This window comes from Vipera berus (genome assembly GCF_964194415.1).
Source record: "Vipera berus genome assembly, chromosome: 1".
NCBI classification, from domain to species: domain Eukaryota; kingdom Metazoa; phylum Chordata; class Lepidosauria; order Squamata; family Viperidae; genus Vipera; species Vipera berus.
Window position 1 is genome coordinate 85,171,328 of NC_138202.1, and position 69,490 is coordinate 85,240,817.

The following is a 69,490-nucleotide window of genomic DNA, read 5'->3' on the forward strand; positions in this document are numbered from 1 at the left end:
TGCAGGAGAAACTTGCACAACTTGTGGTATGGACCAATGCCACATATTAGCTGTGAAGCAAGGTTTGACGTAGCTAAAGAACACCAAGTACAATGCTACATTTTATCTAAACCAAGCAGCATAACAATGCACACAGGACCCTTGCAAATATATCAGTTTCTTCAGATTTTGAGCTGATAAGGCCAATGCAAATCAGAAAGTGAGGGTATAATGTGTCTTTCTCCAATAAATAGACCTAACATACTTATCTTTTCTATTAATTCTTAGTTAATCAGTCTCAAACCCTGATCACATATATGCAGGAAAAGTTCATTTGCACTATCATTTCAAATTCTAGACATTTCCCCTATTAAGCTTATCATTGAATGGATACCCCTTACTTTGGGAGGACAAACTGTATTGTCATTAAGTGAAGGGACCATGGGTCTTGTTTTGTAAGATACCATTAAATGGAGAACAAAGACTGATTAGGATGTGAGGATTATCTCACATAAATATGCATGGATTCCAAGAATTGGTATCACTTATACCTCTTTCTTTTCATTCATCACATCAGAATTTTGAATCAGTCATATGATATGGCCTGATCCAACAATTGTTAGTCTTACCTCTTCTTTAAATGAGCTGCATTGCAGTATGAAGGTAAAAGTTATGTCATTTGACTGCTGATTTTTCAACATGGAAGAGTACCTGCAAATAAAAATTGCACTATGGCAGAGGAAGCCTTTGGCAAAAAGTTAAAAAGAGATTTGAAAGCCTTAGTTCTATCCACCATATTTTGAGAAATTGTTTTTTGCGGCACAGTGATGCCTATCGATATGGTATCTGTAGCTTTAGCTCCTGGGAGAGCAGGGCAACAGTGCAGTAGAAAACGAGTTACAGGTAATAATAAAGTTCCAATGGTTCTTTGACATTGTATCACCAATCCATTTATGTTGTTACTTCTTTTGTAGCAGGTGTTGGGGTCATAGACTAGAAATTTAAATGGCATTAACATTGCACAAATTTTCAGACAGGACCAAATAAGGTGAACACACTTGTGCTTTTGGTGAACAATACTACAGTTAGCTGAGGTAACTAAATGTAGACATTGTTGATGGCCACCCTTGAAACTGCAAAGTTAAGGTTTGTGGCATGTCCCTATGTTTCCAGTTTTGCTTCTTTTATTCCTGGTTTCCCTAATGCAATATATGTATATCCAGATTTCATTGCCGGGCTGTTTTGAATGCCTTGAGAATGTCAAGTTTACAAATTAGACTGTTCCTCTCTATGATAATGAATGAGCAGTGATATCTGATCCAAAATAGCAAACTATAGGAGCTTTCTGTCATATCCAAAACATTAATGCCATGTGTACTTTTCAGAGAAAGTACCAGAATGGAAGTTTGCCATTAGCAATCAATGTGTAGGGGCATGCATTTAATTCCTATTTCCTATGATTTCTCAAATGGGCACTGAAAAACTAAAATGCATCTCAAAAATAAATATCACTATCTTATATCCAGGAAATTCCCACATTTAAATCTAAATATACACAGACATGGTAAAGTTTTAGGAACATACATTATCGGGTTTCTAATTAAGCCCTAAATTAAATTTATCAAATTTTAAGTTAAATGTTCTTGAACAGAATGCTTTTGTGTGAATTCCACAACTGATTTTGGTATGTACCACCCATATTTATTTTCTTTTGTATTCTATCTTGGTACTGCTATAAAATTAGCTTAGGGGGGAAAATCAAATTACGGTAACTGTGAAAGGGTAAAATAATGGCTAGAGGGGTTTTTCCCCCTCTTTTCTTGTTTGCCTCTTAATCCTATTTGGCTTTCCACTGTTTTCCCTCCACACACACACACACACACACTTTCTGTAGAATGGCTTGCTCCCGCCTTCACTGTTTGCTGGAAATGTCTCTTTTTGACAGCCTTATATTAATAGAGCCTTTCTCTGTGGATTTCATCATAATAGTTATATGAAATGAAAACAAGAACTTAGGGAGGGAACAGAGAAGGGGGTACTGTAGTCCCAGTTATTCTTCCCAGAGTTGTGCCCCAAGATCAGTTGAAGATTTTGGCAGAGAATAATCTAATCCTATTAGTGCATAAACTGCAACCTCAGCTTTTTTTTCCAAGGAGGGTGTTTCTTGTTCTTGTTTTCCCATCTCTCATTCTTTGTCTTTCTACAAAGAACTTTAGAGAGGCTTAGACAAATCAGTCTTCATATCAATGTAATTATGCTTCAGCTGTAAAGGGAAAAGTCTTAGTATTGAAACAAAAAATGTGCAGCTCTCATTTATTCATTATTCTTCCTGTTGTTAGAACTGGATATTCAAATTGCATGCAGTGATTTTCAATGTGAATTGCAAACTTTAAACATATTGGAAACTAAAGAGAAGTAGCAGAGGGGTGGAACAACCTGGAGAATGAAGGTTAAAGATTTAAATTTGACCCTCACAAATAATGAATGAAACTCACCAAATAACAGACAATGACATGCCAATATCTAAATCAAAATCAAATCTTATCTAAATCAGAATCTGTTACCCCCAAATATTATTTTTTTTAATTAAAATGAAAACTATTTCTGCACTGTCTGTGCATTTTATATTTTTCTAAACTGAAAATCAAAGTCCTTAAGAATCTAAAAATGTGACGAAAACAAAACTATCTGAAGCATAACCTTAAAACTCCTAAAATTTTAAGAACAGGAATATACAGAAACAAATCCTATGGGTTCTTGTTCTATTTTTTTTTCTTGTCCCTAAAGGCTTTCATAAATTTGACCCCTTTTTCTTTTATACATGAGTTGGGGGTTTGGGTTTCCCACATTAAAAGATGGGAAAATCATAATTAATAGCAAAAGCACTTAGACTTGTATACCACTTCACAGTGCTTTACAGCCCTCTCTAAGCAGTTTACACAGTCAGTATATTTCCCCCAACAAACTGGTTCCTCATTTTACCAACCTCGGAAGGATGGAAGGCTGAGTCAACTTTGAGCTGGTAAGAATTGAACTGCCAAGCTGCTGGCAATCAGCAATCAGCAGAATTAGCCTGCAATACTGCATTCTAACCACTGCAGCACCATGGCTCTTATGCACCACCATGGCTTAAATGAACATTAAGGCTTTTTATAAGTTGCAGCATAACAATAATTTTCATTATCAACTTTTTCCATGCTAAAACCAAATGACTCTTAAATGATGGTTTAATAGATCATTAAGCTTAAATAATCTAATATTTTGTTTATGTTTATACTTTCAAAAAAGCTAAGCTTCATCATTAGCTGAGCAAAAAAATCAAATGTAAATAATATTATTTGATAAACAAAGGAGGCAGTAATTACTAACATAAAGCAAGTCAAAAGCAGAATAAATTATATACATTAATACATTATATTGGAGGCAGGCCATGCGATGCTTATGATCACCACTAGGCCCACAAATATTTTTTATTTATTTATTTTATTGATGCCCAATAATCTCCATATCCCACCTGACTTGGCCTTTTTAACTTTTAATTTAAAACATAGGAAAAGGTATAGTGTAAAGCATTATTTTAATATTTTTATACAGGATTACCCCGGCTCCATAGTGATACTTAGAAAATGAATATCAGGGTTTCCTGAAGCCTAAAGTTTTGTTCATCCTTGCCAAAGAAACACAAATGTAATTTGAAATTGCCTGGAAAATCTTCGGAGTCTAGAAGGTGGAAGGGGCCTTCTATGGAATGGGATTTTGTGAGTACATAGTAATTCCATGTATGTCTGGAAAAGCTCCTTTAAGAAGTGCATACAATGCTCAACCATATGGATTAACAATCTCTGTTGGTAGAACATAGCATAGTACCAAATCTGTGGTACCATAGAGATGTGCCATCTGTGATTCCAGATAGTAACAGTGCAGTGCTAACGGTGGCCTTCAGCTTTAAAAATTTAATCTCAGATTATATAATTAACCAAGTACTTCATCAGATAGTTATGAACTCAAAGGAGATGCTTTGTCTAAGTTTCTGCATGAATTTACCCAATGAAAAGGAGACCATCAGCTTTCTGATTCCATCATAGAGTCCTTTCTCACTGAATCAGTAGTCCATGCCATTGACTCTGTCCAGATGAGAGCATTATATGCCCCCTCCCTACCTTTGACCCTACGTATAAAATTAAACAACAAAAGAGTTCTTGTTTGCACTTTGGTGATAATAAGTGTTCTGAAATACTTTAATGATCCATTTTTATAACATGTTCCACTATAAGTAATAGAAGCTCCTTTCAAAAATTCAACATAGTATTAACATTACTTGAAGTCAGTTGTTTCTATTTCTGTTATAAGAAAATCTTTCCAGCTTTACCAAAGCAATTTTGAGTTCTTCTAAAAATCAAATGTTTTCCATCTTCTTTAGCTGACATTTACTGTAGAGAATAAATGACAAAACAGTCATTGTTTTGACCTACCCTAGCCAAGATGTTGCAAGTCTTATAATTTTCTCCTTTCTTTGTGGTTCCTTTTCATTGTTAACTAAGCCCTTTGAGTGACTGGTGAGGAATTGGGCTACTCAGTGTGAAGACAGTTCCTGTGCAATTTTAAAAACCAGAGGATCAAATCAGTAGATGAACAAACATTTGCTCTTGCCCCTTTTTCTCATCTGTCAAGGAAAACTGCAAAGACTCTTTCAGCCTGGAAACAGTGGCTAGCATTATTCTGTAGTAAAGATTTTTCCAACATGCACACCACAAATACAAGCTGCCTGAGATTTGTACAAGTTGTAGCTCCCATATATCTGAAGGGTGCTATATCAGGGAAGGCTGCCATAATGCAAGACGAAAACAGCCCATTAAAAATAATTGATTTTAGAAGTTTATTTGAATTATCATTTTACAAGTGGCACCAAACTCTACTATGTAGTTGCTCGTGGATGAAAATTTGCTCCTTAACACTCATCAATATGGCCTTGACCTCACTGCTCTCCCATTGAACAGCAGATTTTGTAGATAGAAAAAGCACGCTAAAAACTCCATCTTCCTCAGCAGGACACACGCATAATAATAAATCAATCTCTATCTCAAGGATGGCATAACAAACATGGCCTTAAAATGTATATTAACATTTCACCTAAATTAAAAACATAGTAAAATATGAATGCTAAAAAAAGATCTACATTCAAATATCAATGTCTAAGCCATCTAACCACTGAAGCAAAGAGTTATCCCAAGGAAAATCTATCTTGGATTGAAATTATTATATTTCATGTATATTAGAATCACAATTACATGTTTATGTGCAACTAATGGCAAATACCTATCCCTTCACATTGCTAAAAAGTCCTTATGTAGAAATGACCAATGCTTTTTGCATTCTATTTCAGAAAGAAAAAAATAGTCCTAAAAACTAGTCATGCTTCTGAGATTTATTTATTCTAACGTATAACAAACCCCAAGACCCAGCAATATTGTGTATGATTTTTTTAAAAAAGAGAATTTTGGCATTATATTCAACTGTTTTCTGCACCAAGACTATTTATGTATGCCTGCTTTTAAGTTGAGTTTTTTTATAAAAGAATCACAAATAAGGAACATTTAAAATAATGTTTTATTACTAAATTCTGCTTATTATTTATGGTGGCTAGAATTATGCAGCCGAGAAATAAAACATCAAGGCCAATGATATTCCATACAAAATCAACACATTACATTGAAATAATCAACTATGAATTTGCTTTTATATATAAGAAGCATAATGTACTTTCTTCATCAATATTGGATATTGTTTCTTGACATTATGTGCATAACCTATATCATAAAACAAATTTCTTGGAATTAAGGTAATTGGGAGGTATAACCATTTTTAGAAGATATGGAAGTTTAGGCAAAATTTGGTTACTGTTTGTATCTGACTTGCCAAGTACCTCTACCACATTTTGATTTCTTGCTGATGGGAAATGAATATCTGCATTCACCTTACTGTAGTTGTCAGGCAGATAAAACAAAAGAAAAGCCCATTCTATTTGCTTATCATTTTCATTTTCTTAATAGGACACTATTTAGCCAATTGAAAATTCTGCAGATATCAGGGGAAATAAATTTGAAGCTATCCAAATCTCATTTTTACAAATAATACAGTTCTAAAAATGTGGAAATAATTTTTGGGTTAGATTGCTAGGACGTGTAACTAAATTTTGCACTGTGGAATACCAGTCCTTTCATTCCAGATTACTTAACAGTGAGCCAGCCTTCTTTTGACTATTAAGGATGATCCACATTGGAGACTCCTAGATTCCTTCCTTCCTTCCTTCCTTCCTTCCTTCCTTCCTTCCTTCCTTCCTTCCTTCCTCCCTCCCTCCCTCCCTTCCTTTGCAATCTATAGTTATCCTAGCTGCCTTCTGTCCTGAAAGAGACTCAGCATGGAAGCCCATAATAATAATTCACAAGATGGAAATCTGGTTGTATTTTAAATATTCATTGTAAAGCTATTAACTGATAGGTATTACAGATGAATTGGTCAGATCTGATTGTTTACCCTGATTTTATTGTCTTTCTTGGTGCTAGGGAATAGTACTGTTAAAGAAGTATGGTGATGAAAAAAATCACAGTGATGAAAGAATTACTATATACCGGGAATTTGCAGAAAATTGTAAATTAAAAAATGACTTTTCTTTCTGGTAAAGTTTTGTTTTTTTATGGACACTTAAAGATTGCAGTCTTCTCTTAGATTATGTAGAGATATTAACCTGAAATGCAATTTGTGGATTTCATTTAATTTTCACATCACAAGGAGAAAAAAAAGACCTCTGTGTATAATGACAATAGCCCATCAGGCAAAAGGTTTGACTGGAACTCTAGGCCTAACAACAACTAGTCTTTATTTTAACATAATATATGCTCATTTGGAGAAATGTTCAAAGGCAGAACTCCTCTTTATGTTATGGTGTTAAGCAGAACTTTTAATGTACTGTTATCAGCTGTAGAGTGTGCATAGCTAATTATTACATACCATGTGTAACACTATGATATAAAGTAGGACCCTTCTCAAATCATGTACTCAGGATCAGTTTGAAGGACTGCCCATGTGTAACAGAACATTCTACTTAGGACAGAAATCACAAATTTCTCCAGTGTTTGTTTGGCTAATTAGCAGTTCCATGAAGAACAGTGCTGACATTGTTCTGGTAAAGTTTGTCCCCCCCCCCCATTCCCCTTAAGCTGCTCTTAGTTTAGATGCAGAAAAGAGATAAATTGCTGTTGCACCACCATCATTGCTGCTGAAGAGAAATAGCAGGTTTGGAATGGATGGGGATGGAATTTCATAGGGAGAGAGCAGGAGATGAAAGGGCTAAAAGTAAGCTTTTAATATAACCCCTTTGTAGCTTTCTCAGATGGGATCTATGAACATTTTGATTTATACAAGGAGAGGATATCCACTCATGATAAGGCTTAATGTTGAACCTTCGTACTTTAGATCCTTCAAAGAAGGTCTTGTCTTTTGTCCAATGGAGGCTGAAATTAAGGGGACTAATGTACATATTTATCTTTGACTCTTTCCCATGCTCACCATAATAACTTTGCATTTTGACAACTGAGACCTCTGTCAACTAAATAAAGCTGTCAGAGCTCCTAGTCACTCAACCTTTTGAACAGAGGTTTCAAGTTCTTCCAGTGTTTTCAGATTGTTTTTTTGGCAAGCGAACTCTCATACTGAAGATTGAGCTAGAAATACTCATGGGAAAAATAAAATATTGACAGACTTGGAGTTTCTGAGGGTGGCATATTCTTTTTATTTATTTGCTTTTATAAAATACTTTCATTCCTCTTAATACCTGCATAGTCTTGTGACAATTTGTGTGTGCCATGAATATATATTTTATGTAATAAGTCACATTATGGTAGTCCTTGACTTACAACCACAATTCAGCCCAAAACTTCTGTTGCCAAGCAAGACAGTTATTACGTTTTGCCCCATTTCATGATCTTTCTTGCTAGAGTGGTTAAGTGAATGACTGCAATTGTTAACTTAGTATCACGGATGTTAGCAGAATCTGGCTTCCCCATTGACTTTGCTTGTCAGAAGGCCGCAAAAGTGATCACATGACCCTAGAATTCTGGGAGTTGAAGTCCATCAGTCATAAAAGAGCCAAGGTTGCCTACCCCTGGCATAGAAAGTTTAAAAATAAATAAAATTAAACAATATAAAGGAGACAGTAAGATGTGAGATCTGTAAGCAGATTTCACTTCAAGTTTCCCCATTCTTCTGTTCAATAGAATCCCATGATGGGGCAAGAAAACAACATATTTCACATTCAGTTTTTTTCTTCCTTGTGGGTTTCTCCATTATTCTTTCCCCGTCCTTTTAATTTCCAGTCCTAGAAAATGGACTAGTGCTATTTATTATAATAAATGGCTGCTGTTGCAGAAACAATTTAGAATGGGAATATAATGGAAGGAAAAATGATTACTGGATGTATCCCTCGCCCAATTTAATTCAAGTACCATTATTGCCTCCTTTTACATCTGATCAGAGCTGCCCCATTGCTTGGTTTATTTTATGCCTTAGATCCACATATTATTATAAATTACAAGCTTCATTTAAGTTGCAAGTCCATAAATTAACAGTAAACATTATATCACAAGCATACACACAAACACAAACACAAAACACACACACACACACACACACACACAGAGAGACTATTGACAGATACAAACAATTGTAAAAAATGATCTAGTGAAAGGCTGTCCCTTGCACTATGATGCCATTAAATTTCCCACTTTTCATTAAATCTAATCATGTTGATTATTGCATGCAATTTCATTTTAAAGCCAATTTCTGTGAAGGGAAGTTTGAATGATTACTAAACATTTAAAGAAACAAACACATTGTTTTAATTAGCAATTTGTGGATAGAAACAGTCTTAGCAGCAGTATGCTGTTTCTGTGATAGTCATTAAATCTGACGTACAAAAATTCAGTTCTAGAAAACTTATAAATGGGAAGCTAGCAAGAGATTCTAGTCATTTTACAGTAACAAGAAAGCTGTAATGATAAGCATATACGTGTTTCTGCATAGACTTTCTCAAGTACACAGTGGCTGCATTTTCAGGTATACCTACCTTGTAGTAGCTAAACATTCAAACTATTAGTTATGAATAGCAAGCCACAGAACGAGGTAATACGATGCACAAACTACTTCTTCAGCAAAGCAGCACACTACATCAGCAAATTCTTTGTCCAGGTGGTTGGGGTTCATCTATATAAATACTGCAATGCATTTATAAATCTTTATACATCTGAGTTAAAATGTATACAGATTTATACATTTTTTAAAAATTATGCCACCCTAAAAATATGTACAAATCTTATTCATGTGAAATATACTTCTAAAAAGGCTGTTCTTTGCAAACATTAAAAAAGCAATCTCATCAATGCCTTCATGTGTAAATAACAATTTGCTACACTCATATCTTCATTGTATCCTTTAATTAGAATTTGTAAAAACTTCATCATTGGCTGAGGTTGCATGTGCTTGTCAAGCTAGTATCATTTTTATATGTTTATGGTCTTTTTTCTAGCTAAGTCAATGTCTCTTTTTAAAGTGAATTAAGTTTCAGAACCAAATGACAAACTGCATTTTTAAAGTGCCAACAGTCGGGAAATCTAACTCAGTTAACACCAAGAGGTTAATAAATACACTTGTGAATGTTGAAAACTTGTACCCTAAATGTAATTAATACTATAAACTTATTTGGTTTAGTCACACATTTATGGTTCAAATTTATTTTATTAATACCCTGACTATGCTGAAAGCTCCCTTTTAATTTATATTATGATTCACAGAACCAAAATTAAAAAGAGCAGGTTTGATAGTGGGAAACCTTTTCAGAAAAGTATTTTTTCCAAAATGTTTTCAATTCCGAAAAGCTCTAATTGTAGATTTTAAAATCTATTCACATATTCTAATTCCCAAGGTTGTCTATGAAGAAAGAAAGGCCAGCAGTTTACCAATGTAATATAAATATGAGCTATATATTATATTACAAAGATAATTTAGTACGATATACTACTCCAAAATGAGGATTTAGAAATGTATTGTTATTGTAGTACTCATGCATTCTATGAAGAAAATGCCTTTTGGATGATAAATGCTTATAAGCAGGTACTCCATGGTCTGAGAGATAGTAAAATAGCAGCATCCATCGATATGGATTGTTTCCAAAATCTCAAAAGCAAGATCAAGTTGGCCAAATACATAAAAGTTAAAATGGCAACCAGAAGTTAATATGGACTGAGGTTTCTACTAGGTTCCATGATTAGAGTACTAACATATCTAACCCAACTTGATTGAATTGCAAGTCTCAAAGATCTTTCAATAACACAGAAGAATGCAACATGCATGAAGGACACAAGGATGTTAGTAAAAGAAGAGTCAAAAAAATCAAGAAAGTAGCTCTGATTTCTAATTTTTATGTATATCACAATGCAAATAAAAAGGGGGTAGGATTTTGAGCAGGTGGTCAACCTTTCTTTATTTCCCTGTGGTTGCACTGAAGGCCACCAACTTGGAGAAATCTGTACTAACACTGCTGTCTGTATTCTTCACTTTGTGGGCAGCTTAGATACAGTTTTAATTCTGATGTTGTTGAGATTTTTTTTTAAATTCCCCTGCTATAATTTTGCACCTAGATTCTTAGACATAAGACAACAGAACTTATTTACGAGAATATAGATTGCCCTGTGAAAGAAGTAGCTGTATCATTTTACTCTACGATAACACTGTTTTGACTGAATAGCAAAAGGCAGTATCAAAACCAACACATCAGATGTGATATTTCTGCACAAAAAGGTTATGGAGACTCATTGATTTAAAAATAAAGAACAGAGAGAAACTGAGAAAAAAATCCCATTCAATGAGTCAGTAAATATTCAGTAAACAGAAAAGGTTTACTTTGAAACCTGCTGTCCTGGTTACCAGCTTCTCCTATAAATAAGATTAACTGCCTCCACTCGCCTTAAGCACAGTTCAAATATAACATAGCTATAATGGATGTGTGCTAGCTAAAAGCTTTGGCAGGAATTATGGCTGCGAAGGAGTTTTTTATCTGCCTTGTTTAGGCGTATTCTTCATCAAACCGTGGGACAGCTACCAACGTTTATTAGCAAAAAGCACAAGCTGTATTCCACAAGTGATTTTGATATATTTATGAAAAACAGTCAACGTGTTGAACACAGAAACCTGTAAGTTTCAGACAGTTTGGATTCAGTCTCACAACTGAAATTTAATGCGCTTAAAGAAGTCATTTTTAATTGTAGTTCTTGGGCTGGTAGTGCTTATACTGACTCGTTTTAACTTACACAAAGGAACTTATATGATGGAATATTCTTCTGTGCCATCCCATCCCAGCAAATAAAAACTAGGCATCTGGGAGAAAGGAAAGGAAGGCTGAAACAGAATCTTAGGTTATTAGCTTTCTGAATGGAGGGACTTGGTTTATGTAAGAAAAAAAACTTAATCTCAAAGTACAGCTTCATCATCACACAGACTTCTATGTTCATATCCAAACATATATTACATCGGTGACAAAGCAAATGCTTTGGATGCATAAAATCTCAAGTTCAGTTTGATCAGATAGAACCAAAAATCACTCCTGTCAGAAATGTGGATATTTGCTGCCAGTCTTTATAGACGTACAGTTGATTTTTTTTAAAGGAAGTTTTGTCACTTTTATTATCCTTGATACACTAGAGATAGCATTCTTCAACATGGCAGATGAACTAGAATTACATTGTCAGAGTGTCCAGTTTGCATAATTGTTTGTTGTTCCAAAACTTGGGTGATTCCAGGTTAGGAAAGGCAGTTTTATGCTGCTGACACATAAAATTTTGTGATTCGAGTCACAAGTATTCAAGGTTGGTTACGAAGCTCAACTAAAGTTATTGAGGTCTACAAAGAAAGCATCCACTGTTTTTATTCATAATTCTTCATGTTCTAGGATTTATTTCAAAAGAGAATTATTTGGGCATGGAATGAGCTGATAAATCCAACTTTAAATGGAGGACTGCAAAAAAGATCTAAAAAGGTCCAGGCTACTGTAAATGGCCACATTAATATCATCTAGAAGAAGGGCAAAAAAAAACAAGGAAAAAATGAATCCATAACTCAACAGCCTTTGGTTTAATTAACCATTGGTATCTCACTACTCAACAGCCTTTGAAAAAAGATGTATATTTTGAATGGAAAGACCTACCGGTACCTCATAAAATTCTGAGACAGATACTCTAAATCCCTGGTTACCTAAAATGCAGTGATATACCTAAGTACAAAGTAATGCCCTGTGATTTGCTCCCACTACAGCAAATGCCTCTCATAGCATTATGCTAAATCACATTTCTTTTGGAATTCATTTTCTTTAAAATCTTTACAAGAAAGGCAACTCATCCTTATACATTTACATACAGTATTATCATAGGTCACAGAAAACTGTGTACATACTCTCCATAAAAGGACATATTTCAAATAAAATAGTTATGACATCACCAAACAATATTGTTCCTTCTTCCCATTAGATGTAATTTCTGCAGACCCCAATTTTTGTACATAAATAGAAGAAAACAGTCTTTAAATATTTACATCCTATAGGATTTCCTGTGAGTGAATATTTCTACAGCTGTTTTTAAAGTTGTGTTTAGTTTTCATTTTCTCTCCAGCCACGGGCATTCTTCCCAAATTTATATACCAGTCTCCGTCCATCTACACGCTCAAGAATTTCTCTTTTATAATAATATCTGTTAAAAGGAAATGATGAAATCAGATACATAAAAACTCATTTGCTGACCATTTCCCTTTTAATTTTACTTGTAATTGGACTTATCATTTAAACTATTTTCTCATGAAATCAGAAAATAATCCGGTATCTCATTAGGTGTTGAGTTACTATCACATCATAGCCTTTACATAGGCCCATTGCATACAAGGTAGAATCAATGCAAAGTTTATGGATATGTTCTAAGGGGATTGCCACCTTTAGTCTTGGATTGGGGTGGCACTGCATCAAACAGATCCTGGACTCACGAATTTTGCTCGAAAAGCCAGTGACAGTTGTGGCCAGGAGGGCCTTTGTACAACTGCAGGTTGTGCACCAGTTATGCCCTTTTCTGGACCAACAATTCCTACTCATGGTCACTGATGCCTTAGTCACTTCCCATCGTGACTATTGCAATGTGCTCTACATGGGACGCCCTTGAAAAGCATCTGGAAGTTCCAGTTGATTCAAAATGCAGGGGCCAGCATGGTTTTGTGCAGACCTCAATGTGTCTGTCTTATGAGAGCTCCATTGGTTGCTGATTTGCTTCTGGGTACAATTCAAGGTGTTGGTTGTCAACTTTAAAGCTCTTCATGGCTTAAGACCAGGTTAGCTAAGGAATGGTCTCTTGCTGTCACATCCACCTGACCCACTAGAGTGGGAAGGCAAGGAATGTTGCAGGTCCCATCCCTAATGAGGAGAAGGGCCTTCTCCATGGTGGTTCCCTGCCTTTGGAAGATCATCCCTTCAGAAATTAGAGTGACCCCCACTCTATCGTAAGACCCTGAAGACTTGGTTTTTCCAGTGGGCCTGGGGAACCCTGAGTGGAATGGAGCCCATCAAATGGCTTATCTGACCATGTGTTGTAGCCTTATTGTTTTTTATTTTTATTGGGGGTTTTTCTATACTGTGTTTTTTTATTGTTTGTAAGCTACCTGGACTTGCTGTGAGCAAATAGGCGGCTATATAAATTTTCTAAATAAATAAACAAAATGGGTTTTTTTAAAAAAAATCCCATTTATTGAAAGAAAACTAGAAAGCATATATATCTAAAACCTACAGTTACAAATTACACCCACTGAATGCAACATCCCTTGAACGTGATATGCAAGTTTGACTTTATTTAAGGAACTTTGGGCAGGAACTGAAACTGACCCACGAGCTGATGCTGTTCCTATATTAAGGGGAAATCATATGATTAATATCTGAAGTACGATACACAGATCATTATATTGAGAAGCAATCGCAACTGTAAATGTTTCTGATGATTCAGGAAGACTTGCAAAGTCCGTACATGCCACTTTTGTGGGACTTAAAGACAAATGGTGAGTCATTGCTGAGTGAAGGAGTCGACACTTTTTCATAACTGACAAAATCTCTCTGTTCATGTAAAGACAATTTGGCAGTCTTTCTAGCTATATAATGTGGTTTTCCAGGTTGGCAGGGGAAAGGAGCCCTCAGAGCTAGGGTCATAGAGTTCCTATCTTGCCACATCAAACCAACCAGTGTCTTTCACTTGGATCAGAAAAAAAAATCAGGAGGAAAATAACTTGTGCTTCATACTACTTTACATTTTAAAAACTCCCCTGTGATTTCAGCATACTATGGCTCTTTGCTTTGTCATGCAACCAGAGACTAAAGACTGCTGGGGTTTTTTTTAAAAGCAAAATGTTCCCCTTTGTTACCTCATGGCACGGCTGAGTTTCTCATAAGTCATGCTACTGTTGTTCTTCTTCTTTCCCCATAGCTGAGCCACTGCCTCAGATTTTAAGAATCGGAAGATGCCTTCTGACCGATCCTCCCATTTTATCAACCCAGGATTCTTCTCTGGATGAAGGAGAATGTCTCTGATAAATTCCCACAAGTGAGTTCCTCGAGGAGCTGTAATGAAATAATGTTCAGAGGAAACATTATTTGTGTTGAAAAACAAAGGGTATGAATTTTAAGAAATTCCTAATATTTCTTTTAAAAAGTTCTCCCTGTACTTTCTTAGTGTGATTCTGAACCCTAGAGTTAATCATTGGAATTTGGGGGAGGGGGGTGTCAAAGCAGGAAATTGACATCAAAATTGCAGCCCCACCCCATTGTACATGCACATATTGGCAACACACATAACAAAGGCAGAGTCTGGATCTCAGCATTAAAATCCCCACCTTGCCTGTTTTAACCCTCCTGCACACCTAGCTGAACTTAAACCTTAGTTAATGTAATAAGCTCATATTCTTAACTCAAAATTGTTCATTTATCACAAAAGCTATGTCAGCAATGTTCCTATTCTGTGTATTTAATTTAAACATTAATGTCTCTGATATTAAAATTTAGGTTTTAGGTTTAAAAAAAATGCCACACAATTCGATATTGAAAATATACTTCTAAATTTTAACTTGTTGACATAAAAAACAAATTAAGGAATGACTGTTTTTTATGCTACACACCGGTGTTTCCCTAAAAATAAGATTGGGTCTTATATTAATTTTTGCTCCAAAAGACACATTAGAACTTATTTTCTGGTTATGTCTTATTTGGTGGGGAATATGGTACTAAATGCATCTGTCTGGCTAACAATCTTAACTGGGGCTTATTTTGGGGATGGGGCTTATATTACAAGCATCCTGAAAAATCATGCTAGGGCTTGTTTTCCTGTTGGGTCTTATTTTCAGGGAAATACGTTAGTTTAAAAGGTCAAATATAGTACATTATGGAAGATGCAACCATACAGTGAACTGGGATCAGTTAGTATTAACCTTGATTAATTTTTCTCAGGTTTTATCTTCTTAAATCTGTTCAGGCTGCTTGATTAGTTTGAATGTATTATGTAAATTTAGAAAATTCTATAATTCACAAATCGAATTAAATACGTTGCCCGAGTATAGCCTGCATTTGAAGTTCCATTTTGTTTTGTTCCAGAACAAGTGCATGAAACTTGATTTCACAGACTCACCACATTTTATAAATAAGAGAAGCTCATTTCAGGGTTGTTTTTTTTAGAAAAAACTTGGCTAGCACCAATGGAGTTGAAAAGAAATGTGGGAGAATTTTAGCCCACAGGATGCATATACTCAGAAACAGAGAGCCACCCAAGAAACAAAGTTCAATCCTAGTTTGCTCTAAACTTAATGAGAACTTCAACAATACTAACATATATAATCCTGCAATCTTTAGGAAATCATTCTTTTTCTCATCTGATCTGAGCCAAAGGAAAAAAAAATGAAATTTATCTTCATTCATGTATATTCTGAGAAGTATTTAAAAGAAACATATAAATAAAGTTTATTTGAACAATCCGATCTGACATATAATGATGAAGATGCAAACTGAGAATCAGAGAGCTATAGCATTTAAAGAAATAGTAGAATAAAATAAAAGTATTATTTTAATTATTTTTCACTCCGTAATAAGGAAGAAGGGTGTTTTTAGTTCTCCCAAGAACACAATTTCTGAAAAGGCCTAATAATAATAACATCATCAACAACAATAATAATAATAATTTTATTTTTTAGATATTTCAATATTTACAGTGACCTTTTCATGCTTGTTCACAGCCTGCCCAAAATACTTTATTTGCCTGAAATAGATCACTAGATGGCAAATGACAGGCTTAGCTCCTATAGTACCAAGACTAACCATGTTATCAGAATTTTACAAGTGTCCTCCATGAAAGAAACATAATCATTGTTTTCATAATCATCACTTACTGTCCTTTTCCATTTCACTACATTCATTCAAGCAGTGCACACTGATTCTACCTCATCATTAAATTTCCTGGGAAAGTCACATCTTAATATTAGTGCATTGGGGCCACATTTGCCAAAGAGAAACCTGAAGAATCAATGGCAGAAACATATATAGTCCTTTCCCCTCTCTATTTGATATTAATTCCAAAGGGGAAAATATTTGAGGAAGGCATCTTGCCTAATTACAGATTAGACACGCTTCTGTTGTTTTTATTCAGTATACATTCCATAAGTGTTTAACGTCCCCCTCACAGGGTAGAAATCCAAGAATAGCTGTCTTACTGTGTTTCTTGTTGTGTGATTTTGGAGGGTGATCTTGTGAAATTTTCTTCCCTTCTGAAGACTCCTCTGCAACAGAAAAGGAAATCAGTTCTTGCCTCTATAGATCTGAATCTCTTCTAGAGATGATGATACATTGAATGTACCTAAAAATATGTCCCATTCATCAGCCATACGATCCTCAAGACCTCAATTGGGAGCAACATAAAACAAAACAGTCTTCAGTAATTTCAGCAACAATTTTTTCAAGCAATTAGGGGTAAGTCAATTGCCCCTACCTCAAAAAAAATTGCAACTTACACAAAGCATCCAACATTTAAAATATCTGCAAGTCATGGAAAAGGTGAAACCCTCTCTTCACAATGACAACCCATCCAAACTTCATAGAATCATAGACACCTTGAGTTCAATTTCCTGCTTAGTGCAGGAATTCAAATTAAATCTAAATCCACCTGAATATATTGAGTACATAATGAATGGGAGACCACCGTCACTCTAGGTAATTGAATGGTTCTTTCATTCAATCAGATTCTGCAACTTAAATCTATTATTTCATATTCTATATTCGTAATTTTCTTTTGTGTGTCATCTTTTCAGGTTTTTGAAGTGTTATCACTCTTAGTGTTCTCTTCTCAGAGGTAAAAATATCCTTTTCATAACTTATCCCAGTTCATATGAATCCTTCTTAAAGTTGGTACCTAGGAGTCAAAATAATACTTTAGGAAGGATCTATGAGTACAGAATAAATTTGAACTATTATTTCCTATGATTTAGAAAACTATACTTCTGTTGATATAAACTTACATTTCCTTTCTTTGCAGCCATATCTAGTGTTGACTCACATATAATGTGTAAACTATTACTATTCCGCAAATATTATTCTCAAACTAGGTAGCTGGGTAGACTACCATTTGATTCTTATTTCCTAAATGAAAGCTTTTTCATTTGCCTCGGTTTAATTTAATTTTGTTCTTTTCAGCACATTTTTTAACCTATCATGATTCAATGTGTCATTGGCATATTTGACAAGCAGTCCCCCTATCTCTTCATCTAAATAATTAAAAAGTACAGGGCTTAGCATCAAACATTGTGTTTAAGTTTTATGAAAAATAGTTGACGAATATTCTTTGAGTAAAACATTTGAGCTAGCTATTTATCTGTGTAATTGTCATGCGATTTAGACTACACTTAACTAAATTGCTAAACAGACTATTGTGGGTTACTTTGACATATATTTCATTGAAATTGAGATACCTTGCCTCAACAACATTTCCACAATCTACTAAATAATTCAAAATTTTCTAACAATCTGCTGAATAGATTCAACATTTTCACTGCATATTCTTTACATCTGTCATCTTATGTCCTATTATTGCTAGCAGCCATAAGCCATCTATTTATATATTCCTTATAAATAATTAACAATTTCCTATTGAATAATATGTACTATATAATCGAGCTGTGAGCTCACTCATGAAGTTAGGCTGCAGTCCTATTCCCATCTAAATCAGTGGGGCTTATTTCTAAATAGGCACACTTAACATAGTACTGTTTTATCAATCACTGTGTGAAACAATACTTTATTTTCTCAGCTTTGAATGCAATTAGCTTCACCTAGGCTCTCATATTATGAAAAATGGAGACAAAATATTTCCTCAGACAAGATTAAAATGAAATTCAGTAAAAGTTCTAAACATTTGTATTATTGTTTGCTATTTAAGTATATACAGGTAGCCTTCAGTTAGTGACCATTTACAGTTATAATAGTGATCAGAAATAACATGACAACCAATTCTCACATTTATGATCTTTGCAAGTCTTTAAAGCAAAAGGAAGTTGAAGTAAAACATGGGTTTCTATTAGTGAAGCTTAATGACCAAGTTGCCAGCCCTAGTTCTGATTGCTAAACAGGGACTGCCTGTTTCTTTAAATTCTTTCATATGAAGGAAACATATAATATCAACAGGTATAATGACCTGGCAAAGAGCTGTTTCTGAGGTAATGAAAATCCAGAGGAACAAAAGCCGGTGTTATTGGAAATTCTTCAAACCAACAAATCTATAGAGACCTCATTTCTCTCACTATTGATACGTATTTTGTCATGTGATAGAAGGAATAGCTCTTGAACCCTGACACTTTACGTACTAACCTAAAGCTGGTAGTTGGCTTTGATTTGCCATATTTGCCAAAATGTTAATCAGTTTACTATATTGATAATTTGTGTTATAAACATATAATAGAACATCCATAGAGAGAAGTAGATAATTTCTATTTATCATATTTGCCAAAATGAACATCTGTTTAAGGTGATCACCCAACCCCCTCTAAAAGAAAATATTACCCAGAGAAATTTGCCAGGAAGTCAAGTTATGCCTGCATTGGAGCACAGCTATTATAGTGCCAGAAAGCATAGAGCCCACATGCATTCTTCCACCTACATTCATGCATAAACTGTTACCGCAGCTTTCAGTGGAAATTAACTATTTGCATGTGCAAATGACTTACAGTAAATACCAGTCCCAGCTTCTGTCCCAACTTGTCTGAATTATTTTGTTGCGATGCTGATAAGCATACTAGGAAAATGGATATAAACTACCATTACAGAAGAAAATGGCAAGACCTTTTGCTCAAAGCTTAAAAAAAACAAAAAAACAAAAAAACTCAGCTAATTGCATTCATGTCTTTTCTACACTGGTAAGGTGACAGCACCATCCTCTTATACAAACTGCTGACTTTGTGAGAAAGCACCAAAGCCCAATTAAGGATTGTTGTTTCCACCCTCTTTTATATATATATGTGTGTGTGTGTGTGTGTGTGTGTGTGTGTATGTATGTTAAATGTTTGTTAAGCATTCAGAATACACTTGCTTAGTCCCAGACACGGGACAAATCTTATTTCCTGTTTCAGCCTAGACCAAGGCCATCAACAGGCAGTAGCCACAGCAGTGGCAGCTCATATTTGTGTAAATTTTTTTGGCTTGCTATCAAAGAATAAAGGGAGACCGATATGATCATTTCAAACTTATTTGTTCTCATCAGTCAGCCATACCCTTCTGAGATTAAAACAACTGCTTAAGACGCAGTCGGCCCAGGTTCGAATCACAGAAGGGTATGGCTGACTGATGAGAACAAATAAGTTTGAAATGATCATATCGGTCTCCCTTTATTCTTTGTTAGCAAGCCAAAAAAATTTACACACACACACACACACACAGACATTATATATATATATATATATATATATATATATATATATATATATATATATATATATATATATATATATATATATATATATATATATATATATATATATATATCATTAAAAGACTATAAAAATTAACATAAACTAATACAAAGTAGGAAAAAGAAAAGAAAAAGAAATAAATAAAAGAGAAGTACAGAAAAGGGGAAAAAAAGAAAAAGGAAAGGAAAGAAAAAAGAAACAAAGAAGTATTTTCCAATTTCTTTACAATGCATACTTGTTTGTTTATTTGTTTGTTTATTGATTTCCTGCTTTTATTATTTTTAGAAATAACTCACGGCAAACCTATTCAACATACCTTCTTCCTATTTTCCCCACAATATCAACCCTATAAGGTGAGTTGGACTGAGAGAAAATGACTGGCCCAAAGTCACCCACCTAGCTTTCCTGGCTAAGGAAAGGACTAGAATTCACAGTCTCCCACATTCAACCTGGTGTCTTAACCACTAGGCCAAACTAGCTCTCCTCTTTGTATTATCTATTTTGTTTAATCATCATAAATCATAAGTTACTTTTTTCTGTTTCACACACAAAATCTATAAGAGTTTTTAGTCTGCAATATTGTCATTCTTTGGTCAAAAAGGTTAATTTGGCCATCTCAAAAAGTTTCATCATTTTCACCAACCATTTTGTCATTGTGGGTAGTGCAAAATCTTTCCATCTTTGTGCACACAATAATCTCACTACAGTTTTATAGTTATTCCATGATTCTTTTCAGTTGTTTGTCCATCAGTTCCAATTGTATATTAGTGTTATGCATTGAAGTAAATTACTTGGAAAACAGTTATAAATGATTAACTGCTGTGCCTGTTTAAACTCCAGACTGCTTGTCTGCAGAATTGTAAGTTTGTGTTTTGGGTGGGAATTACTGCTTTAATTCCATTGGCCACCGCCTATCGGCGGTCTGTATAAATAAAAGTTAAGCGGCAGTTAGTGCTGCTTCTGTGTTAACCTAATAAACATGTTGTTGCTTTCACCATCGCCTTGTCAATGCCTCACCGATCCCAATCTTTAACAATTAATATTAAAGATCCTCTTAAGCAGTTTGTGTACTTGGATCCAGAATTTTCTAGCTTTTTAAATGTCCACTAAACATGATAAAATGTCCCTTCTTTTTGTTCACATTTCCTACATAAATTTGATGTCCCTTTATACATTCTAGACATTTTTTCCTGGTGACATATACCAATGGTATATCATCTTATAAAAAAAATCTTTAAGATTATAACATAGATACATTTCAATCCTTTCAATCCTATATTTTTCTTTGTTAAATTATAACAAAAAAAAATTTGGCCCACTTTTCATGCAACCTTCCATTTATTCTTCTGTTTCAAATTTCATGAAAAGTCTATTCATTTTAGCAATTACACGTTCATGATTTGTATAGAATTCAAACAGTTTTAGGATATTTAAATCCATAATTTTTATTATTTTATATTTTTCTAATAATTGTAAATAAGATAACCATTCATAATTACAGTATTTTATTTATTTATTTTTATTTTAATTCCATTTATATCCTGCCCTTCTCCGAAGACTCAGGGCGGCTTACAAGCTTAGCATAATTACAGTATATCCCTCTGCAATGAGTTTTTTTATTCTACATGCTCCTTGAAAAAATTCTAGTTTTCATAAGAATCTTCTTATGGCTAACTAGGCATTTGTGTTTGCTTATTGTTTCTCACCTATAATATGCTTCTTAAACTGAGAGCCTCAGAGATATTTTTGGGCATAACCTGGGTTTGCATCTATTCCATATGCTCAATAAATCTAACATAATGGTTTTTAAAATCCACATTGACCTTGATTTTGTTGTAGTATTGCTATTTCTATCACAATAGAAGCAAGCCCTACCATTAAACCTTGCAGTCCAAGGGACTCGCAGGAGTCTTCTGGTGCTGGAGAAGACTCCTGCAAGTCCCTTGGACTGCAAGTCGATCAAACCAGTCAGTCCTAGAGGAGATCATCCCTGACTGCTCTTTAGAAGGCCAGATCCTGAAGTTGAAATTCAAATACTTTGGCCACCTAATGAGAAGGAAGGACTCACTGGAGAAGAGCCTAATGCTGGGAAAGGTTGAGGGCAAGAGAAGAAGGGGACAACAGAGAATGAGGTGGCTGGATGGAGTCACTGAAGCAGTAGGCGTGAGCCTAAATGGACTCCAGAAGATGGTAGAGAACAGGAAGGCCTGGAGGAACGTTGTCCATGGGGTCGTGATGGGTCAGACACGACTTTGCAACTAATAACAACAACATCATTAAACCAAAAACCTTTGTGAAATTTGCTCTATGAGAATCTTTTAAAACAAATTACATTATTTTTTAACTGAAGCAACATACAAGGAAGGAAGCAAATAAATAAATCAATATAATCACATAGCCTGATGTAACATCTTATTTTAAAGAATAAGGGGAAGGAATCCTTGTTGGTCTGGTGATTTCTTACAACCTTTATTCTTGCAGATTTGCAATACAGTATTGTTGTGACTGATGTCACAGCAGAACATCTTATCAGCAAAGAAATACCATCAAAATGACTGAAAGAAAGCAAAGTTGAAGGTAAGAAATGTCAGTAGCCAGAAAAAGCTGCTTCGCACCAGCAATCTATGGCCATGCCCTGCTGAGCAGTAGTGGCACAGTGGTTAGAATGCAGTACTGCCAGTAGTTCAGCAGTTCGAGTCTCACCGGCTCAAGGTTGACTCAGCCTTCCATCCTTCAGAGGTTGGTAAAATGAGAATCCAGACTGTTGGGAGCCACCTGCTGCCTCTGTAAACTGCTTAGAGAGGGCTGTAATGCTCTGTGAAGTGCTATTGCTAAGTGCTATTGCTATTGCTAAGTGCTATTGCTATTGCTACACCACTTTTGCCGCTCCAATAAAACTGGCAGGGGAAATTTCTCTTGTGCTGTTTTCAGACAGAAGGTAAAACGAAAGCAAAGTAGCTTTTTGTAACAAGAACAGCATAAGATAGCACGCAGCATGCTGTGGTACGATCAAATACAGCTCAACAGCTCTTTCTAAAAATAATAATAATAATAAAAAAATAAGACATTGCTTGTCATTTTCCTGTCTCTTTAGTAATGCTTGTTTTCCTCTCCTCATTGCACCACAGTGCCAATAGAGGCACACATGGCTTCTCGCATACCGCAGAGTTAATAACTAATTCCTCCACACCTGCAAAACAAAAGCTGATCATTTTACCAGGAAAGAAGTTTTAGGTATGAGGAGTTTTTGAAGGCTGTGCCTTGATGAATGGGAAAAAGAAAAGATGTTTCAACAAAGGTATCTTGCAAAACTCAAAAGAAAAATGCGCAGACTTTGCATATGATTCAGAAGCACCCGGCTTTTTTTCCCCTGCAGAATACACAAATTAGTACACGCTGTGACCCCACGTGCTCCCCATCCAGTAGGATCAGCAGTTGGAAGATAAATAGATCACAACAGGGACAATGATCAAATTTCGCTACAGTTCTACTGGGTTTGAAAAGGTAGCAGCTGCTTCACAAGAATGGGAAGTAAGACAGCAGGAAAAAAGCTGCTTTGAACTGACATTTTCTACCTTCTACACAAATAGTATTTGCATGTCATGATTATTTAAAAAAAACAACACAATTTTCAGAGTTTACCCAATACACTGAGTTTACACAGCAGTAATGGGCAGGCTTGTGGTTCATTGTGTTATGCAAAGACGGGTGTTATTCATGGAGCTCAATTCACCACCTGTCTCAGCTCTATTGTGTCTCAGCTCGGCACCACAGGTCTCAGCCAAACCATGTGGTGTTGATTCATATTTTTACAGACTGAAAACAAGTAGCCTATGCTGCAGAGTAGCCACATGATTGTCTTATGTGCCAGCAGCATGAATTTCTTGCAAATTATTTGTGTCTCTTTGTATCAGAGGGAAAGAAAGAGATGCTTTAGTCCAACATCAACCTAACAAAGAGTATTTATGTCATTTGGTTTGCTCTATATCACATTGTTTACATAAAAACTTTTATTTCTTCTCTCCCAATTCTTCAATGCTTGCTGATTTACAGCTAAGGGTTTAGGTCTACAAAACACTGTAAATAAGGTAAGATGAATTGATCCGGAAGTTCTATTTTTTGTTATTTTGCTGATTCTATTCCTTGGATCAAAGCAAAATATACTGTATATGCATGCACACTTCAATAATGTGCTTCAGGATTGGCACAAATGTAGCATTTCTGAGCAACTCATTAAAGCGACTGCATTATTTTTCAGCCTTGAGTACTTGTGGTAAACCAGTAGCACAGATATGATATGGGCTTAATGAGTGCTCAAGCACTTTCTAAACATGTCCAATCACATGTATCTATACAAACAAAACCTATATGTTTCTGTCCATCTATAGTAATGAGACAAACCAAAGTGTATTGCAACATAGAATATGGTTTGGATATTTGACTTAACCAAATGCTCACATCAGGCCTAGATTATGAAATGTTAGACCTACTTACCTATAGGTTGGTGACCAGTAGTGCTGACAGAAAGCTGTGTTCGACAGTAGGCTTTGCTGTCCACTAATTCTGAGGATTTAGGAAGAAAAGCATTAATGTAAGAAACTATTTTTCCAAAGTAATTTCCCCGAGTTGTTTAAAAATATATGAGGATCTTAAGGTAGTTACCTACTGTGCCACCATATCCACTATCGTAGAAATAATTCTCTTCTTTCCAAGAGGTCATTAAAGATGGATCTTTTGCACAAAAAAGAGCAAAACAAAAATCAATACTGGTAAAATAATACTCCTCATTAGATACAAGAAATGTTCCATATTCAGAACAGAAAATTTAAATTTTCAACAGAGATAACACATACAAAAGTATTTTATTAATGACAAGAAGGCTTATTTCATGGTCCAAACATTAGACATTTTAATCCCCAAGGGTGAACAATTGGACATGCGAAATTGTTTTGCTTTGTTCAGGAGCAGAGGTACAGAAAAGCCATGCTAACGGTGAGGACAGCATGGACTCACTTTAAATCAATCAGAATAGAGCTGGAAGGGGCCTTGGAGGTCTTCTAGTCCAACCCCCTGCTCAAGCAGGAGACCCTATGCCACTTTCAACCTCCTCAGGAATGGTGCCAGTCTTTAAAGCTATTTTTGGAAGATTGACTTTGCTGTAAGTGCTGTACCAAAGGTAGGTGCTGCATTGACAGCTAGTGTATGCTGAGGTTGCCTCTGTTGTGGGTGAGTAAGATGGCAAAAGGCTAATGAGTCATTATTTGGCTCGCTCTTCCTCGGTCTTTCTCCAAACATGGCACTCACCTGACCCCATTTTTTAAGCCTGCACTCTATCCTTTAAGCTCCTGCAGCTTCTCTAGTTTCAACAATTGTTATTTTGTTATTTAAACAATATTGTCATAAAGCCTTTCCTTCTTTCTTTGGATGCCTCATATTTTCTTTTCATGTGTTATTGGTTTTTTTTTATTATTATTATTTTTACTGTGGCTACAAGCCTCAAAAGTTGGAAACAGCTCTCGGATCTCTAAAAAGTAAGGGTAAGGCAGCAAGGAGTCCTGTATGCAGCTAATTGCCCTTTTTGTTATTTCTGTTTAAACACACTTCCTCAGTTCTACATCTAACTTTTGTAGCCATTGGGAAGACAGAGAGGGATACAGACAACTATGACTATATTAAGCATGTTCTCCAGCTGCAATCACATGGTATAAATTTGCTCTTTTCTTTTCTTACCTTGACCTGATAATCTTGGAGGATGGCAAGAAATAAACATATTATTGTAGGGAATAACTGTTCTAAATTTATCTTTTGACCCATAAAACATACAGATGAGCACACTACTCATCTGGGTATTGTTACTAGAGATTAGTCCTTCTGTACAAACATTTGTCCCTTTTTTAGACGACGTTAACCTTGTTTTTGTTTCCATTTCCAAATGCAAGTTTGGGGATCTATTTTTCTTTTAAAGTAATGAATATATGATTACACCTGGAAATGAATCATGATGAATGTTAAACCTTTGTGCTTTGGCAGCTTAAAACTTATGAATTAGGAATTTGGTCAATCTTCCGCTTACTAGCTACGTGTTTAGGCATCCCGAGCCAGTGTCCTTGCAACATAACATCTTGTAGTTTAGATACCTGATCTACTCTTTACTTTTGTGTTTTTTTTCCTTTCTAAAAATAAAAAAGAGTGTCCCAAGTGGGATTGGGGAGTAATATTTTTGCTATTCTGCATAGCACAAAAATATTTCAATAGCATTCAGCTTAGTGTAAGAAATCCCAAAAGACTCAGACTGTTATATGGTATTTTATTTGATAATGCAAAAGAAGAAGGAGGACCCAGATTGTTGGGGGCAATAAGCTGACTTTGTAATAATGCCGCTTGGGGGTGTGTGAAAGCCCTAATAAAGCAGGCATATACATAGAATGAAGGCTATTGCTAAGGGCGGGATATAAATGGGATTAAAATAAAAAAAAGAATTTGAAGGATTCAGTGGGCAAGACACTGGGAATAATTCAAAATCAGGTGTGTTTTCAGCCATGGAAGCTAAATGAGCAATTTGGGGTCAGTCATTATCCCTCAATAGATCCCTAATCTATTTTACAGAATTATTGTTATGTGGGGGGAATAACCACTTTGACCTCTTGGAGAAAAGATGGGATATAAATCTAATGGATGAATGCATAAAATAATCTCAGATTTTTGAACTGAAATCAACAAATGTGGGAAAAAGAAGTAAAGAAGGGGACTCCCTTGTGGTCACTTGTGAAAAATTTGAAATACTATGAAATGGGGAAAAAGACTTTATACTAAACTGTGAAATAAACTGATGTTACACACACTATTGTTAGGAATTTCCGAATAGCTCAATGGCTATGGATCATATAACTTAGTTAAAAAAATACCTTTTCAGTATAATATTGAATATAATATTTCACCCCAATATTAGACTGTCTAGGTTATATTGATCTAAAACATTATCTCTGGAATCAATGAGCCAATAAATGGCTAATGTAATGTTAGTAATGTTATAATGATTAAAAATAATTATTTTAACATTTACATGGGCTCATCTAACCCCTTCTTAGACTTATGAGTTATTTGGTTCTAAATAACCATTCTCCTTGTTTTTTCCTAGTTGGCCATTGTTCAGAACAGAAATAATATAGATATCACTCACCTGTTTGTTCTGTCTTAACAATGACATTGTGTGATGGATACACTTCACTTCCACACTGACCTGACAGAAATGAATGCAATGTGCAATGCAATTATTATAAAAATGCAGAATTTCAACCATACACCCACCCAGAACAGCTGGATTATATTAACCACAGGAAACAATGCCATTGGGAGCTACATAAATAATATATCAGAATAACAAAAAGAAAAATAGATATTCTCATGTTAGCCTTGTTTCTGCTTATATGAGTTACCAAATCACAAGCAAACACCAGTAGATTTTCTTCTTGTTAAATATTATTTAAAGAATCAGGTTTACTAAAGCAAAGAAGTCACACATTTTTAATATAGGGAAGGCAACATTTTCTTCAATAATGTTGAAGATGACATGGTGACAATTATGCACTACAGACAGCCTTCAGTGTGTGCCAAGAATCATGTCCTGACTGGAAAAAAAATTAAAGTATTCTTAAGTTTAACAAAATTTCACATTTATAATATGCTTATAAAATACTTGAGATACCCCTAAAACCAGGGGGGAAAGTTGAGTTGGGATAATATAGGTTAGAGATTCCCTATTTAATTATTATTTAGTGCTTGTGGCTGTAATAATCATTTCAGCCATTTTGTGAGGGCACCTATGTTCTCAGGATTCTAAATTTTTTTGCACTGAACTAAATCTAATTTAAAAAAACACCTTGCTGTCCCATTCTCTCTGGGGTTGAATTAAGGAAAATGTACTGATATAGGTTTGCACTTATGTTCCATCCCAAGATGTTTGTACATTATATGATTTGAATGTTATATATCCGGCATAAAGATCTGAAAAGGATCCTGAAAGCCTGATTGAATGTCCTGTATATTTTTCAAAACTTCCTATTGGGCTATGGGGACATTTTAAATTAATGGAAGTAAATTAATTTTCAGAGACTTTGGCTAAATGGTCTCTGAGACCTGGATCTGCAGAATAGCGATGCATCTTTTTTATTTTTTTGTTAAGCCTTGGAACTAGCTGTTTTGATCTTCAGCCATATTAAGCAGTAGATATCTTTAAGATCACAAAAGGAAAGATAGGCCACCAGAAATATTATTTCTATTTCTACAAACCTAGAAAATAATGTTCAAAGTTTTAGATCAATGTTTTATATTGTAGACTCAGAACAGTTCAGTGACAAATGAGTTGAGCAGGATATTTATTATAAAGTTTCTCTTTCCTTTTACTGACTTCTGAATGCAAGGGATACATTTTGAACAAAATTTTATATATTGTGTCTAAATCTTGCTTTCCCAGCCTTATTCATTGCTAAATCAATTTCCATCATCTTTCATTATTGATCCTATTGGCTAAATTTGATCAGAATTAGTAGTACTATAATAACTGATGATCAGAAGTTGGCAAAGGTAACATATATTTTAGTGAAAGTTTTACCATTCCACTTTAGATGATGGAGGTTGCTGTAAAGAAGTTGTCCAGCAGAGCCAGCTGCCCGGGTGAAATCCTGCAAAGTCATGCTACACAGATGATCCCCACTGATGTCAAATTCCTGGAATGGGATACAGTTGGCATCAAGCTGGTTGGTGTCCAAAAGATGTTGGAGCCATTCCCAGACCTGATACTTTGTCCAGTACTGAGGATGTATTTCATGCCACTGTGTTCCAAAAAAACTGCTTGATGCTGCTGCAGGGAAAGATGTAGTAATCACTAAAGAAAACATTTCACTATCCATAAATAATATTGGTGAAAGTGAAGAATGTTTCATTTTTATTTGTGTATTAAATTATTGGGGGGGAAAATCCTCAACACTTGAAAAGCTGTAGTACAGACAATGATAAATAATGAGAATAATCATTGATGTAAAGGTGATATAATAAATTAAGCAGCAGAAAGCAGTCAGTAAAAACAAACATCTTTAGGAATTAAAACATAAATCTAGAACTTTGGCTCCAGCCCTTCCAAACAGCAGCTAAATTTTATAATAGAATAGAATAGAAAAATAAGTTTTTTTGGGGGGAAAACTTCATTGACATTGATGAAGAGCATTAGACTACTTTTATATACTGGATGGAAAACCCAAAGCAGGACTTTCAAGGGGAAAAAAAATCAGTTATGAATAGTTAAATAGTCTTTATCCAGACTATTTGTGTTCAAATTAGTAATTTGAGTTCCCAGAAATTAAATGGAAACCAATTACATGATATGAAAATCAGAATCTCCTGCAATCTAACACCAACCTAGATAATATTTAAATGATATTGACTATGACTTCAGAAACAATTATAATTTGGAGGCATCCTCAAAAAGCAGTCTCATATAGATCACATTACAATAATCTTATTAAGAGTTCATTAAGAAAATTAACTATGACTGATATGTTTATTCCTATTTTTAAAAGAATGCAGTTAGTGGGCAAAATGAAGTCAGCATCAGCTATACAGAATTCTAATCTTGGGATTTATAATTATCTATTTACCCCAAGGCAAATCATGTTCCTTATAAATCTTGAGGAATTTATAAAATAAAAATTCTAGTTATTTGATAGGCAATCCATGAAATTTTTTACAGCAAATGTTGAATTGATATATATTGAATTGATAACAGTAGTAGCCAAGATTACAATACATATATGATATAAAAAGTTGGAATACATTTTAAAGAAATATCAAATTTTAAAATTGTAGTTGTCTACAAATTAAATCCTAAAAGTTTTTTTAAAATATATGATTTAAGGAAACATACTTTGGTGCTTTAAATTACATCAGCTTTATGGACTCAAAACAGCAATATCATTCTATTTCCCTATTCAGAAATAAGTGCTTATTTTAAATTCAGTAATGAGAAAAACATTTTTAATGAACCAGTTATGTGAATATAATTTATTTGAAATCAAGTTTAATGGGTATTTCAGTCAAGTGCCAAATGAAAAGGTTTCTACCTCACCCAAAATTACTTCTGGCCATTGGTGGCAATGTTAGTTTCATTGCCAGTGAGAAGCAGTTAACATTAGCTCAGCACAGCAAGAATCGGGATCGAGAATTTCAAGTTGAAATGGTGCACTTTCCAGATTTCAAACTTAGATTAGAATGTGTTGTCTGTTTGGGTGGAGTTGCCTGGTAGATGTTACTGATAGTACACACTTTCCAGAAAGCAAATGCTTTCTTCTTCTTCTTCTTCTTCTTCTTCTTCTTCTTCTTCTTCTTCTTCTTCTTCTTCTTCTTCTTCTTCTTCTTCTTCTTCTTCTTCTTCTTCTTCTTCTTCTTCTTCTTCTTCTTCTTCTTCTTCTTCTTCTTCTTCTTCTTCTTTTTTTTGCTTTAATACTTTAAATTAAAAAACCCCATAAGAATAGAAAAATAATTGCATTCACTAAAATTTTAGTTTACAGAAATTGAACAGTATTCCATAAGATAGTAATTTTTAGAATAGCACAACGACAAGAGAAAGATGGATAGTTCTCAAACCTATTCATAGATCACCACTGGTGAATACTTCCTACCATTACATGTGGGATATCCTTCTGTCCAGGTCGACTGTTCGTGAAGAAGACTTGTGACGGAATTAAGACTCATTCTGCCAGTTCCTTCTAAAATCATGATCTGCAAATGCACCAAACAACTCACTTAAACTTGAACTTTTTTCCCCACAATTGCCAAGAATATTCCATCAAAACAAGCAATGCCAAGTATCTATCAAAAGCTACCCTATTAAAAACAGTTATTACAATTCCTTTTTGGATGGAAAAAAACCCCTCCAGTGAATAGCAAAACATGATTACATTTGATTTTCACAGACACAAGGCAAGTTATCACAACACCCATCCATAAAAAATGAAGGAATGAATAAAAAACAAATAGCAGAGGAAATCTGATTCCTTTCTTGTTTGCTTCCCAAAAGTAAAAAAAAAACACCTCATAAAAGTACAAAACATAATGGTGAATGTTAAAACACAAGTAATGTTATTGGACCTTCCCATTAAGGCAAATGATACCAAAATAATTTTAACAAATATATAATTTACATAATGGTAGCTATACTTCAATGGATTTATATGCCGCTTGAGAAATATCATGAATATGTTGCATTTGGCCTGCAACGTGACTGTATTCAGTAGCTGAGGCTAGGAGCTGTTGAATATAAGCTCTTAATATTGTTGTGATATCAAACCAAGAAATAAAAAGTAAGTTTGGATAAAAATTGAATCACCCAATGGAGAAGGAGAGGCAGTAACATTTGCTGTTTTTCCCCATCCCTTTGTAGTTCCATCCTTTGCATTGTTCTAAATGGGTCCATCATTCCATACGTTATGTTCCACTTTCAAAAAGTCTATGTCCAGGATAAAGTCTACTTCTGATCACTGTCAGTTTTGTGAATGTTTAATCCAAAACTCCATTCTGCTTCCTAGTTTGCTCATCCAGGATTAATTTTATTGGAGGCCATGGGAAGATGCAGGGCTAAAAAAAATGCTGAATGTTCCAGTCCTTCTGCCATTTAATTTTCCAGAATATTCTATCTAAACTGATTTCCCTTGCCAACACAAGAGTAATTTTGAAAGTTTGAACTGTTGTAATTTATGACAACTAACTCACTACATCAAATCTTCTGAATATTTTCAAATTGCTCAGAATCTGCAACTTACACATGCTCATTGGATAGGGAACTAAATCACTTTGTTCCTTCTCCATAAATTGATTTTTCATACTGCTGCTATTCTTCTCAAAAGATGCAGGTTCCTTATTTAACAGCTATAATATGTTCTGTAACAATTACCTACCAAAATTAAAAAATAAAAAAGAAATTACATTTTTGGTTGGTCCTGAACGAAAAGCCAGGTTCAATTTAAATCTAATAAGTTTCATTGTCATAAAAGGAGCAACGTTAAGCATTTCATCTAATTCCAACAAGAAATAAAGACGTCATGATCAGCAATCACTGTTTAAAAATGTACATAACAATGTTCTGAACTTAAAAGTGTAAAAGTTATCATACTTCATCCCCTAAAGAACTATCGTTCATTCAATTATATATATAAAAAATGAAGATACTGCTATTTCTTCCCAATTACAATCAAAGAAAGATTATGATTTCTGAGTTAAGACTTGAATTTGCTCTCGTTGCAGATAAACTTCCTGGTTCAAATCCAAGGTTGATTGGAAGTTAAACTGTTTTCCAAGTCAATGAATGGGCTGAAATAGGATTTTGTAGTCACTAGACATGTAATGTGTGTGTGCACATGGATGTATATTCTTGTGGATGCATGAGTATTCAAGATGCTATGGCTCCTTCATATTTTTCCATACCATTTCAATCAGCTTCCTAGAATATGACTATTTCTTTTAGTCACTACTAGTCCTCCCATTAAATAATGTAAAATTGCTGCCTTAGACAACCAGTAAAATGAGCGGCCAACAAATTATTGCCACCAGAGATTGAGAAAGATGCTTTGAGATTTTTCTGTTCCATATGTCACATTTTTAGCACATTCTGCACCATCATTTAAGTTGGCATTTCAAGCAGCAAAATCTCTTGGGCAAGCTCTGGCTTTAATACTCTGCATGAAATTAAACTGTTATTAAAAATAACATTTGACATTAACAAATGTCTAATTATCACTGAAGCTTGAAAATAATTTTCCCAGTAGATAACTATTTCCCCTCTTCCACTACAAAAGTTACAGAATGTTAGAACATATTGCCACACTTATCAAAAGGTCTGTTTATCTGAAACCAGAACTCTTATTTTGATAAAAGATATTCAGCTCAGCTTGCCACATCAGGATTCCTAGGTTTATTATACTGAAACTTTTCATAAAGCAGAAATCATTCCAAGAAGCTTGAAAAGAAAGATGAACTGTCTCAATGTATCCTTTTGCACCACCAAATGAAAATTTTAACTAGGAGCTTGCTAAAAAAGCTAATACAGTGCTAGGCTGCATTAACAGAGGGTTAGAATCAAGATCACATGCAGTGTTAATATCATTTTACAACGCCTTGGTAAGGCCACACTTGGAATACTGAATCCAGTTTTGGTCACCATGATGTAAAAAAGATGCTGAGACTCTAGAAAGAGTACAGAGAAGATGAGCAACAAAGATGATTAGGGGTCTGGAGGCTAAAACATACAAGGAATGGTTGCTGGAATTGGGTTTATCTAGTTTAGTGAAGAGAAGGACGAGGGGTGACATGATATCAGTGTTCCAATATCTCAGGGGCTGCCACAAAGAAGAGGGAGCTATTCTCCAAAGCACCTGAAGGCAGGACAAGAAGCAACGGATGGAAACTAACCAAGGAGGGAAGCAACCCTGAACTAAGGAGAAATTTCCTGACAGTTAGAACAATTAACCAGTGGAACAACCTGCCTCCAGAAGTGGTGAATGCTCCAACACTGGAAGTTTTCAAGAAGAGACTGGACAGCCATTTGTCTGAAATGGTATAGGGTTTCTGGCCTGAGCAGGAGGTTGGACTAGATGACCTCCAAGATCCCTTCCATCATCATCATCATTATCATCATCATCACCATCATCACCACCATCATCATCATCATCATCATTATTATTATTATTATTATTATTATTATTATTATTATTATTATTATTATTATTATTATTATTATTATTATTATTATTATTATTGCTCTAAGTTCCTGGACTGCAATGTTTAAACCAGCTGGAAATGAAGTCAGCTTAAAAGAAAACAGCATGAGAAAGAACCTAAAAATAACCCCTTGATTTTATTTAATATCAGATGGGATTGAGAGACATTTGCCCCAGCTTTCACAATTTTGATATTGCCTTTTACTACAATAAAAAGCTTTTCTAGAATTGGTGGTGTACCTATTTTTTGACCTGGCCTGCCTGTTGACACTTTTCTTGGTTGTGGATTACAATTCTGCTTTAACTATCCAGAAAATGCCCTGGTTTTATTCTTTTTTCTTCACTTGGTCTAGAAGGGGAAAGTGGCAGAATCACTTCTCATGATCAATATGAAGTAACAATCATTTCATGGTCCCATTATTCTATCAATGACAATATTAAAAAGGCAAGACAAGGGAGGTTCATCCTTTCCTGTTATATCGTTGAAAAAATTTGACATGTCCATTGTTTTCTTGTTCTATCACTAAACTTGTTTAAAAAAAAACACAGCAACAAAAACAAACAACCCAAAACAGGATTTCCCCCTTCCAAGGATGGACTTTTTTTAAAAAAACGAAATTACTGTGAAGAATGGAAGGATGAGGCAAATTTGTCTACAATGAAATGAGAGCAGGCAAACCAGATAGCAGGTGAGAAAACATGACCTCTGAGACATAGAAGAACAAAACACATCAAAGCTGTCTTCCTAGTAGGTTGATTGTAGATAAGAGCCAGGATTGTACATATCTGTCTTTTGAGAAATAGCCAGTGATGCTGAATACGAGGATCAGTAATAAATGTCTTTTACTTTATGGATCCTGTTTTAAAAGTGTAGGGCCAGGGCTTTTTTTCTCATAGAACGCTCAGAACGGAGTTCCGGCACCTTTTTTGGATGGAACCTTGTAGGGTAGGCAAGGTGGTTTGTATGACATGTGTGAGTTCCGGCACCTTTTTCTTTTACAAAAAAAGCAACTATCATACCTTATAAAAAAATTATAGCATTTGCTGGTTTAGCACACACTCTAGGGTAGGGTTTTTTTTTAAAAAAAAGCATGCAAATGAGACATTTATATTTCTTTTCCCTTTGAACAAAAGATCACCAAATTAGGAAAACATGTGCAATACTAAGACTTCAACATTGGAAATGAGACAAAAATGCTTGAAATGACTTATCCAGCTCAGGTTTTGTTTTGTTTTCTTTTGTTTTGCAGGAAGAGGAGGAGGTCATTGGGTTCCATAGCGAAAGAAGACATCTTAGAGCAGACATGTCAAACTCACGATGTCACAACAGTGACGTTGCGTGATGTATCAGAGCTTTTTCCCCATTGCCAGCAATGGGGTGGGCACGGTTTCTTTATGACACGTCCGGCCTGTAGGCCGGCAGTTTGACACCCCTGTCTTAGAGGTATAAATGCAGAGTAGAAGTCAGATAAAACCAACAGGGGAATATTTATAGTGTTCAGTGCTGTTGAGGATATAGGGCCCTTGTTCAAGTGACAGATTTAATGTTTTATTAATAAGTGCCCGTACCTGCAGAAAATGTAAACAAATCCTTTCTGGCAAAGGAAAATTTGTATAGCTGGGCAATGGATGAACCCATTTCTAAATTTCTTTTCTGAATCTGTATCCACTGAGTTATGAAAAAAACCAGGCTTGGAAATCCTTGGTCCCCTGTCATATTCCTGGTTAATCTTAATTTCCTTTACTCTGGCACAATTTATCATCATGCTTATTTGAAGGAATATATATCTAATATTCCATCAGCTAAACTTTTTGATCAGTATGCAATGGATAAGGCTGAAACCATGGTTCCCTTGAACTTTCTGTAGAAAATCATCTAGTTTAATAGTGCATAGCTAAATGTCTATGGAGATTCTCATCCATCCAGGTCATGGTTGTCCCAAAGGTGCTTTTTCAAGAGGCAACTGGACCCCCTTGTTTTTCTTTGAAGCTTTGAAGCTTCTTGGATGAGAAGCAAAATGTCTTCAAAGAAAAACAAGAAAGCCCAGTTGCCTCGTGAAAAGCACCTTTGGGACATCTAGTCTAATACTTCCTTTCATTAGATCATAATCCTGTAATTTCTGATAGAATGGCTAGGATCTATTCTCTGCATTGTGTGGCACTTCACCAGTTGTCCCTAGTTGTTGTTAGCATGCCAAGGAACTATATGTTAAGTCAAGATGATAATGCATTGCTATGCCATCTTCCTGTATAATTTACTAAAAAAAAATGAATACATGCACACAATTACACAGTATACACACAAACACATACATAGATATGTGTATTATGCACACCACAAGCAGTTTCCAGGCCATGAATTTCATAACTTTGCACTGAAGGGTTAGCTTCACTTAGTTTGACTTTAGCTTTTATAAAATTTGTTTTTAATAGAAGCAGTTTTATATAAGCAGTAAAATATAACCTTCTGGCTATGATTTAGCCTTTCGTTATATTTTTGTTTTGTCTGAAATAAATGTTCCTAGGGTTGTTTAGACAAAACAGAAGCATGGAACGTAAAAAAATATTTATTTATTTGTTTGTTCATTTAATTATTTAATTATCAAATTTTGACATTGTTCATCTCACCAAACTGACTTTGGGCGGCTTAAAAACAACATCGTAAAATAATATAAAAACACGACTAAAAGCACAGTTAAAAACAGAGGTAAAAAGCAAGGCTAAAATGCACAAGTTAAAAGTAAAAATAAACATCCAAGTTAAGAAGTTAACAAGGCTAAAATGTTAAGGCAGAAGGAGCATGCTCAAGCATCAGCTACCTCTAGGGTTACTTAACACTCTTAGACACCCCCCCCCTGCTAATTGGCAAGCCAGATCTTAAGAGTTTTCAGAAAGCTCAGAAAGATTGGGGGTTCACCTTATCTCTGGTGGTAAAATATTCCAGAGGACACGGGCAGTGGCAGAGAAAGCTCTCTTCTTAGATCCTGCTAGTCAGTTCTTTAACTGACAGGATCCCTTTCTATCTGGTGGGGCGGGACAAGGCAATGCAATTTGAACAAGACAGTTCCTCAGGTAATCTGGTTCCATGCCATGAAGGCCTTTAAAGGTGATAACCAATACCTTGAATTAAACCTGAAAGCAAACTGTCACGTAGTGGAGCTCATGTAGCAATGTGTGTGAGGCAAAATTCATACTTGTACCCAATAAAACAACAAAAACTAGAATTAAAAATGTAGGCAAGGATAAAATAATTATCCTGACAGACTAGCTTTCTTGAATCTGTAGGATCTAGTCTACCAGGAGCTCTCTACTATTTCTGACCTATGCTATTAATTAAGCATCCGTGGCAATCTTTACATATTTGGAATTCTTAGATGATGCTCTAGTTTCTTTCAAAGACAGGGACTTTCTAGTCTCCCAAGGTAGAGAAGACATGCTAAGCATGGCTTCTGGAATTTTTTTCAGCCCATTAGCAGTGGTGACCATGGGGGCCATTGAGGTGCAATGTAAGGCACATACCTACAGGTGTACTTCTGTTCTCTCCTATGTGCGTGCTGAGAAGAATTGAGTTCTTCTCTGGATGATGCATCCCAGAGAAAAGAGGGCAGGTTTTAAAATGGAGCAGTCAGCAACACAGCAGGCTGCTTTCTATCCAGCTTTCCCATAGGGATGTATGGGGAACTGCAGAGAGGGAACTCATCCCGCAATTCCCAGCCTAGTTTCAAACTTCATCTTTCTTTTGCTGGTGTCTTCTCGGATACTAAACTTGTTTCAGTTCCATCCGGCTTTCAGGGGATTATTCTGCTGACAGAGTTGTCTGCTTTTTCCTTTAATTTCTTTCAACATTTCTTTGGGTTGCAAGTAAATGCACAGAAATGGCTGCCACGGGAGTGGGGTTAATTAGTCATAACACTTGTTTACTGGAACACAAACTGGTGACGTTGTTACCCAAATCCCCTCTGGTCCTCCAGAAACTCTTCACTATTGCAATTCATTGTGCACAGGGGCATAATTCCCAGCAAAATATTTGCAGATGTCCAGCATTATTTTTTCTAAGCATGCCTATGAGTAAGTCCTAGAGACATTCTTGTAAATAAAGATCATGCTGAAGTTGGCTTGCCCTTTGACTTCGTTTAAATTAATAAATTATAACTAATGTAATTTTAATTTATAAGTATTTTAATTAAAATATAAATACAGGAGGGTGCGGTAGGAGCTGGGTAGGTGAGAAGGAAGGTGTGCCTGTGGTCACATTACATATCCCAATTCAGCACCCAGCAAGTAATGTAGCATTTTAAATGTATTTTTCTTGGGTTAGCAGATGGGCGACACAAGAAAAGTAATTGCAGCAAATAAATAAAGCTAGCTACATTTTATTCTAAGAGGCTATAAGTTTTAAAATAAGGGCTATTTATAATTTTGGCTTCCTGAAATAACTGCTGCTTATACTAAATGCAACAGTTCTGGAGACTTAAAACTAATCAGACTATTCTATTTAAATGCAAACATTTGAATAGTTCCATGTAAAAATAAATACCGCTAGTACCATGCCAAGAAGAATAAAAGGCAAAATGGGAGGAGCTTGGCACATTCACAAGTGCAATGTGTCTGAATATCCTGATTTTTTTTTCCAAAGTACAGTATAATCAACTCTCCAGGAGACTTATCTTACCTGGCTTCTAGTTTCCCATTACATCACCATGAGACGCTCTCCTTTAGCTTTTCAAACTGAGAGGCACGGTAGCCATGAAAGTTTTAGAATAACAAAAAACATGCACAACAGAAACCATACATAGCTGCAGAGGAATATTCTGAAATCTCCAATAGTAAAATAAGTTTTAAAACACTAAAAGAATTTTGAATGAATTCTTAAAAGCCTAGGGAGAATATTAGAATCTCAATTCCGAAACAAAACAAAGTCTGAAAATTGAAGAAGCTACTCATTCTTAAACAAGTATTGATGATTCATTAATAAAGCAAAAGATTAAGTACATAGGTCACAGAATGTTTAAGAATGATGATAGAATCCCAGACTATTTTGTTCTAGACTATTAAGATCAATGAACAGGATATTCATTTCCTGGTTCTTGTTCCTTTTCATTCAGAAACACAAGCTCTTGCAGTCAGAGCTTATGAGAGGCTTAGCATAAAAGGAAACATTATGGACAGTAAGCAAGAAATAAGGATTGTGAGATGCAATTCATAGGAAAAAAGACAAAGCAGACATAACAAATAGCAGGCAAAAGAATGGAAAGGAATCAGTGTATTCTTTTCAGTTTGGAAGGAGCCATAAGAGGGAGAAATAAGGGCTGAAGAATCTAATTTAAACTTAAATATTAGATAATAAAGATGGTATCATGGGAAGATATCCAGAGCATCAATATTCTAATTAAATTTACCCGCCATTCTGAAAATATTTCTGTCTTCTATAGTTTGCAGTAATTTGCATCTTTTAATGTTTAATTTTGTTTAAATCCTATAATTTTAATTGTAACAATCGATGGGATTAATTTCTATGACCTGTCCCACCCATCCCCATGTCATACCAGAAGGGCAGACAATGTGGCATAGATGGGAAACTGCAGAAGGAAGTAGAAATTAACGAAATCCCCCAAGTATGAATGGAAATGATCTACTCTTTGTTAATAATTGTTAGGAAAACAAAGACAATTACACAGTTTAGTTCACAATGCCCATTTATACATTTAGGGAGTTCCTACCCTCGGTTACTCTCTTAACTACTTTTGACTCAAAAACAAAACAGTTCAGGCATCTGTATGGAGATTTTGAAGTGATGGGGATAACAAAGGGCACATTTTTGCTCTTTCTGTTAAAAGCTATTTGGGATCATCCATTTTATTTAACTGACAGCCAACAGAGACAAAACACCCCAAAATATTTCATCAAGTTAATTACTGTTGATGAGCTTGGCCATTAAACCTGATGACCACTAAAAGATACTTAATCCCACTTGATGGCCACTAAAAGATATTTAGGTTTTCTCTACTTGAGCATTGTAATATGAGGTAACGGGGAAGTCAAAGAAGTCTTGAGCTTGGCCTTTACATGTTGCTACTCTTGCAACTAGCCTTTGCCTTTGACCAAAAGTTTGCTCTATTGGGAGGTTTCCTTCCAATTCAAATAATAATATATTCAAATTTATGATTCTGATAGAATGAACCTCTATTTTGTTTGATTTTGTTTGACTTGCAGTGCTGCCTTGATGTATTCTGAAACTATTTTGAAGAAGCCCCACAGAAATTAATGGTGCTGATCTCTGTGTTATTAAACTGGGCTCTTGTCCTTTCCCACTTAATCTGGTAATTCACCAAACAACATTGAAACCAAACTGTGAATTAGTTATCTGATTTCAGATGGCTGAGGTTAGATAACTTGAAGACAATGGCAAAATTATGTAGAACTCAGGGCAAAATATAATGCTTTTTAAAATAGCATTCCAATATTTTAAAATGGAAAAGTGCAGTTGCAATATGGTCTTTCTTTTGTTGGGTGAGAACCCAGCCCTATCATACAAATTAGTGCAGGCACCAGAGAAACCTATCATCCTATCTTGAGTGCCAGTACATGGCATTCTTCTGAAGAGCAAGATATATTGGAAATATACCAGACAACAAAAAAGCATAAATGAAATAAAATTTCTGAGAAAAATTAATTCAGTGCTTCCCAGCCAGGTGATGATCACAACTGCACAAAGTAATCTTTATTCACCAGGGAAATGCCATCCTAAAGGAAAGGATCCTCAAAGCCACAGGGTTTGATCCAAAGGAAGTTAGAATATCAATAGGACTTAAGTGAATGCCCTTTCTTCTTAACAGCCAAAGGAAAAAATGGATTGCTTCATTAGCTGCTGAAAGCAACATTTCTCAACCTAAACTGCTTTTCTCTTGCTGCTGCTGCAGCAGAAAAAAATAGCTCCCCTACCTGTTGTGTAAAGCTGTTGGCAGACTTACCAAAAGTAAAATGGATTCAGCAATACAATAGAGCATTTATATATCAAAAGACTGGCAACAAGTCATCAAGGTAAAATGTACCATAAACAGAACTGTTAATTTGATTGTTGGCATGGCTTTCTGTTGCCTTGTCAGTATCTTCCAAGTAATTTTGTTTGAGTTGGCAACATGATCTTTATTATTATTATTATCATCATGATCATCATTATTGCACCTGCTGTTTAAATTTGATATATTCGTCTTATCAGAGTTGAGCTTAGACCCACTTTTGTCTTGTAAGAGTATTTGAAAGTCAAAAAGCAAAGAAAAGAATGCATAACTGTACTCATTCCATTGACAGTATTTTTCCATTAAATGCTCATAGGAATGTTTTTACATCAGTAGCAAAATTTCATTGGTTTTGGAAGATGAGGTCCCTGTGAGATAGTAGTATTTGATGTACTTTTCCATACAGCCAAAAATAAAGCAACGGTTTATGACAGCAGAAATACAATACTCAGTGGCTCCAAAGAGGGATTGTATTATAAAACAAGTGTAAGCCAATTTTGTTTACAATTTTTCTTTTGCTTGCTGTATAACATGAATTCCAGAATCATTAGGAAGGACCATTAGGAAAGTGATGGCAAGGTAAGTTAACTGAGGTATTCTAAATAACGTCCCCAATTCCCCAGCTACAAGAAGCATTTGCCTTAAATAGTTGTGTCTACAGATCTTTAACAGTGAGTATTAACTGAAAATAAATGAAACAGAACGTGAGGAAATAAAAGAGTTTCACTTTCAGGTCAAAATTCACAAATGGGTCTATCCCAACGTTTGAATTCAGATCTTAAGAATACAATCAAATATGCATTGAGCCAGGAGTAAGCTAGGTTAAATCTCGAGAGAGTTACTTCTATTTTGCATTTGTTGGTCTCCCTTATGTCTCAGAGTAAGATTAATTATTAAGTTCCCACTAGTAATAGACCATAGGGACGTGGGATCACATTGTTTATTTTTCAATACATCAGCCTGCCACTTGGTTGCTGATATATAACAGTTTAACGGGCTTTCATGAGTTCATATGAAATTAGAATAAATAACAAACACATTTCCACTTAAAACTTATATTCACATATTTTCAAACATCAACCTTCTCGATGTTCTCATCTTACACATCTCAGCATGAAAACACATCAAGAAATGATTAGAGAAGAAATCAGAATCAACTCTTCACCCTTATTTCTTTAAATTATATAATTAAGGAATCAAAATGGCAGTTGTACAACCACAGTTTAAAGAAAAAAACTTCCAGGGCTGTGGTTGTTACTACCAAAAGCACCTGTGAGTTTAAATACCAAAATTCTGGTGTCACTAGTTGTGTAGGTTCAAACCCTAACTATTAACAAAACAAATCCAGGAGCACCAGCAGTAAATCTATGGATCATACCAAAGATTCCTTTGTTATGTGACAGATAACAAACATGTCTGAATACAAGAAAGAAAACAGCAACAATTATAGATTCAAAGCCATTGCCATAGGAAATCCAGCAAATGCCTCACCCCAGTCTGTCTTGGAATACAATTGCGCTACCCAGAATAAATATGCTTGGAAAAGAAGTGCTCTTCCTTTCAATTATCCATTCTTGTTTTAGATACTGCTACAAATTAAGAGAATGTGTCCATAATAGCATGCTTTCCATAAAATTCATTTGACAGGAAGTCAGTGTCTGAAACAGGCTATGACTGCAGCTATAGCATTGCTTTGATTATCACATTCTATACATCTAGAATGATGCTAATTATAACAAAACCCTCCACATTCCTGGTATAATAATTATAATCAGACTAAACAACAGAAGAAAATACACTCCTAGCAGAGAGACAAAAAATAAGTAAAACTTTCAAAGTTTGCACAAGAGGCACACACCAAAGTTAAGGGAGGGTCAGAACCCAATACTGTTCCTCAGATACTTTATATGTTACAATGTAATTCTGCCAAATAACAGTAATTTTTAGCATAGTTAAAAACTTATCATTGCAAAGAAAACTTAAGAGGGAGAGAAAGTAGTAAAATACCAATTATGCAATACTACTTGTCTATCTGTCGGCCTGCTTTTATTAATAAAACTTTGTGCAATTGTACCACAGTGATATGTAATAATAATAATAATATATTTGGTCAAAACCATTAAGACAAATTTGGAGATAATTATGTTGGGTGTACTGACTTTTCTAACCACAACATCTTGGCTGATTTTTCCATAACATGAAAGAGTAATGCTACAATGTTATAAATTAGTTACTCCCACAAAGGCAATGAAATGAAAGCCTAACATAAAAGAATTATTGGATTAAACTGATGAAAATTTGCTAAAAACTTAAGGAAAAATAAAGCAAGTTGATACTTGACCACATAAGTATTTACAACTTGATTTCTATGCTGGGGAACAAATCTCATACGCCATCCTTTACTCAGATTCCTTGATTTCTTTGCTGGCTTACTGAGAAACCAATCAAAATCAATAATGGAATGTTTTTCTAATATCTGAAATAATTTCTCACTAAAATATTAAACAAGGCCAAACCACTAGAGCTGGAGACAGTATTATACTTCATGCTCTACAGCTAGAACAGTGAATTTGGGAATCTTTTCTAGCTTATAGAAGAAGAGTGATTTAAAGGGCTGGCAACTAAGGTCGCTAGCCGAGTTAAAACAAGAAAATATTGTACAGTCTTGGTTTCAGTATACTCAATTGCAAGTCAGGTGGAAGTTAGACCAGAAGGTTGGTTTGACACTGATGGATGAAAATTTGGTAAAACAGATCAAAGATCAAACTCGAGCGCACATAAAGAGAATTTATAATGCTTTAATAGAATTGGACTCGGAAATGGAATTGGTGAAAGATTGCATGGTAAAGTGGGCTCAAAATATTCAAGAACTGATTCCATTGGATGTGTGGGAGGTAATTTGGGTTAGAAATGTAAAATTTACTCAAGCCCAAAACTTAAGAGAAAATTTTTATAAAATGTTTTATAGATGGCATTTGGATCCTAAAAAGCTGTCTTGTATGTATTCTAATTTACAGCCCAAATGTTGGAGATGCGGTAGTCTGGATGCTACTTATTTTCATATTTGGTGGACTTGTAGAAATATAAAAGCTTTTTGGATTAAAATTTGGTAGAACATTCAAAAGATTTTTAAGAGAAAGATAAAGTTTACTCCACAATTATTTTTATTGGGTGTTATTACAGACTGTGACACTAAAGAAATTAATTTGATGTTGAATTTGATAACAGCTGCGAGGTTATTGGTAGGGCAATATTGGAAGAAGGATTGTCTGCCTACTATAGAGGAGTGGACGCTTAAAGTGTCAAATCTAGCAGAAATGGCTAAGATTTCTGCTTACTTGAAAGATCATTCACAAGAGAGATACATTTCGGTTTGGAGAAGATGGATAGATTATATTCAGAAAAAATATGGGACTAAAAAGTTCCATTTAGCTTATGAGTAAATTTTAGATTGTTATTGTTATAATTTAATATTTTTTTTAGTAGTTGGGTATTCTAGAGTGTTGGTAATTATGTTAAAGGCGGGTTAAAGTGTATTATGTATTTGGTTTTTTATATAGTTGATTAATGTTAGTTAGATTATGATTACTATATATTTGTAACCCTGTAATCAGCTTTGGGAAGGGGGGGAGGGGGGGTTGGGGGGGGTTGGGAAGGGGATAATATTGTAACTTTTTATAAAACCTTTCAATAAAAAAAGAAGAGTAATTTAGAACCTGATTATCAGTCTGTCTGTCTGTCTGTCTGTCCATCATCTATTTATCCAATTTAGATACTGCCCATCTCTGGGTGTTTGACAGATAATAACTTTATTTCCACCTTATTATAAATAATACTTTATAAATAATACTGTAGTCTTATAGCAGGGGTGTTAAGCTGCCGGCCCACAGGCTGGTTGCATCATGCGGAGGCTGCGCCGGCAATGTGAAAAAAGTCACAATATGTCGCAATACATCATGTGATGCGGCAAGTTTGACACCCGTGTCTTATAGTATTAATTGTAGATTTTATTTATATATAAACTTTGCTATTATCATTGTCTTACCTCTTACAAATATTTGTCAGGGTTTCTTTCTGGTTAACAAGGTTTGTGCCTATGCATTTTCTCATGTTATCAGTAGCTTTCATGCACTTATTGTCCTAAATAAAAAGATCTAATTGTAAGTATGTTATGATAAGCTTCTCCTATTACTTTTTTTTAAAATCCCATTTATATCCCGCCCTTTTCCGAAGACTCAGGGCGGTTTACAATCTAAGAAGCACAAATCAATGTGCTTAGCAATAGCCTTGAGACACATAGTATCATTGATAAAAGTTCTTGGTTGTAACTTTGTTGTAGCTAGGGACTACACATAGGTTAAGTTACAGTACTCCTATGCTCATATTGAAAACACATTTTTAGGCTATATATATAAAACCAGTGCTGTCATTCCCCTAGTAGAATGGTATTCACCAATTGGAACAGATTTTTCCTTTGTTCTTCAACCCCATGCTCCGTAGAACAGATCTTGAACCAACAAGAAGCCTTGTTGCATATGAGTTAGGACCTTGGTACTTGCATAATTTGGGATGCAACTCTTCAACAGTTCCTAAACACCAGAGGGTTCTTGGTGCTCTCTGAACTTGGTTGTTTTCTTGCAGATGTTTCATTACCCTAACTAGGTAACATCATCAGTGCTAGCCTAGATTTCTTTTGTAGCTAAGAATGGTTACTAAATTTTACTTTATTAGGACTTCCAGTACTTTAACAAAATACTTAATAATATGGTTGTGATTCCTCTTCTTTCTTCAAACTAGAGTATGCATCACTATTATGACAGATTAAGAGCTATAACTGAACTATTGTTTATTTTTTTATGTCAGATCACACAAACATAGGGTAATACAATAGATGTCTCATTTAAATGCCATAATAAAACAATGGCTGAGAATTACCTAGGAAAATCACAAATTTCAGAAAACAAATTTCTATATGTTGAATCAGATCTTCAACACATGTAGTGCACTGTGGTCTACATCGGACAGATATTTTTCCACGGGTGCCAAATATAAGTACAATCAAGAATTAAGTTTAGGAATGAATAAATAGCCAATAATTTATGGATCACAAAATCCCACTGGTTTTTGACGTTCACATAAAATCCTGTGAGATTTCAGTGTCCTCCCAGTGGTGGGATTCAGCCAGATCACATCACTTCGGCAGAACCGGTAGCTAATTTTTTGTTGCCCAGGCCCAGAATGGACCTGCGGAAGCGGCATCCACACCGAGAACCAGTTGTTCACATATTTGAATCCCACCACTGTGTCCTCCCAATAACATCTCCTGAGATTTTTAACAGCTTCTTATAATATTTCAGAGGAAAAATGACCAAAACCCAATGAGAATCAATGATCTGGGAAAATATCTGTCACATTTTAATTTATTTATCAGTTTTATTTTATAGTGCCTACAGTCTGGAAATTATTGTATCAGTAGCTCTTCAAAAAATGTCCATGGTCTCGGCTGAAACACCTCAAATTGAACCAGATATTCTTTTTATGCAAAATAGAGTCTACTGCTAAATAATAGATTAGCCCTGCATACAATATTTTAATAATTTAATATTAAAAAATAGTACCTTTAACTTAAATTTGTTTATAGATAGATGGAGCAATTGAATACTCTATTTATTAGATCTCACTTAGGAAGAAAAGTTGTGCTGCATTAACTTTCAATGGGATTTCTAATTTAATAGAATACTCTAATACAGAAATGTGGTCCCAAGTATCCAGTTCAGATTGAAAGGTTATTACATTACATATTTCTTTTCTATGTATATGAAGCTACTACCCATGACAGAAATATGTCTATGATATGTCTCATCATTGTAGCCTTTAGATCTTTAAATGCTGCTGTCCTCTTGACCCACAAAATATAAACACCCTCCACTCATACAGTAGAGTGACTGTATTTATTTCATGGATAAAATCAAAAGAGAGGCTTGCATAAAGAGTGGGATCAATCGACCTTAAGCTGGACTGGAAGTTTGGAAGTGAAAAAAAAAATCTCCAATCCATGTTTATTGTAACTAAACTGTTTTATATGCCAGGATGATATAATTCAATACAAACCTGAATAAAATAAGGAGTTTTAAAAAATGTCTCACATTCATAGAGTTAAGTGCTTTCATTTTAAAAGAATTCTAGTTAGCAATGAAGCTATTATTAGCATAGTTAACATCTGTTGTTGTGTATGATGTCAACTTCTACATCTAATTTAATGTTGTTTACTTTGTGCCTTTAAATGCTGACTACACAAATTGACTACTTAGAGAAAGCTACGTTTGCTGGAAAGTAGAGATATAATTCATCTTAAAATAATTATGTGTTCTATGTTCCAGTGCCCTATGTGAATTCCCTGTATTTAGACAGAGAAGTCAATTCTTTGTGAAAAGAAAGTTCAGGTGGAGTTCACCCTCAATTTTAAAGAATAGGAAAACTAATTTTACCAAATTTCTGTGCATTGAGATACATGGACTATTGAGATACACAGGTATCATCGATTAAGACTCAACACTATAAATCAGTTTAATCACATTGGTTTCCATAATAATTAAGAATGTTGCTTTTCAGAGCAATGCTAGAAATGATTATTCAGAAGAAAAATCTACAATAGGTCTTAATTCTTTGTTGAACTTAAGTTATTTTCATCTACCCTGTGCTCAGTCAATTGAAATAAATTCTAATAGGTTAATAGATAAAAGTTTACATTTGTATATGGAAAATTCAAATTCTAGTTCACTTAGAAGGTGTCAGATTGGAATTCTTTCAAGGGATTTGTATACAAACATAGCTTAGATTCCCTCTGAATCCCTTTGAAGGAATGATGAATTTCTGCAAGACGTACAATTACTCTGTCTGTCTGTCTGTCTGTCTGTCTGTCTTAGTGGCCTTTTTGGGGATTTGTATAATCCCTTGGGTTAAGTAAATTGCAAAAGTAGGAAGCCTCACTACATGTCCTCAATTGCAATGTTTTAAAAACATCTAATGGAATACAAATGGCTTTCTTATATCACAATCTAATACTGCCATTTTCTGTATATAAAAATTGCAACATATGCAAGGAAATTAGGTAGACTATCACCATCTGATCAGCTCCTTATATCCAGCTTTTGTAATTATGTTGGAGAACACAAAGAAAGCTCTCTGTCCCAATACTTCTAATATTCCCTAGCACTTTTCTATATCTTAAGCACATACTTTTGATATATGGGAATGGAAAATTATACTTCCAAGGAAAATACATAGATAGATAGATAGATAGATAGATAGATAGATAGATAGATAGATAGATAGATAGATAGATGTATGTCACATTTCTAGATGAGGTGAACTCCTGTTTGTAAACAATTTTATATTTTTACCTCACTGTAGTATCAGCTACCCTTTGTGACAGTAACATAGTAGAGTATTTTAATATTTGAACGCTACCTTTGGCAATATATAAAATATAATGGAAGCATATCTGTTATGTGCACTTGTGTTAAGTACTTGTAGGCATTTCTTAACGTAAAATGTTTATCTTTTTCTCTTATAATTCATAGGAAAAAGTAAAAGGGGAACTGTAGAAAGGATGGAAAGAAGAAATAACAACTTATGTATACATTATATTTAATTTTTTTAAAAGCGAATAGTAATTTATGGCAGTGTTGTTCTTTTAGTTTGGCGCAGAAGTAAATCTGATTGTGCTGAGTGGACTAACTTCCAACAAAGCGCACATAGAAGCCAAAGTGGACGGGGAAAAAAGCAATAAGAATTTTTAGCACAAGGTAAAAATAACTGGTAGCTGACTCTGTTTTCCTTTTTTATCATAGCAATGTGTAAAAAATATTATTCAGGAAAGGAATAGCTCGCTTTCAATTTGATATGGCTGTCAAAGACATTTATCTATCTTCAATTTATGTAGCATTAAAACCAACATTCCCTGTGCTATCTCTTTAACAGAAATTATTTCCTAACTATCAATAAAAATTATCAGGCTCAGAATTCTGGTTAATATTAAACTTCAAATGAAAATGTTAAACATTGCCTACTATACTGCATATCTACTTTGTACATGCACACACAGGATGTACCTTCAAACTCTTTTCATAAATAACCCAAGAACAAAAGTAAAAACTGAAATTGCACTTATACAAATAGGTCTTAGACAAACACCATGATAAACCCCCTAAAATGACTTGGAATTTAAGTCCCTATTTTGCTTATTCCATTCTGCTAAAGTTTCTAAACTTGAAGTATATAAAGGTGTAGAAATAATTAAGAGCATGGAGCTGATAGGAAAGCAGCAAGAGTTATTTTTCTGGAGACTGGGAAGATCATCGAAAATTTTTTCTTTGGCTGAGATCACACCAGAATAGGAAACGTTTTAGTAGAATTTCATGATACACAGCTATTAGTAATTCCAGAGTTGGTGATGTGAGCCATACATGTGTTGCCAAACATTTTATTGGAGAAGCAAACGTACAATTTGGTGGTGATCTGTAGTTATATAATTTTCTTATATTACTAAAACTAGCATCTCATATATTTCAGAAAACTCAGAGGTGTTGAATCCAACAGATCTGACTTCTGGTCTGCCCATCGTTCAAAAATATGCCATCAAGAAACATCCAAGAATTCAGTCCATCTAAATTAGTAGGTTAGCAGGAGTTAGTAGGAGCAAACAACTCTTAAGAAATTGTCACTTTTTTCCCTTTTGCTTATTTTACTTGAGTGACTGTATCAGAGCTGAGCAGACAAAAGTCAAGATAAATAAATGATATTATTATTGTTATTAGCATTTTTACTCCAAATGTGCTTTACTTTTCTACTTGCTGAGCAAAATGCTGCAGCTTGCACGTAGTTATGACACTTTAAATTCGCTGATTTCACTGAACTCCAAGCTGCCAAAGAGCAGGATGGTAGCCAGATTCTTTAACAAGCTGAACAACTTTTGATCAAAGAATTCCACCTGCATTTTCGGAGTAGAAAGTTTATCATCATACCTGAACAGTGCATGTACTTAAGCATTTTTTTTTTAAAATTCAATCCTAGTGGTTGTTTAGGAAAAAAAAAAAGAACTGAAGGAGAGACCAAGTTAAAAAGCCCCTTACCTCATTTAGCTGCTGATTCTGTTGAGGAAATCCTTTAGTTAGAGAAAGAAGTCAAAAGAGTGGTCAAGGTATGTCAACTATTAAGTAAACATAGATGCCAGGCTATCACTTCACTCGTAGCAGTGAAGATAAATGGATGTGATATTAATTTTAAAACATGTTTTAGAATGCTTAGCTGTCCAATTGTGGAATCCCTTAGGTCACTTCCTGTTATTCTGATTGGATCTTCTAAAATTAAACTTTAAAAAAAAACAGTGCTTGCAAATATTTGCATACAGCAGCCAACTCACACCTTCACGCACAAACAAAACAAGTCTAACCAGGTTACATATGTGTCCTTTGAACAAAAGAGAGTCTTTTTAATGGATGAGACATTTGGTTTCCCTGTGTGAGAGTGTGTGTGTGTGGTGTTTGTGTGTTCGTGAGTCTGTGCTTTCCTTTAAAAGACCAATCTATCCCCACTTCCACCTGCCTCCCAGAAGACAGGCTACTTCAGGGAATTAATGTGTGTAATTAGAAGAAAGGGAATTATGCTTCAGAAATGTATTTGTAAGTTCAGATCATTTGAAATCAACAGGAGGGGGGGGTTAAACCACAAACCAAACTGTATGCAACAGATTTTCACTGGCAGCAAGTTTAAGCAAACGTTCCTGCCCAGCATTCATTTACCCCCGGTAAGTCAGTGTAAGAGTGTTTGTGTCTAAAACTATCGTTTCCACATATTATTTCTGCACACGCACACAAAACAATACAAAAACTTGGCACAAACTGAAAGCAGCATACCTGCCTAAGGTGTGACCATGGATGTGGCAATCTGTATCAAAGGGGACAACTAGAAGGTATTTATTTCATTCAGCTCAATATCGATGGTGCCTTTCATATTCTAGGAATAAATGTTATTTATTCAGGATAATTACAAACCAATTTGTGTAGAAGGAGATAAACAAGACACTTCAGGTTTGTTGAATTATGGCCATAAGATACAGTCCAGAAGGAACTGTGTATGCATTGTGCCCTTCAACTATGTTTACCACCCCAACTGCTTTTAGCAGCATAAAGAAAAGATAGATGATGCTGTTTCTTGCTTTACTAAACACAGGTGGGGAAAAAATCTTGCTGGGGTATCTAAAACCCTCCTGGATCAAAAGCTATCAACATCACATGATAGTGATGTTGCTTGAATAGCAGGGACAGCAACGTATATAAATTGGCAATCTGGGCTCTTTTTTTTAGGGGAGCCCTTTAAAAGGTTTGTTTGATTAATTTGGTTTGATTTTCATGTCAGACTCAAATTGTTCCAAGTGCTTCAACACTCAACCTTTTTAATCCATTAATGGTAAGTCAAGAATAAAGAAAAAGAATGTGCCATTAACATAAATTTGTTAAATAAAAATTACACTTTTTTTCTGCTTCAAAATGGCGTCACAATGAACTTCCATTAACTCCACCAGTATTGCTTCTGCAACTCTGTCAGGTTCAGCAGCAAATGGGGTGGAAAGAAGCTGAAAGGATTGTTCAAGGATCTGAAACTCCTTCAGTACTGTATGTATAACAAACTGTTCCTGTAATTTATAAATGGTATTTTTTTTATCTCTTTCAATTTAGCTTCATTAATGGAATTCAGAGTTGGGACATGGACCAAACAGCTCAATGTCAGCAGAACAATCCTCACTGCTCACCAGAGAACAATAGGTGGTGCAGCCTTTTTGGATATCACTTCACTTGGCCTTGTAGGCAAGTCTGGATTTAGGTAGACTACAGAAAATGACGTGAAGGATTGCCTATAGTCCACAAACCATGAATTTGAGACCTTTGCTCTTGACAGTGTGCGCCAAAAGGTGATCATAGTATTAACTATGGAGCCTACTTTGGGATTCCTTGCATTCAAGTGACCTACATTTATTTCCTCCTGGCTACATCTAGATACATGGGATTTGCTGCACAAGAGGTCAAATTGATTCACAAAGACCAAGCACAATTTTTCTGTCATTGATCATCAGTCTTCACATGAAGCTGGAAACTGAACCCCATCTTGGCTACAAATCAGAAACTATGGGTTTAGAAGAGACAGTTTAAGCTAAGGAATCCAGCCTTGGCTCAATACAGAAATCTAAATTAAACTATTCCCAACAAATGATTATCTGATCTTCATTTGTACATATATGATAAGGAGGCCCAGAGCTTTCTGGATATTTGATTGTCAAATTGCTCTTAATGTTAACAATATTTTTTTAACATTGAGTCGGAATGTGCCTTTCCAAGTTAAATCCAGTCTGTTCTCCCCTCAAACAATTGAGGATAGCTCTTGACTTTCATTTGAATGACATTCTTTTGGATATTTGAATAAGATGATATTATATTATCACTAAGTCTTTCTTTTTTATATCTCAACTGAGAGTTCAATTTCATGCTTAGTGCAGAAATTCAAATTAAATCATCCTTGAAAGCTGGTGTCTTGTTTCTACTAGCTCAGATCCAGGGAAGGTGACTACCATTACTCTTGGTAAGTGCTTTCTCTATCAATTTTTTTAGGATATATTTCTAGCATTCAATCAGAATCTCTTCTTTCTCTTAAATTCATTATTCCAAGTTCTGCAGTCTCAGAACATACAATGGTGTGTGACATAATTTTAGAAATGATTGGTATGATAGTAGAGTACAGAGAAGAGCAACAAAGATGATTAGGGAACTGGAGGCTAAAACATATAAGGAACGGCTGCTGGGATTGGGTATGTCTAGTTTAATGAAGAAAGAGAAGGACAAGGGGGGACATGATAGTAGTGTTCCAATATCTCAGGGGCTGCCACAAAGAAGAGGGAGTCAAGCTATTCTTCAAAGTGCCCAAAGGCAAGACAAGAAGCAACAGATGGAGACTAGTCAAGGAGAGAAGCAACCTAGAACTAAGGAGAAACTTCCTGACAGTTAGAACAATTAACCAGTGGAACAACCTGCCTCCAGAAGCTGTGAATGCTCCAACACAGGAAGTTTTTAAGAAGAGACTGGACAGCTATTGGTCCAAAATTGTATAGGGTTTCCTGCCTGAGCAGGGGGTTAGGCTAGATGACCTTCAAGGTCCCTTCCAACATCCTCATCATCATCATCATCATCATCATCATTCAATCTCCTCTTCTAAAGATCAGTCATGCCCATCTTTTTGAATCTCTCTTCCGTTTTCTTGAGCATCCTTGTTGTCCTTTTCTGAACTGTTTGTGTTCCTCTTTCCTAAAAATAGGTCCTTCAACTAGATATACTACAGAGTGTAGCAGAACAAAATGGAATCTGTGATTTGGAGACTGTACTTCAGTTGAATGCAGCCTAAAAATATGTTTGCCTTTTTGCAGCTACATCACACTTCTAAATCAGAGTCAGTTTATTTCAAGATCTTTTGCTTAAATATATTACAACACCAGGTATCTTCCAACCTCTACCTCATATTTGAATTTTATTTCCTATCCAAATAATAAAATGGTCTCTGTTGAATTTCATGCTCATTTTTCCATATTTCATTAATTACATTTTATATAGCTGACACTTAACTTGCTAATCAGAATGTCATCAGATAATTTGTCAAATACTGGGATGAAATCTTGATATATAAAGTCTGCAGCATCCCCACAACCTATTAAGAATTTATTATTGTTCGAGTACAGACTATAATTCAGATTTGCTTCCTGACTTAAAACAATAAAACTGTTTCAGTAATTTCCCAGTTCTTATTTGATTTGTACGAGTATGTCTGTTCAATCATGTCAAATCTGCCCCCAAATGAGAATGTAACACCATTATACAGCTTTCATCTAACTTTTAGGCAGTTTACATTTAAGACCTACAGTCTGTAATCTCAGAAAGAAAGAAAAATCATAATGCTCCTTTAAACAATGGACTTTTTCTGAAATGCACACTCAAAGATTGCATGCTATATTTGGTAGCATAACATCATAATCACCCCAATGATCACCTACATTGGTTGCTACGGCTTCTTGATCCTTGCATTCCTCTCAGAACCACCTTTTTTTTCATCTGAATTAATATAGTACCCAGAATTAAGATAATGAATACTAACCACAGGTAGCACATGCTGGCTACAGAAGTAGCTATTTTCCATTTAATGCAGTAGTAACAACAGAAAGCAACAACCGAAACTGCTGCTGCACTGCATACTGAGCAGACAATGCTGCCAAATTGAAGGAGGCTACAATATAGGAAAGGAAACACATTGAGGAGTCTAACAACACTGGAGCTGCTCTTGGTTACAGGGAATAAATATGAGGGAATCAAGTGAATTTCACAGAGATTCAGAGAGAGGCAAATTTCAAAATCTCAAGCACTTCCTTTTTCATACTCGGCCTTTTGATTACTGTGCTACTTCAGCTGTCACAAGGATTTGTCATTTGTGCCACAAAATCATAAATCCCCTTTATAAAGCATTGATATTGTTTCTTGTAAACAAAGGTAGCTATAGCATTCTTCAAATCATATACGTAAGCATGATTTATTTATTTGATTATTTATAATGTTTATGTAGCTGCCCAGCTTATGTCAAACTCTGGGTGGCTCAATTGAGTTAAGAATTAAAACAATATAAAAACCATTTTCCCTTTTAGACACAAAGCTTTGCCCTTCAAACAGGTGGCTGCTAAGGTTTCTGTGGAGCATCTCCTCTCCAATTGCTATGAAACAGTGGCTAGAAAGATAGCAGAAGAAGGAATCTTTGGTTGTTATTTTGAAATATAATTTCCAGATCAAATAGAGGCCACCATAGAGCAACATCTGCACCCTATACAACCCTATTTATTTGTAAATCTTTTTTGTTGGCTTTCCAGTTTAGTCTATAGCCCTGGTACAATAGACCCATTCCTGGGCTAACCAGGATGAATCATACTACAGTGTAACAAATCAGTCAACAATAAATAGAAACAATAAACTTATGAGTAAAATCAATACAATGGTAAATTAGAATCTGATCTCTCTCTCTCTCTCTTACACACACACACACACACACACACACACACACACACACACACACACGGTGGTCAGTGGCTTAATGATGCTGGATGTGGTTTTTGCTCCAGCAGTTCAAGCCCTAGCGCTGTGTGGTGGGGTGAAGCTCCTGTAATTTGTCTCACCTTCTGCCTATCTAATAGTTCAAAAGAATGTTCTATCTGAGTAGATAAATAGCTACCGCTTGGGTGGGGAGACGAACTGGTGCTTGGTGCAGGTGGTCACATTCCTGCCGGCTTTGAATTTTCCCAGTTGCAATGCCCATTTCCAAGGTGGCTCCAGTGGAGGGAGGGGGCCTTGGATGATGCTTCAGGAAAAGCTGCTCATCTTTTTTTAAGGTGTGAAGCTAGCTTGCACTCCTTTAGAGCACTTTTGGGAGCACATGTGTGTACCACAACAGAGCTAGTAAACTGGCAGCCACATTACTACTCTGCATTAGCATTGTAGTCTCCTGAGTAATGTAACAATGCCAGATGATGATGATGATGATGACGACGACGATGATGATTGTAATAGTAATAGTAATATATCCTAAAATTAGCTAGTTTCCATTTGTCATTTATTCTTAATCTGTTATTACAGATTTTTCCTTTCTGATGGACTATTGTTGAGGGTAAAAAAAAATCTGATGAATACAAGTCCTTTATATCACAAGGTTTTAAGATTTTGTCTTCTTAACATGCAGCTCTTTAGAGCAAATATTGGGAGTGGACAGGACAGTGCTGTCTCCACTCTGTTCCCCAGAAAGAATGATCTCTCCACCCATCATAAACTTGCAGGATTCCCCCTCTAAAATATACTCATAATCATAATAGTAAAGTTGGAAGGGACCTTGGAGGTCATCTAGTCCAACCCCCTGCTCAGGCCAGACAAATGGCTGTCCAGTCTCTTCTTAAAAACTTCCTGTGTTGGAGCATTCACTACTTCTGGAGGCAGGTTGTTCCATTGGTTAATTGTTCTAACTGTCAGGAAGTTTCTCCTTAGTTCTAGGTTTATTCTCTCCTTGATTAGTTTCCATCCGTTGCTTCTTGTCCTACATTCAGGTGCTTTGGAGAATAGCTTGACTCCCTCCTCTTTGTGGCAGCCCCTGAGATATTGGAACACTGCTATCATGTCACCCCTAGTCCTTTTCTTCATTAAACTAGACATACCCAATTCCAGCAGCCGTTCCTTATATGTTTTAGTCTCCAGTCCCCTAATCATCTTTGTTGCTGTTCTCTGTACTCTTTCCAGAGTCTCAACATCTTTTTTACATCGTGGTGACCAAAACTGGATGCAGTATTCCAGGTGTGGCCTTACCAAGGCATTGTAAAGTGGTATTAGTACTTCACGTGATCTTGATTCTATCCTTCTGTTAATGCAGGCTATCATATTAAACCACTGTATGTTCACACTATGCAAGCATTCAGAAAAGGATTCTCTGACTAGTATTTTTACCAGTATTATAGTAGAAGAATAAGGAGACGGTAATATGCTAGAGAAAAGAACACCCCATATTTCAGCTATAGATTGCTCCATATTTGCCGATCTTTGATTGTACATATAATCCTAAATCCCAGATAAGGATGGAGTTTTTCAAACTGTGTTGCATGGACTCTTAGGACTTCAGAGTTCATAAAGAAAAAAGGAAAAAAAACAGAAGAAGAAGAAGACAAAGAAGGTTTAACTGAAAAGCAGCCAGGGACATCTACATATAGCAATTTTTCTGAGGCACAGCTGATAGGCCACAGGGCTTGGCAGATGACATTCATAAGCTCCACCCCTTAAGGGTGTTTGTGCTCATAATGACACATTACTTTCCTTCAGGGATTCCAGAAATTAATTAATTAAAGGAAGCTAACCGGTTCTGTTGGCTGGAAAAGTTTGAAAACCCCTGTTCTGAGAAATTATAAAAAAATAAAAAGAAGGTAAATTATGATGTCATCTGCTCCAGTTTCACCCTCAGGTTTGACGGTGTGACTTGGAACCAGTTCTGCTTCTAGAAGTAGGTAAAAAATCCCAGTACCCATAACATTCTGATTCATCCATGCCAGTAAATATGATCAAAGAAATGGTTAGGCCCCATATTGGCTTCCGGGTACCAAAAGTATGAACATGGGGAGAACAGTATATATATCAGAATGAAATAATAATATTGCACACATAGACAAACATGATCATGCAAGTTAAGTATAATTGAACATTCTATAGCAAGCCTTTAACAACCTGGATTCTCCTTCAGTTCACCAAATTATATAAATCAACCAGAGCAGAATAGTGTCCCTTTAAATCTGCATTTGCATGAAGTTAGTAATATGGTTGTTAAGTGAATCCCATTGACTTTGCTTGTCAGAAGGTTGCAAAAGGTGAGCACAATGCCTTGGAACACTGCAACCAGCATAAATACATGCCAGTTGCCAAATGTTTGTGAAATGCAATGGTCATGTGAAAAATGGTCATAAGTCAATGCAATTGTAATTTCAAACAGTCACTAAAGGATAATATTAAGTCGAGGATTACCTGTATTGACCTTAGCAGAAGCTGGATTACTGTGTGTTTCCTATCTATCTAAATATGCATTATTGACATGAAGTAGAAACAGGTATGTGGGTCCAGTACTATGGTCTGTCATTTATTTTACTTGCACCTTTATCAAAATATTTGAAAAGCACATAACTTTAAATAGGAAGCCTTTACTTTATTTGTGAAATGCAAGCAAGAAAAGACCCCTGAATTAAAAATAACTATTCTAATTTCAGGCATATGTGTCTGTTTCATTCTTTCCTCTTTAACTGAATACATTTGTACTCCAAATTGTTCATCCTCCCACACTTGTGAATACACCTTTGTCTGTAGCTACCACAGGCAAATACGTTTGGAGCCAGTTCATCCTATGTCCAATATCAACGGAAAGTACAGTGGTATTGATATGTAAATATCTGGTTTATGTTTACTGCTTCAAAATTCCATGAAGGAGTCTCTTTATAAATATATTTTCTTGCAACCCAATGTAAAGAGTGAAACCTTGCTCACTGCCTTTGATTCTTAACAAAGAAATCTTGTCAACAGAGACATAAAAGATCCTCTCCCGTTGTCAGGACAATAAAGACAAGGCCGAATAGAAATCATTGTTAGAGTTGGCTAGGGATGATGGGAGTTATAGTCCATGTTGATGACCGAGGAAGGTTAGCAGAAGTGCTTTAGTGTCAGATATATTTTTCCACTCTCTCCTAGAAATATGCATACCCCATGCATTCATGGGTGCACATTTTAACCTATTATATCAAATTCCTTTGCACTTCTATATAATATTAAGGCTGTTAAAGTCAAATGCTGCTGAAGGACATGTTTAGGCAAAGGTACTTATGTTTAATAACCTTATATACCTAATCAGTGTATCATTATGGGTTCAGCTTTAGTGCCCCAGTGGCCCTTGTTTATTATTTTCTGAATTAAAATAGATTTTAACCACAGAAATATATCATTTGAATATATATTTTATATATAGTACTAAACTTTCATTGTCAATTAGAGTTTAAGAGACTGGTTGAATTTTTCTGTTGTTGTATTTGGTGGTTCCATCTCTGTGTTGCAAAGGAAAAAATGCTTAAAGTTAGAGAGGAAAACTTACTATGAAACAATCAGCTATCCAAATCCATTTCTTAGAAGTGATTTGTTAATAAATGTAGAGCACAACTAATTGAAATCTCCTGTTGCTTTCACTGATCTTGGATATGTTACATTGGATTGAGAAGCCATTGCAGTGGATGGGAAATATGCTCACTTTTCCTGCAGAATAATCTTACTTAAGAGAGGTTTGCAACCACTTTCCAGAGCTTGCTGGGAGGGAGACAGGTGGTGTCAGACATTATGAATTTGAAGGTTAAGTAGAGAGAAAAGAGAAAACCATCTTTGGGGAATGATCAAAATCCAGAGTTGATCATCAGTAAGCCTGTAAGGGTGTCTCCAAATTCAAAGCTGAATTTTCCCTATGTGCTATATAACTCATAAAAATTAATATTAGATCAGATTATAATCTAATTGAGCATTGCTATTCAACCTAATGAATAAACATTTGCATATATGTCCAAGAGCTTACAATCAAGCTATATTTGATGTTTATGAGCCATGGATTAATGTGAATTCATGGATTTAAAAAAAAATCAGAGCTTCATGCACACATTATATATCTCATGAAAAACGATATTGCTTAATGGTTTTAGAACAGTTTGGGTTTACTTTCTCAAAGAACAACATAAGAAGTCCTTCTACATAACCAAGGAGACTGTCCTTTCCAGATACAAATGGTATCATGAACATTGCTATTATTTATTCAATTTATATAGCTGTTCATTTTGCTGTTGTGACTTTAGCCAGCTAGCCAGCTAACAGTGGTGGGATTCAGCCAATGCACACCAGTTCAGAAGAACCGCTAGCTAATTTTTTGTTGCATAGGCCCAGAATGGACTTCCAGAAACGGCATCCACACAGAGAACCGGTCGTTCACATATTTGAATCCCACCACTGCAGCTAACATTATAATGTATAAAAAACAATGCAAAAAAGCAAAACATACCACCTATATGTCAGCTCCATGGGTGGAAAAGACCAGAAAATCAGTTCCATGGGAAGACTAGAACTATATTTTTATTAGGATTAAAATGTGTTTTAGCTCCCTTCTTTCTTATATCTGATTTCTTATACACCAATGGACCAAGGAAGCATTTGTCTCAGCTACTTCCAAAAATTATCTTGCTTCCCAAGGTTTAAAGAACATTTCAGCCCTCTTTGCTGTGGGTTTCTGTGAAGGTCATATACCTTACTCTTTACACTTTGAAATAACTAAGTTAAAAACCATTCTACAGTAAACCTAACAGAGGCTCACAGTGGGCACCCAACCCTTATGTTTAGGAACACATATTCAAAGCCTGCTGAAGAGACAGCAGGTTAAAGCCATCCTAATTTTAGGCACTACAATATTCCATATGGCAGGACCTGCAGCAGAAACATACGTGAAATGTGTAATGATCCATTGGATCATCATTTCAGAAATAGTTCCTAGAGAAACAGAATAAACAAAGGGAAAAAACTATAGGAGTGGGAGCAACTTCTGAGTGCTGTCAGTTTAACTATGGATGACCACGCTCTGGCAGCCAGTGGTGGGACTTGGTCTCCCAAGGGCTAGGAAGGGACTGGTCTACTTGTAGCTGAATGAGGGGCTGTCTAATCCACCACCAGAGGGCTAGGCCTACTGAACCTCAAGGCAATGGCAAAGTAGTGTGGCAGCACTGAAGTGACCACAAATTTGCCAAATTTCAATCTCATAGGAGTCATGGGTCCCAGATTTTGGACACATCCCATAAGTTAGACCAGGGGTCCTCAACATTGACAACTTTAAGACTTGTGGACTTCAACTCCTAGAATTGAAATCCTCCAGGCAAATCAAGTTGCCGAAGATGGCCTGAAGGCCACAACACTCCTCTGTGTGTGTGGGCCTGCAACATTCGACATCGCTGAGAACTTGGTCACATCAGCACAGCTGGAGTCTGTTACTTACGTGGACCTGAAGAAATGGCTCAGTGACCATTTTCAACTGAAGCTGTCAGTGATAGCATGGAGGCATGCTTTCAAACAGCGAGAACAACAACCCGGCAAGACAGCCACAGAGTTCATCACAGCATTGAGGCAGACATCTCATCTTTGTCAGTTCATGGACTTGGAAGAAAGACTTCGAGATCATCTTGTCTGTGGACTTAGGAGCAGAGAGCTCCAACAGAAACTTTTCACAAAGGAGACTCTCTCGCTCCAAGAAGCATTGAAAGAGGTGATGGTGGATGAAGCAGCCGGCGGGGCCGTGAAGGCGTTGCAGCCTCCCAAAAGCATACCACATGAGCAAGCCATCCACCATGAGGACGCCAAGCAACGAGAAGATGTTGACTCTGACCACGAAGTTGACAAGGTTCAACAACAACAAGACAAGGAACAGAGACCTCCTTAAAAGGAAATTCCCTTCCTTTGATGTTTGAGCTGTAGTGGCTACCACCAACGTGCGGACTGCAGATTCAGGACAGCCACATGTCGGGCCTGTGGGAAATCCGGGCACATTACAGCAGTCTATAGAGGTCGACAGAAGGACCGCCAACTGGACAAGTCATTCAGGAGAGGTACCGGGGCCCCGGGGCAACATAGAGTAGGGTTCTGCTCCAGCCGCAGGAGCGTCTGCTGCACAGGAGCTCACCGCCCCCTTAAACAAAAACTTTGACTACAAGTCGAGCTGCAAGGCGTTGATTGCAGAATGGAACTGGACACCAGTTCAGTTGTATCTATTATTTCCCTTGTGACTTTCCAGTTCGTGTGCAGTCACAGCAAGAGATGGGCCAAACTTCGGCCATCTGACATTATTTTAACAGATTTCCAGAATTCCCGAATAGCCGTCAAGGGTGAGGCCAATTTGGCCGTAAAATTCAAGGGGTTTTTGGGGGCCCTAGATGTCATTGTGGTAGAGGGCCAGAGAACAAGCTTCATTGGGCTTGATTGGTTTGATGCACTGGGCATTCAAGTAACCGGAATCCACCGGACACAAGCGGCGAATTTGGCATCAGTATGCGAGGAATTTGCAAATCTTTTTGACACAAGCCTGGGAGAGTACAAGGGCCCTCCGATAGCCTCTAAGCTTGATCCTTCCATAACACCAATTAGGGTTAAGCCCCGTCATGTGCCTTTTGCGCTAAAACAAAAAATCGATGCAGAGATGGACAAGCTACTCAGTCAGGGGGTACTACAGCCCGTAGATGGGGGAGAGTGGGAAATTTCTATTGTTACGTCACTTAAGGCCAATGGGGAGATCAGGATTTGCACTGATTACAAGTGCACCATTAACCGGGCACTGCAGCAGCACGCGTACCCGGTGCCAGTCGTTAGCCACATTTTGGCATTGCTGCAAGGGGGTACCATGTTTGCTAAGTTAGATTTGGCACAGATCTATCAGCAGTTACCAGTGGATGAGGCCACAGCAGCCGCACAAACAATTGTGACACATAGAGGGGCTTTTAAGGTAAAGTGCCTCCAATTCTGGGTTAGTGTAGCCCCAGGGATCTTCCAGGGAGTTATGGAGTGTACACTCAAGGGTATGCCCCTATTTTGATGATGTACTCATTGCTGGAGAGTCCACTGAGTTCCTGGCAAGGCGGCTCAAAGCTGTCCTTCAGCGGTTCTGCACAGCAGGACTCAAGCAAGACTGAAGAAGGACAAGTGCAAAATTGGGGTCCCTTCCACAGAATTCCTGGGGTTCCATATTGATGCTGAAGGCATCCATCCTGCAGAATCCAAGCTGAAGACAATTCAGCTGGCAATAAGCCCCAGATCTAAGGGAGAGCTCCAGGCATTCCTGGGTTTCCTGAATTTTTACCATGTGTTCCTTTCTAACAAGGCCGCAGTGGCAGAGCCGTTACACTGGCTCTTAGACAAGAACATCCCATGGAAGTGGACCAAGTGGACCAAGGTTCAGGAAAACAGTTTTAAGGCAGTAAAAGCACTACTATCCTCAAATTCTGTGCTCATGCACTTTAATGAAAACTTGCCAGTTTGTATTGCATGTGATGCATCCCCTTATGGGGTTGGGGCTATACTAAGACATTTGTCAAGTGATGGGACTCAGTCCCCTATTGCTTACTATTCAAGGACATTGTCCTTGGCTGAGCATAATTATGCTCAGATTGACAAAGAGGCTTTGGCCATCATGGCCGGGGTTAAAAAATTCCATGACTATTTGCCGAAAATTCACGGTCTTCACTGACCACAAACCATCACTAGGGTTATTTACTACAGACAGGCAGACACCTCAAATACTTTCCCCCAGAATGTTAAGGTGGTCCATTTTTATGTCAGCCTACAGCTACAGGCTGGTTTACAAACCCAGCAAAGACATGGGCCATGCAGATGGCCTTAGCAGGTTGCCATTGCCACATGTGGAGCCAGCTCCAGCTCCAGCTGCTCACATCTTGTCAATTCAAGATTTGCCTGAACTTCCCCTCAATGCTGGGGATGTAGCTGTGTAAACAGCCACGACAAAATTTTAAGCAGGGTGCTGTCCTGGGTTCACACCGGATGGCTGGAAAATAGCCCGAGGCCCAAGTTCCAGAGCTATTATATTCGTAGACATGAGCTTTCAGCTCATAAAGGTTACATTCTATGGGGGACCAGGGTTATTGTCCCCAGTTCATTAAGACACAGTGCTTCAGTCTCTGCATGAGGGACATCCAGGTATCGTCCAGATGAAGGCGCTGGCATGGAGCTACATTTGGTGGCCAGGGCTAGATAAGGCTATTGAGGCCCAAGTAAATGGGCATTATGTATGTCAACAGTCCAGACCAGAGATGCTGCAGGCCCCTGTCCACCGATGGGAGGAGACTCATACACCATGGTCAAGAATCCACATTGATTTCTCTGGGCCCTTTCAGGGACAGCTGTTTTTGATAGTGGTCGACAGCCACTCTAAATGGTTGGAAGTAATTCCTATACCCACTATGACTACTGCTAGGACTATCCAGGTGCTTAGGAAGCTTTTTGCTACACATGGGCTGCCGGACGTCTTAGTCTCAGACAACAGGGCCCAATTCACAGCATCCAAATTTCAGGCCTTATTGAGGGCCAACCTCATAAGGCACACAACATCGGCTCCTTTTCACCCCTCGACTAACAGGCAGGCTGAACGCATGATATGTATGACAAAAGAGTCACTCAAATGCATTGTTTCAGGGGATTGGCACCATAGGCTGGCTGATTTCTTGCTATGCCAGCACATGATGCCATGCACAGCAATGGGAAAAAGCCCAGCAGAGCTCTGCTGGGGAAGAAGACTGATCACGAAACTGGACAGGTTGTACCCTGACCGAGTAGCAACAGACACCGCATGCCCAAAAGCACCAAGGGGGTTGCAAGTAGGCAAAGGGGTGTGGGCCCAGAACTATGGGGATGGGAACTTGTGGGTGCCCACTAAAATTGTTAAGGTCTCAGGACCCCTCTCCTACAAGGTGGTCCTGGAAGGGTGGCAAGTTGTTGATCAGCTGTGATGGCAGTTTGCTAAACAGTCACTAAGTGAGGATTCCCCAGAGGTCTGCAACAAGAGCCAGCAGCCAGCAGCCTAATAGAGCAGTTCACACGCACTGAGGACTTTTTCAGACATTAAAACGGGGAGGTGGCCATAGATGGACACAGTCTGGAAGTGCAAATGAGGAGGGAGGAAGGAAGATGAGGAAGGACAACCTGAACAGGGCAGCAACTCTGCTGACCCAGCTAGCATACTGGACTTTGGTTTGGGCTGATCAGGAATGGGCAGCCAAAGGAGCTCGAGTCAATTTGACTCACTTGAACCCAAGAGTCTTGGTCTACTCTGCCAGGCAGGAGGGCAGGTAGACCAGGAGTTGCCTGGAATCCCCAGGCATTCTGAGTGGTCTCATAGATCACTGAAATATCTCCAAGACTATGTTACTAAATAACGTGTGAACATTCTAGGGGGGGGGAAGGGTGTAATGTATTGGGATTTTTACTTGTACTGATTCACGTGTCTGTTTAAATGCTGCTTAAAGGTTGCTCAATGGTGTGTCTGTGTAACGGTTACTGAGTAAGACAGACTTGTTGTCTCCAAAAAGATCATTGGTAGTTTTGGGGCGGGAATGGGTTTACCTATTGGCCGCTGCCTAGTGGCCAACCGTATAAATAGCTGCGCAGCAGCCACTGTTTCAGTTCTGTTCTACTTGGCTCCAATAAAGCATCTTCCTGTTTGCAACCTTCCGTCTCACTTATTGCCTACATGAACCGGCTACACAACGTTGATTATCTGTTTTAACAGATTAAAAATGAAAGCGATAGTGTTCTCAGCATTAGTATCAGATTCTAGATCAGCTGGCATCTGATAGCTTTTTTTACCAGACAGATTTATATTCACCTAAACTTTTCAAACAGAAGGGAATCAGCATTTTTAACCATTATATTTGTGCTCTGTGGCTATTGATGGCATTTTATCTTTGATTATGCATATCCTGGCTCATTTCTGTTAGATTGAAAGGCCATCTTTTGTTGCAAAACTTTGCAAATTTGAAATGGTAGAGCTGTATAGACATAGTCATTTGGTTCTTTCATGCATCTTTTGCCATTCTCTTGCATTTTCCCTGACTTTTTGGACCTTCTTAGTAATTTATTAGTTAAGTTTATTTATTTTTTCAGTATAAACTGCCTCAATCAATTCCATGAAATCTGAAAATTTACTGCTGGAACAGAAAACTGGAAATACTTCAATCCAGGAATCTGACTGAATCTATCTCTCTCTGAGTCCCATGCAGTAGCATACAGTATGTTTATCTTGCACAGCTTGGAAACTGTTGCTGTATTGCAGGTCACTCTATCATCCCTCTTACCCACAACAGGCAAAGAATGGGCTGTATGAACACATTATACATTTCCTTTTTCCTGAACCTATATTCAGTTTTGTAGTCTTTAGCAATGAGTGGAAATCCTTATGGGTGGACATCCTTAACGGACTAATGGTTTTGCTTAATATTTGGGGAGTATTAAAAAAGCAGAAACAGACAGTGGAGCCTGTTCTGGTGTGAACACTTTTGCCATTCAGGTCTCTCCAAAGCTCAAGGAGAAAGGATTGTATGTTTGGTATCTCTACCTGACAGGGAGTTGGATGCCCATGAATTATTCTGGCATGGTGCAAATGCCAATAGCTTGCTTTCCTGCCTTTGCCTAGCCAACAGAACAGAACCTCCTGCCCATCGTGGTTCAGGTACTTGCTAATCCAGTTCAAGATGTTTATCTCAGAGAACCTCAGCTGGAGAGGCGGAGCTCACTCCAGATTGCGACTTAAGCATAAGCTTTCGCCTTCCCTTCTGCCAAGAAGATCAAATTACATGCTGAGGTGAATAAACCATGGAGGTGGGCAAGTGAAAAAAAATCACCAACATGTCCACTGACCACTTAACCTAAAAAGCAACAGCAGGGTTTTTTCATAAGATTTTTTGTTTGAATTGCATTAGATTAACAGTATATTTTTTGTTTAAGGAGGGCAAGTTGAACTGGGCACATGTTTCTGATGGTTGGGTGAGGGTGTTAGAGTCATTGCTGCCACTTGATTTCAAAGAAAATATCACTGGAAACAGATTATAATCAAATGGAGCAGCTTTGCACTCCAGGTAGAGATCAAAAATAGAGTAGAAAGCAAGAGTACTTGAGATGGGTTGTTAAAATGCCCAATAAACATACATTCAATATTTTATTGAGTTCAGCTAAAGAGAGAAATAAAAAATTGCAGGCTGCTGACATCTATTCCATAGCTGCTAGTGAAGAGCAATGCTTTTTATTCTTATATTTTCCCCTTTTTTCTTTTAATTATTACATTTTAGGCACATTTTTAAAAGTTGTTTTGTGTTTCTAAAGTACAGTAGAATATGATATTCGTAATCTAAAGAAGTAATCAGACTAATTCTGATACCAAAAAGATTATGACAAAATAATAGGCTAATCCTGTGTTTATTAATTCTACTGTGTTAAACAGGACTCACAAAATAAGTGCCCTTTGAATCAGGTTTCATTCAATCAGATGCTCTCCAAATGTCTTAATTTCCTTTAATGATCCTCAACCAGCATAGGATCTGATTCTGAACAGATCTAAAAGGTGGTTGCATTTTTAAGTGGTCAGTGTCCTGTGTTCATGAGTGTCTATAGGAGGAAAAGGGAGGGTGATGGTCCATGCATCAAGATTTTAAATAGAAAATAATGTAGCATCTTTTTCCATATTATACTTTTAGCCTGTTATTTTTAAATCCAGTTTCAAATCAGTCTCAGTCTTGTAAAAACTAGTTGCTTTTCCATAGCATCCTTTAAATTGGATCTACCTGTTATTTCAGGCATTCTAGTTAAAGTTAACTTCTGGGTCCATTATCCACAAATTTCCTTCAACACATCCACAGTATTTTGCTCTATTCTTTATTGGTAAGTCAAATCTAAATTTTCTCCTTTAATTGTAATCGCTAGTTCCTTCTGTTTCCCTCTAGAGATTTTCTAAATACTTTCTTAGAGGGATGTTTTGGAGGAAAAGGTGAATTTCCTCCTCATTGACATTACAATCAGCAGGTTTTTTTTAATAAGACAATTGTATCAACTCCCAAGACCTTGAAAACAAACCGCTCAGATAAACCCACACAAGCAAGCAAGTATAATAAATACTGAGCCTTTATGAGTCATGAGTTAGTTGGAAAAACGAAAGAGAATCCACTCAATAAAGTCCTGTTTGAGACTGATAATAGAGTTGAATGTGGTTTGAAAGGAAAAGGCTTTTTATTTGTCTAATCATAACTCAAAAGATCAAAGTCCTATAAGAATTTACTGCAGGACCATTATATTCTCATAACTAGCTTACTTGACAGATTTCACAAGAGATGCAATTCTGTTCTTCATATTGTATATGAAAACTAGAAATTGGCATTCTGTGCAAAATATAGAACCATGTCATATGAGTGTTGAAAGGAACCTGTGGGAGATCAGTTGAGCAATCCCAGGTTCACATGATCACCATTTGTAATCTCCCCAGCCAGCTTCTGACAAGCAAAGTTAATGAGGGAAGTCTGATTCACTTAATGATCCCCTGATTCACTTAACGCCTGCCGTGATTTGCTTGCAAATGTGGCAGAAAAGGTCATACGATGGGGCAAAACTCACAGAACAACTGCCTTGTGCAGCACTGGAAATTTGGGGCTCAGTTATGATTGTAAATCACCCTAACTGAGGTAGCTTCCATAATCTAGAACATGAGCCTGCCTGTACATACATATGTTGTGATTCCTAAGCCATTAATATATTTTATAATAAACTGAACAAATTTGATTTAATTTGTATTACTTGCAAGGCCTTTGGAATAACTAACTAAAGTATCCTGTTCTTTTTTTTAAAAAAAATGCTTTAAAATTTATTTTGCTTTCCAAATGAGACTAATGCCACATGGGGAAAAAAGATTTTAATTGAATATTAGACAGCTCAGAGAATGTTTAATAATGTTTAGTTGGAATTTTCTTGCTATAATATATATATCAAGAATAGCATAAGCATCCCTGGCATGCAATAATTATGCATAGTGGTTGGAATCAAGGCCTCAAAACTATTGACTTTTAATGAAAGTCTGCTGGCTTTTTGCAAGGCCTTTTAAAAATGGTTCTGCCTAGGGACTTGGGAATAAGATGGTCAATGTACAGGCTATATTGACTGTTATGTACAGAGATTATTACCTTGGCTTTGAATTTATTTGTCATCATGGAATAGTTACCTAGCTACTCTTTAATTTTTATTCCTAATGGAAAAGATTAATTCTTGCTCTTAAGCTTTTTAATTAAAATACATCCCCTTTATTTTCTATGACATTTGTGCATAGATAAGCAAGGGTCCAATTTACTGCATTTGTCAGCAATCATCTTCAGTAAATTTGAAACCTGCTTGTACTGAGCACAACAAAAGTCATAATTTATTATTTCTCTTTTTTGCCATTTTACATTAAACCAAGCTGGTGCAATTGATCTTTCAAGTGTTCTTGAACAAAGTTGAGGTACATGAAGTCTGAACATGGTTATCAGTTCCACTTACACTTTCTGGATTCTTTCAAAAGACAATGGACCTCTTTTTTTATGATGTGGTATCATCTTTTCCCAGGGTAAAATAAATTAATGAGAGTAACCTGCCATAGTAATAAATGTATCTTGTGGCAGAATCTGTTACAGAATTAATTCCCACCTCAAAATAATATCTCTGAGTTAACGTCATGGCCTAAGAACCCTATTAGAATTATGAAGACCAAAAAAGATTTCAATAAAAAGTGATTCAAAACACTGGATGGGAGAAACAAATATAAACTTTTTAGGATCCAAATATCTACTCCATTCACATGAACTATAGTGTCAGTCATCATGGCATCACCAGTGGCAAAAAGACTTCCTTAACTGATTCAAATAACATTGAATCCATCAGTTAGTTTCTACCTAACAAGAGCACCTTGCTCAGAGGTTGGTTTGTTTGTTTTTTAAAAAGAACAATGATTTCTGCAACTCTACTGCTATCATCAAATTAAACTGTGACATAATTGTAATGTAAAATTTAATATAGAAGTCATGAGAAATGTCTGTCTCATTGTGCAGATGTGTGTGTGTGTATACGACAGTGAGAGATTCCAATTTGCTTACTTTCAGAGTAAGAATTAAGAAATTAAAAACATAATAAGTAAGAAATAAAGGAAATGCTAACAATAAGGATTAATCCTATGATTACATTCTTCTCACATTCTCAGTGTGTTATATTTCTAGATCATATTATAAGGCTGCATATTGGAAAGCCCAGCACTGACATGGCAGCATGAGCACAGAATCATTCATATGTCAATATCTAAAATCATAGACGTTTTTTTAAAAAAACAAGTCGATGGCTAGTGGAGTACATAGTGTTTATTATAAGGCTGCATATTGGAAAGCCCAGCACTGACATGGCAGCATGAGCACAGAAT

At 36.2% G+C, this 69,490-nt stretch overlaps 1 protein-coding gene across 6 annotated transcripts; it reads right to left on the reverse strand.

The window, feature by feature from the left end:
* Positions 1 to 6,273: 6,273 nt before the first annotated feature.
* Positions 6,274 to 50,190, reverse strand: EHF (ETS homologous factor). Of its 6 annotated transcripts, XM_081329348.1 has the most exons (10): positions 49,966 to 50,141; positions 44,877 to 44,971; positions 30,720 to 30,819; positions 28,658 to 28,906; positions 27,227 to 27,286; positions 24,709 to 24,777; positions 24,541 to 24,609; positions 16,804 to 16,869; positions 14,473 to 14,668; positions 6,274 to 12,770 (listed from the first exon to the last, which is right to left on the reverse strand). In XM_081329348.1, the coding sequence occupies exons 3-10, from the start codon at positions 30,814 to 30,816 to the stop codon at positions 12,671 to 12,673; spliced, it is 906 nt and encodes a 301-aa protein (XP_081185474.1). In that variant the 5' UTR covers positions 30,817 to 30,819; positions 44,877 to 44,971; positions 49,966 to 50,141; the 3' UTR covers positions 6,274 to 12,670. The 6 variants fall into 6 exon arrangements, with proteins under 6 accessions (XP_081185474.1, XP_081185475.1, XP_081185473.1 ...); XM_081329349.1 differs by lacking the exon at positions 44,877 to 44,971 and having other exon boundaries at positions 28,658 to 28,903; positions 49,966 to 50,190; XM_081329347.1 differs by lacking the exon at positions 44,877 to 44,971 and having other exon boundaries at positions 49,966 to 50,190.
* Positions 50,191 to 69,490: the final 19,300 nt, after the last annotated feature.

Bases quoted from the DNA above. Each gene is read 5' to 3' on its own strand.
- EHF (XM_081329347.1), bottom strand. From the start codon at position 30,816: ATGATTTTAGAAGGAACTGGCAGAATGAGTCTTAATTCCGTCACAAGT. The intron at 28,907-30,719 runs GTAGGAAGTATT...CTTTCCCTGCAG, and splicing joins AGGATATCCCACATGTAATG to CAGCATCAAGCAGTTTTTTT. The intron at 27,287-28,657 runs GTAAAACTTTCA...CATTTCTGTCAG, and splicing joins CCATCATCTAAAGTGGAATG to GTCAGTGTGGAAGTGAAGTG.